Source organism: Sturnira hondurensis, unplaced genomic scaffold (assembly GCF_014824575.4).
Source record: "Sturnira hondurensis isolate 20B ecotype Veracruz unplaced genomic scaffold, ASM1482457v3 Scaffold0002840, whole genome shotgun sequence".
Classification (NCBI taxonomy): Eukaryota; Metazoa; Chordata; class Mammalia; order Chiroptera; family Phyllostomidae; genus Sturnira; species Sturnira hondurensis.
Genome location: NW_028075471.1, coordinates 29,962,142 through 30,031,012, shown reverse-complemented (window position 1 = coordinate 30,031,012; position 68,871 = coordinate 29,962,142). Strand labels below are relative to the sequence as shown.

The window sequence follows — 68,871 nt, the reverse complement described above, 5'->3', positions numbered from 1 at the left end:
CTGGGGTCAGAGCAAAGGCCCCCATTTTTCCAAGTGGACATGCTTAAGTTGCACCAACACACACTCACACACACGCGTGGGAGCACACACACACATGTGAGCATGGGGCTGTTCTCAAGTCTGGATGCTTCCACCCAGGCCCTGGGAGCCCAGGAGGGCAGGGCGGGAGCTCCTCACCGAAGCCTCTTCCTCTCCCTGGCAGTGGGGCAGGGGCTGCCTGGGAGTAAGGAAAGGAGGGAGGGAGGCAGGAGGAAGCCATTGCTTTGTGTATTGTTTCTTGTCAGGAAGATGAAATGGCTTCTGGGAGCAAATAAACGGCCTTTTGAGACCTGTTCTCTCTCACTCAGGGGGCCTCTTTCCCGTCTCTTTACCTGCTCCCCAGCCAGCAGGGGCACCTTCGAACAGGTGTACCACACCTAGGGACACCCAGGGTGACACACTCAGAAGTGCCAGCAGACACCCAGCATGGCCATCCAGGACCACGTGCTGCATGGAGACTGCCCCCAGCCTGCAGAGCCCCTGAGACCAGGACCCTGGTGGTTGGGGTTCTCAGAGTCAGCAGGGACAAAGCGGTTTGTCTGAGTGTCCCGAGTGGGCTGAGAGTGGATCTTCTCAAATGATGGGGTGCGGGGTCTTACACATTTTCCTTAAACCAAGCTTCTTAATTATGTGATTCAAACCCTTCCCAGTTGTGAGTTTTGTCTTTTGAATGCTTTATTCCATCGGTTTCCAAGAGAGGGTTGTTAAATTCTCTCTCTGGTTGCGGCTTATCCATGTTCTTGAACTTCTGTTGATTTTTGTATCATTGATTTTTAGGTTATATTTTTTGGTGCATAAAGGTTGAGAATTTTTCTAGCTTTTAGATAGGCCCGTCTTTTACTTATTGGGTAGTAAACCTCTTGATGTCTGAGGAAAAGGAAGAGGAGATCGAGTCACCCCTGGGTATGCACGGTCACCCGCTGATACCGCAGACGCAGATGTGCGCAGACGCAGAGGGGCGCAGAGCTGTGGGTACACGTGAATGCCCATGGGGGGTGACACAGGGGCCCTCTGAGCCACCCCCTTGTGAGTGCTGAGTCTTGGAGGCAGTGTGGGGGTGGGTAGGGCAGGCCTCACTGTCTCCCATCCCCTGTTCTTCAAGAGATGATGCTCCAAACCTCAGGCAGTCCTGGCTCTGGAGGCCCCCAAGGGTGGGGCCCAGAATCCCAGGCCAAGTTGGGGGCCCGGGACTTGGAAGTAACCATGATCAGCCTGCCCATGGGAAGCACAAGAGGGTTTAAATTTTTTTTTGCCAGGAGAGGCCAGCCCTGTGCCACTCTGGGGCCAGGATGCCCTGGCAGCTGAAAGCCCTATCTTCTGCCAGCTCCCTAGTCCCGCCTGGGAACAGCCAGGTCCCTTGGCTGGGCCTGTGGGTAGCCAGAGTCTTGTCCTTGGCCCTGGGCTTTGCTCTCTTGTGCCTGAGCCTCAGTCTCTTCCTCTAGCTCCTCACAGAGCCCTTGCACCTGCTGCCCTGCAAGGACCACAGAGAAAGTGGCTGCCCTGTGGTCCCCCAGCTAGAAGGCAGATACACCCTCCCTGGGTCCGGAGAGCTTTCCTGGGTCCAGGCTGCCTCCAGAGAAAGCGGAAGTTCGAGATAATTAGCATCCTCCGCCACTCGTGTCACCACAGAGCGAGTGTCCCCTGCAAGGTCTGGGTGGGGAGACAGAAAGTGCTCCACCCAGGCTCTCGGGCCAGGTGGGTGGAGCACCCCGTAGGAGGCCAGAGGGCTGCTTCTCTACGTGACCGTCGACAGTTTAGGGGGCGAGGGAGTGGGGTGTAACAGCAGAGGCTAATTCCAGCCAGGGACCTGGGAAGGCTCCTAGGAGCTAGTGGGGTCCGAATGTGCCTGGAGGGCGGGTGTCCATGGGCTTGGTATGCGAGCATCTTTCAGCTGCTTCAGATTAAACGTGTGGGTCGTTCCATTGTTTATAATTGCAGTAGCAGAACTCATGGTTAATTTTTCTTGGCGGCCTCAGCCGGTGGGATATCAGACCTGGGCTGGGTGAAACTACCTGGAAAGGAGCAAATGTATATATTTTTTCAAAAACAAGTGATCACAACTGGGACAGGCCCTCCTATTAATTGTTTCAAGCTTAATGGATTCTAAGTCATAACATATTTTTTGAATTTTTACCTGCTCTTTCCTGGACATCAAGTTTCAACAGACCTTTTTAACTACCCCTTCCAATTCTGAATTATCATGTTTTCCCAGACGTAAGTAATGGGAGTGCATTGGCAGTCACAGGAGACGTAATCAGTAGACAGTGAAGCAGTCAGGGGAGGTTTCCTGATGGTGGTGAAAGTCATGGGCTTTGGAAGAAGAAGGTTACCAACCCATGTGGTTCTGGGTAGTCAGGAAGGAACATCCTAGAAATCTGGGGCAGATGGCCCATTCCTGTGGAACCAGAGCACTGGGCATGGCACCAGCCCCAGCCCTCTGCCCTTGCTCACTTCGCATGAGAAGTGGTGCATTTGGGGAGCAGGAGCTGGGATGCTGAGACCTGTAAGGATGGGGGGGGAGGAGATGAGCTCATCTAGGCCACACTTGTGAGACGGTTGCATGGGGTCGGGGAGCATGAGGCCAGGAGCCACTTAGAGCAATGGGTCCATTAATCAGTGTGGAAGGGCTGGTTTCAGGACCCCTGCCAGCTAGCAATTAGGCTGGCCCTGGGGAGCAGAGGAAAGGCGGGGAGGAGCCCGAGCTTCCCAAGTGCTCAGACACGGAGGCTGGGGCAGGTGTGAGTGTGATGGGCATCAGTACAAGCAGCTGGCTGGCCTCACCAGCCCTGTATCCACGGAGCCTGGTTCAGCACCCGGCACCCAGCAGGCCTCGCCCATACCTCCACTCCTCTGCGCAGCAGGGTACCCCTCCGCCTGTCCCCCAATCCTGAGGGTAAGAGGAAAAAGGACCAGAACAAAGCTACAGCTTTTCTGATCCCTCCTGTCCCTGCACCACTTTCCAAATGCCCAGAGACAGCCTGTTGCCTTTGATCTGTTTTATACTGGAAGAAACTGAGGAGCAGAGAAGGCAAGGCTATGGTCATTGTGCCAGCGAGTCAGAGAGTCGGGATCTGAGCACCTTAGGGGGTGGGGAGAAAGTGGGCATTGCCCAGAGGGCTGGCTGAGCTGAGGATGCAGGCGTCTGAGTCACCTTCCCTGTGACCCAGGGCTGCAGACAAAGGCGGGAAGAGAATTGTTCGCGTAAGCCTCCGTCGGCATGGGGCTGAGAAAACTTCTGGGGTGGTGGAGGAGTGCCCCCCACCTAGGGTTTTGCAAAGTGCCCAACTGCCTTGGAGACACCCTCTTACCCTGAGGATGAGACTTCAAGTTTCCACCTATTTGGACACACCTGCCTGGGAGCAGGCAGCAGAAAAGGGGCCCCTCCCAGGCCTCCCTGCGAGTGGGCCTGTGCTGGCGTGGCCACCTCCTCTGTGTGGGCTCCCCTGGCCCCGGAGACCCCCCACGTGGGGTGGAGCAGGGGCTTGCTGGGAGGGGTCTCCCTGGCGCAGCTGCCGGGGGAGGGCCCTGGTGACTTCACAGCAGCTCCCATCCCCTTCCTTTTCCATGAGTCATGTTACTAAAAGTGGCCCAGGAGCAAGTGACGGCCAGACAGTGGTGGTGGGGCCCATGTGGCCAGAGGGAGAGGGCTGGGCCAGGAGGGGAGGGAGGGCAGAGACAGGGAGGGCCCTGGCCCAGAAGATGTGGGAGAGACACTGGACCAGGGGAGAGGCAGGCAGAGGTGGGGAAGGGGACCCCGGGTGGGGCAGCAAGCAGACAGGCAGGGGGCAGGGAGGGACAGAGGGAGCTAGGCCAGTGGACTGAGGAGGACCCTCCCCAGCTTTGGAGTTTTAGATGCAGCCAGGGATGGGGTAGAATGTTCTAGACTTAGGGGATAGAAAGCAGTCTCCAGCCAGGCCGTCCCACCCATTTGCTTCTCCTCTCCCGTGACTGTCCCTGAGTGTCCCTGCCCATCTCCTCCCATGCCTAGGCCTTGCCCCTCATCTCTGGCCTTGGTCCCCACTGGCCCTGGACTGGATGTAGCTGACACAGACACCCCCCGACCTCAACCCTGCCCCAGGCTTCTCCGGCCGCTGGGCAAAGCATCCAAGGTCTGGGCTGGTGCCAGGGGCTCAGCTGGTGCTGCCTCAACAGGTGTGACAGGGAACAAGTCCTGATGTCCACTCCTGGCTGTCCCTCCAGGCCCAGCCAGGGGCTGGTGCAATGGGCTCTGAGGGCACTGAGGGTCTGTCCCTTGGTGCCGGGGGCCCTGACCCAGTGCCTACCTGCCCTGCTCACCTAGCCCTGCTGTCCCTGTCCCTTGCAGCTGGCCCCTGGTGTGAACTCAGGCCAGGGCCTGGGCATCGAGATCTTCGCCACCCTGCAGCTGGTGCTGTGCGTGTTGGCCACCACTGACCGGAGGCGTCGTGACCTTGGGGGCTCGGCGCCCCTTGCCATAGGCCTCTCTGTGGCCCTGGGACACCTGCTGGCGGTGAGTGCAGGGCCTTCCCGAGTGGGGGCAATGAAGAGGGTGGGGCCAGGCAGTGGCTTCAGGGTGCCTTGTTGTGGGCAGTGGAAGGGTCCCCCAACTGGGCTCATTCCATGGGGGACAATGAGCTCTTTGGGCCAGGGGCTGTGAGGGCGGGGGAGGGGGGGGTCAGGTCCTGCCCACAACAGGGAAGCACAGTGACCTTCTGGCCATCTTTCTGGGTCCATGTGCTCCTCTCTTCTTGGTTCTGATCGCCATCTCGCTGTCTACTCTGTGTCTCACTCTCTCTTCCTCTCCCTCCATCTCTGCTCCTCTGTCTTCCTGGTGCCCCCACTCGCAGATTGACTACACTGGCTGCAGTATTAACCCTGCGCGGTCCTTCGGCTCTGCAGTGATCAGTCACAACTTCACCGACCACTGGGTAAGGACTGACGGGCTGCCTGTGGCTGTGGAGGTGGGCAGGAGGCTGTGGTGCCTGTGGAAGGCTGACCCCACTCTATGAATCTCCTCCTGTCCCAGAAGCTCTGGGAGGCAGCCAGGGCTGAGGGACGCAGGACAGTGAGCCTGGTGAGGAAGGGGCTGGAGGAGCCTGGCTGGGACCAGCATGGGCTGGGCACCCCCCTCCCAGCTCAGACCCACCCCAAGTCACCCAGCGGCTCGGTGGAGAGTGAGGCCTGAATCTGGGCTCCACTGCTTTCCAGCTGAGCTGGTCCATGGGCAGTCTGCAGGCCCTTTTCGTGCCTGTGTCCTGAGCGAAGGGGTTGGGACATGTGGCACCTACCTGCCCTCCAGGCTGCTGTGGGGACACATGGCCTCACTGCCTGTAAGCCGAGTGTAGCATAGAGGGACCACTCCATAGATTTAGCTGTTCTCACTTCTGGTGTTTGTTCCAGGCCAGCCTTTCACCAAACTAGACCCTCTGTGGCCTTCCAAGGCTAGGGTAGGGCAGGGGCCCCCTCAAGAAGGGGCAGGTCTGACCTCACCCAGCATGCTGAGCTGGGCCACACAGAGGGAAGGAGCTGCCCACTACCAGAGTCTTGGCTTGGGCCAGGTTGGGGGCGCCTGGGGTGCAGCTCTGCTTGTCTCTGCCCCAGACACTGGTGGGAGAGAACCCATTCAGTAGGGTGCTGGGGCAGGGACTTGGGGAGAGCCTCCCAGGAGAGGGGACTTACGGTGGAGCCTTGAAGGCTGGGCCAGACGCGCTCTGAGCATGCCTGCTCTGTTCCCAGGTTTTCTGGGTGGGGCCGTTCATCGGGGCCGCCCTGGCTGTGCTCATCTACGACTTCATCCTGGCCCCTCGCAGCAGCGACCTCATGGACCGCATGAAGGTGTGCACCAGCGGCCACGTGGAGGAGTATGACCTGGATGGCGACGACATCAACTCCAGGGTGGAGATGAAGCCCAAATAAAGGGGGCCAGACCCGGGCATCCCTGTGGGGGACAGGGGCAGGGGCGGGTGGAGGGAGGGGAGGGGTGAAATCTGTATTGTAGGCACTCTGACAAGCTGACCACTGTCACTTCGAGAAGGTGCGGAGGACGCCTGTGGCCAAGCCTGATTTGGGGCTGTTGCTATCACTTTCTTTCTCTTTCTCTGTTTCCTGGCCTCGGGGCTTCCTGGAGACCAAGACTTACCACTCACCCACTCCCTTGAAGTCACAGAGGAGGTGAAAGAGAGGGACCCACTCTGCCAAGTTGTCCCCTCAGAGAGTGACAGGAGGTGTGCCAGAAAGTCCCCCTCCTCCCAAAGCAGAGCATCAACTCACCTGCCGCAGGTGCCTGGGGCTCCACTGTCAGTGTTTTGTGCCTTCGGGCGTGGCCCTTTCTTGTAACGTGCACTTTGCCCCCTAGGGTGCTTTGAGGGAAAGAGACCCCCGGAGGGGCTGGGTTAGGAGCAAGTGATGATGAGCTTTATCTGTACAGCTTGGCTTGCTTCCAGGGCCCTCCTTCAGCTGGGCTGCAGAACCTTGGGATGGTCCCTATCTTGGGGCCTCAGTGACCTGTCTGTGAAGTGGCAGGGACAAGGAGAGCTCTCAGTGGGCCTGAGGTCCCTCTCTAGGATTCTGCAAGTGTGGACACCCCGTGGGTTCTGGGAGATGGAGTCTGGACCAGCGCTGTGTCCTCCACTAGTGCTGCGTTCTTCCTCCAAGTGCACAGTCGTAGATGTGCGTCTAGTGAGTGTGTGTACACACACATGAGTGTTTCAAAGCAGCAAGCGACAGACAGTCTGGCCATTGGAAGCTCCCTCCGCAGGGGCCTCTCCAGACAGGGCCTGCTGCGGCCGAGCAAAGGGCTATTCAGAGGTCAGAGGAGGAACATTCATGTTTCCGCACTGAGTTTCAGTTGGCCCTTCCCACCTATCCCTGCACCATCCAGACTGTTATTCGGTTTTCCACTTCCTCCCGCCAGAGTAGACACAGGTCCCTGTCACATGGGTGTGTTATTAAGGGATAGTTTGTGACCCGAGACCCGAAGTCTGGGGACAGTTGACCATGAGGCAGCTCAGCCCACAGAGGCCAATGCCATTGCTGGATCCTCGGGCGGGGGGAAGGGGGGGTCCCAAGTCTCTGGCTGACTCTGAGCAGGGAGGAGGGTCAGATGCCCCACTTACTGCTGAGGTCCTGGCTGGAGGCGCTGAGGTCCTGGCTGGAGGCGCTGAGGTCCTGGCTGGAGGCGCTGAGGGCAATGGGGTGAACTGTACAGATCATGTGACCCAGGCCACTGACTTCTGTCCTCACTCCCTTGGAGGGAGAATCGGCCTTGACCTGGTAAAGGGGCTGTGGCTGCAGCCCAAGTACAGCTCGGAGCACAGAGTCTGTCTCAGGGGCAGCTGTCTGTACAGTCCATTCAATTCCACTAGGGCCAGAGCGGGTCCCCCCACATGCCCGCAGCCACGGTGGTGGTAGAAACAGAGACACAACACCTAGCTATCCAGAAGCAGGAAGCCCTTGACAGTCACCGACCCATCATGCCGTGTGCACACTCTCCCTGCTTCTCAAGCAGGGACTTCCAGTCCACTTAACAGATGAAGAAACTGAGGCCCAAGGTCCCACAGCTAGATCGCGATTTGGCCAGGCCTGGCAGCCAAGGCATGTCTCTGGCTACTACCTGGACCTCAAGAGTGACCCCTCTCATCCCCAGCTTCTCGGTTTCTGCCTGGAGCCTGGCCAGGGCCCTGGAGGGCAGAGGGTCATGCTGGAGGGGGAGGGGCAGACCCGCACTCCCTGCCCGGTCATTGCTGTGTGCACCAGGACCCTGCTTCTGTCTGCGCTTCATATACGTCTCTTTGGAATTGGGAGTTTCATTCTATGTTAAGAAAATAAAGGAAAATGGCTTCTAAGGTCATCCAGGCTTCCTGTAGTTTTCTTTCATCACCGCATTTCTACTAAGAACCTCTGGTCCGGGAGGGCATCAGGGCCCTCTCCTCAGGACACAGTCTGAGGGGAGCCACTGCCTGCCTCCTGCCCCAGGATGCCTGGTCTCCGGGGACAAACACAGCCCCAGCCCAGCACTCCGTCGGAGGGACACAGGGCCCAGCCTCTCACAGGGCTCCTTTGTGATCGCAGCATGTGAAGGGATGGGGACTGCAGGATTGCAGTGTGACAGGCCTGTAAGCCCTCAGCCCTCCTCTCGGTGGGACCCAGGGAGCCCCAGGGATGGCCAGGCGTCCCTCCTTCTGGTCCTTAACCCTGTCCTGGGGCCCCAGGCTCAGTCCCATGGGGGAGGCAGACCCACCGCAGAGCCGAGCGAGGGCAGACCCACCTGGCGCAGAGGATGCTGAGCTGGCTGGCAGGGGACGACCAGCGGAAGTCAAGAGAGGAAGTGCACCCTGAGCTCTGGGGGCTCACCTGCCTGGCCAGTCAGTGAGAACGTGCATTTCCCCGGGGGGTTCTGTGGCTTCCATCAGGAAAGAGAGGTAGAGTGAGCTGGCCTCTGCCTAGATGGTGATGGGGAGCCAGGAAGGGACCCCTCTGTCTACTCCTGCCTTTACAGCCTGTCCCTGTGTGGCCCCAAGCCCAGTGCAGGATGAAACAGACCCTGTCCTCACCCCCACCCCACGCCTTTGGAACTGACACAGTCCTCCCCACTCGTGGCTCCCCTCCACACTTTGTGGGGGGGCGTGGTAGGTATGCAGGTCCTCTGAGAATGTCCCAGGTCTCAGAGCAATGTATAGGGCAAGCTGACACTTGGACCCAGAACCCTGATGCCGCCCGCTCGCCCCCGCCATGCATACACTCTAGGGGCTAGTTTCTCCAAGCAGGGACAACTGTACTAGGAGCAATGCACGCTCCATAATAGGGGCAGGCCCCTTCCCAGGGGCAGGCTTGCACTTCCCAGGCAGCCTGGAGTCCAGGAGGCTCTGAGAACCATTACCCTTTTGGAGATCACCCTAGGCCACACAGGCTGGCATCACCATAGATAAGGACTGAGCAGGAATGGGGTGTCTGGGAAGGTCCTCACGCCCCAGCAATCCTCCTAAGAAGCACATGTCTTCTGGTAGAGGGTGTGGCTGATGGTGACATAGGGTCGCTGTGCCGGACCAGGAGCTAGGCTGCCCCAGTGAAGGCTGAGTCAGCGCTTGGCAGCAGGATTTCTTTCTGCAGTGTGCGCTGGGCCCTGGGAGTGGCACCTGGGCTGTCTCAGCCACTCAAACTGTCTGTGCATATCCCAGGTGGAGGACAGGCTAGTGTGCATGGGGTGTGAGCATCCGGCGGTGAGAACAGGGTGTTGGCTAGCCTGTGGCCCCCTGGGCCCGATGGTGGGGTGTGCTGAGGCCTCCTTGCACAGCCCTGCTTTGCTTTTCTTATCATGTCCCATCCTCCTGGGCATGCAGCCCTCTCAGACCCTTCCTCAGGCCCAGACCCCCTCTCCTCTCCCCCAGCTCTTCCTGGACCACCCCTGGCCATTCTGGGGCAGAATCTTTCTGAGTGTTCAATGATAACTTCTAGAATCCTATCAAGAGATAGGGTCTGAGAAGGAGAATGGGGAGCTGGTATTTTGTGAGAATGTACTACTTGTGAGGCTTTTCCCTCTGACTTCACACATGGTCTAATCTTCACGGCATCCTTGGGAGATGAAGAGAGATACCTCCATGTGCAGAGGATGCTGAGGCCCAGAAAACGAAACGGTTTGTCCGAGGCACCACAGCAGGTGCGCAGCAGAACTGGGGTTTGAACTGGCTCTGCCTGGCTTCAAAGATGGGCCTCTTTCCTCTCTTTGGCTGGCCAGTTTGTCATGACCTCCACTAAGTTCAGCTCTAGGCCAGCCAGCTGGGCAACCAGGCTTCCTCAGTCTTCGAGGTGTTAAGAGGGAGGAGGAAGGGCAGGAGGAAGGGAAGGAGGGGGCTCTGGCACCAGGCAAAGGCTCGGCGCATCCCGAGGCCAGTGGGACAGAGTGTCTCCTTGAGACACACTGGCGCCACGTGGCCCCAGGCTGCTCCTCTGGCATCGGCACCACCACAGTCTCCCCAGGGCCCTCTCAGCCTAATTGGTCCTCTATCTGGAAGGAAAACACCTGCTAAACCTGCTCACACAGTGGATGTCCTCTCCCTTCAGAGAACTGGAGAAGGAGAAGGGCAATGCTGCACACTGAGGAATAATAATGCACTAGGAAGCTGCCTCAGATACCATTCAGGCCATGAGCAAAAGCTCTGGGGCTAGCCTGTCCCCAACTCCCTGTCACCTTCCAGCCTATGGGTTCAGTGCTTGAGGTACCCCCGTCTCTCAAGGGTCATCCCTGACTCTGCTCTGCTCTTGTTCTGTGTGGCCCTGAACAGAGGAAAGGTTTAGGGGGAATAACTGGGACTGGCGTGGGACTTCTGGAGCAACCAGAGCCCTTGCCAAGTTTGTTCATCCAACTTTAATGGAGAGAGTAAATTTCCTGGAAGATTCCATGACTCAACCTTTAACTTCCAGCTGCTGAGCATTCAGGTGACCACACACGTGAGGTACTTGGTGGCGGGCACCCATTGCCCTATCCGCTGGGTCTCTGCCAAGACCAGACAATAGGCTCCTGCCCCCCGGACTCCCCTGTGGTCCTGGGATGTGCACTCGGAGGTGACTCAGCTGGCCTGGATGGCCGTGCCCTCTGCCCTTGGCCCAGCAGGAAGCAGGATGTCATTCAGCAGTTACGCGGTCCTAGAATACTCGTCTCTCCATTAAACCCACAAGAGCAAAGAGTTGCCCTTGCACAGTTGCCCCACCATTCTGAGGCCTCCCAGGAACGCTGGTCGAAGGCTGCATGATTTCCAAAGCCCTTTAGAGGAAATGTCAGCCAGAGCCCTCCATCAATGTTCAGACCAACCTCAAGTTGCTTCTTAGTTGCACACATACATGACCTCAAGCATTGGGTCACTCAGCCATGGGTTTCTGAGCCCCCAGAAATCCGGGGCCAGTCAGCTGGTCAGGCAGAGGCGCCATGCAGCCTCCGCAGGGCCGTGACTCCGGTCCTGATCCCAGCACCTTTATTCTCTCAAAAGCTCAGGTAGCTTCAAAGAGGCACTAATTGCAAGTGTATGGATGGCTCACAGCAGCCACTTGCCCCTTGGCCCCAAAGACTACAGTGCCTTTGGGGAGACCAGTAGATGCAGGGAGGGCTCCCTTCCCTTTGGGGTTCCTGGGCTGGCCCTCAGTATCCTGGGAACCAAAGCCGGGAGCTGGTTTGGAAAAGAACACGAGGGCCCAGTGCCAGGGGCCCCCGCCCTCGGCGCGGCCCGGCCACGTGCTGGCCCGTTAGGGTTTTTCCATCCCTCCTGTGGGTCACACCTTCACCGGTAAAGAGCCTCTCAAGGAGGGGATAGTGATTAATGTTTCATGGAGGAGCTGCTGGGCATGATGCCTTGTTTTCTTTAGGATTAGAAGACAATGACGGCGATGAGTGGAATTCGCGGGAGCTCAGGGCCAATCTAGGGGCCGAGGGCCCACAGGTAGTGATGTTTACTGTCCTTAGTGCTGGAAAGGGGGCAATTCTGGAGGCAGGTGAGGCCTTGGCTTGCAAACCCACCATCCCCAGACCTCCCCAAGGCTCCCACCAATGCCTTGGGCCCAGAGTGCGGAGGCCACCGGTGAAGGGTCCCCAGAAATGTCAGTGAGCTTGTTCTGCTTGGTTGACTCTACCTCATTCCAATAAAACCACATTCTATGCATATAGGGCTTTGCTTATTTTTCTGTGCTTTCCAGGGTGTCGATGGGGAACGAGGCGAGGCACAACTGACCTTCAGCCATTTGGGTCTGTACGGCTTCTTGGGTCCTGAAATGTGAAAATGCTTCTAACTGGCCCGGGCTCTGCAAGGGTCCCTCTCCCCGTGTCTGCCCTCCAGGGTTACCCTGGCCCCCATCTAGTCTCTGGTCACTTCTGTGCCTCTCCACAGCCCAGTACTTGTGGGGTCAATGCTGTCATCAGCAGGGGGCCACCAGGACCCTGACCAGCACCATTCTTGTGGGGCAGTTCTGGTGTATTGATGCCCCAACACATGTGGCTGTTACATGTTTTGTGTCACCTCTGGGTGGGACCCAAAGCATTCAATTCGTATGGGTGTGCGCGCGCGCGTGTGTGTGTGTTGGGGGAGAACTCAGTCCTGTCCTACTCTTAGCGTCACCCTCCGATCTGTCCTAGGAACCTTTCCAGTGGTTGTCATCTGTGGGAGAGCCACTCACAGTTTGTATAAAGACACAGACCCAGGGCTCCGCCAGGTCCCGCCGCCCAGCCCATGGCCTGTCCCTGCCACACTGACCAAGGCTAAAGACGTGTCCCCTGCCCACAGTTGTGTTGTTACTGACAGACGTTGCCACTGGGTGCTGTGCTGGGTTGACGGGAAGCCAGCCCACCCCCGTGTAAGAGAGCGGCAGCTTGAGAAGACTGGTGGACTTATGTTTATGGAGGGGAGCCTGGCAGGTATGTTTTTACAAACTACTAAGTGAGCAAATAGATCTATAATCTGGAGGGAGAAGAATGGGGGAGAGGGAGAGACTGAGTCTCAGTAAGTTCAACCAGTGTGTCCAACCCACAGAAAGCAAACCCAAAGAGTCAATAAAGCCGAGAAAGTGCCCGGGTGGAAGCCTTCTGTTCAAGCGGCCTTGAACGTGTGTATGTGGCCAGCATATCCCTGGCTCCTCCTTGAACACGGGCTTTACCTTTTTTGTAAACTTAGCTTATATTTTTTCATAATGCAACTTAGATGTAAATAACATATGTCTTTAAGGAACTCAACAAAAAAAAACCCTAGACAAAATAAACCTATAAAACCTATAAAATTAATTTTGATCACCTGAGTGTAACGTTGACCCCTGTGGGAGGTGCCCATGTCACGTGGGGGGTCAGTACATTTTGAATGTCACTTGGGTGGGTGTGTGGGGGTGGGAGTGGGGTGGCAGGAGGGGGCTGTCAGCCCACGGAGCAGGAATCAGTGACGTCCAAGTTGGCCGTGGAGCCTACGGCAGGGTCTTCCGCATCGGCACCAGTCGACAGCACAACCCAGTGGCAGCTTCTAGGTTAAGAGTTCGAACTCCAAGGAAACGTCCTTACAGCGAGCTCGGGTTTTTGAACAACATGGGCATTTTGTGACCCACAGAGTGGGCGGGCCACTGCCGAGCTCCAGGCAGTTGGTACCGATTGGAGAAAGGAAGCTCCTAGGGGGCCTCGCGGGGGGCCTGGCTCACTTCCCCCTTGCCAGACAGGTCTCCTTGCTGGAGAGATTACACTTCTTGTTTTTTGGTTTTGGCCTTTTTTTTCTTAATTCAATGAGAATTTTTTTTCAATGAGAAGTGCCTAATAAATCAAACATTTGATAAGAATGCTGGCAACCTCTATTTCCACGTCTCATGCCTCCCCAGCTAACATTCCTGACGGAGTTAGGCCCTGGGAGGTGAGTGTGTCTTTAAGAAGCTGGTTTTGTGTCTCTAGCAAGTCGGCAGCTGAAGCTGGCTTTGCAGGTGGCCCCTCCTGGAGCTGCAGGGCACAGGGCCTTTAATTTCAACAGACTACCTGGCACATGCCCACCGCCCAGCCTGCACCTACACCTCTCAGGTTAGGATTTGTGACCTCCAGGCCTAGCATCCTCTGCTTCCACCAGCGAAGACACGGACACGCAGAAGTTCCCAGTTGTCTGGACACACCTGCACCTTTTTCTCTGTTGCCTCTCTTTACCCCTGCTCCCCTTCTCTTTGCTTCTCCACATACTTGGAGAGGTGTGTCTGCTCCACGCCCAGGATTCCTGGGCCCTAAGGCGAGAGCCACTCTGTTAAACTGCCGGGAAGTTCCAGGAGTCGCCAATGCACCTGGATTGTGACCCATGAGCCAGTGGTTCCCTCCATCCGAGAGGAACTCCAAGAATTTCCATGGCTGGTAGTGACTTCCTGGGCTGGAAGGAGCTGAGGCATCTGCCTGCAGGAATGTGGGACCCAGAGATACCAAGGCCAGGAATGCCTTCACGGGGCCCACACCTTCAGTTCCAGAAAATTCTGAGCACTCCCAGCTCCCTGCCATTCCCCTCCTTCTGCCTAAGAAGAAGGCCGCCCCCAGGTCGAGTTTCTGGAGTGAAAATCCTAGAGTTAGATTGGAAATGGAGCTTAACAGCCTGGCTTTTCACCAACAGGTGCCATTCATGTGCCCGGCCAAGGCCTTAGTGATGGGCTTGGGTGCGTCACCTGGGCTTAGGTGTGTCGCCTGCCCCCTGTGAGCCTCACAGGGTAATAGCCCCAGCTCCCGGAGCTGTTGTGACTGACTTTCACAGGTGATGAGGCAAGTTGGACAAACTCGCTGCCCTCTGAGAGACCGACCATAGTAGACTGAAAAAAGACTCACTTATCCAAGCTGGGGTTCACCAGACTTGTTTGTCCCCTGAGCTCTCTTTTGAGAGTGACTCATAGGGCTGTCTCGAGGACCGGTTTTCTGCAGAGCACACCCTGGAAGTCTTGGCCTGGACACCGTCTCTGAGGGCCCCTCAGCCTTCAGGCTCCCACTTTAGAGCCCCAGCTGGCTTGGTTTATTGAAACCTCTCCTGAGGGCAGGTGAGAGGGAAGAGGGCCAGCGAGGAGTTCTGAGTTGGAGTGGGCACACTGGGGGGGCAGAGGAAGGGAGGCCGGTGGAGTGCGTATGCACGGAGGCCGGCGGTGGGGGAGGATGAAGAGGGAGAGAAAGAGCTGTTTTGAAGAGAAACCGAGAGGTTACGATGGTTGAGAGGTACACAAAAACAGAGAGGGAGAAGAAGAGAGGACTGGCGTGGGAGTGGCCTGTGCCCGGTCTGGGTGATGGGTAGGGAGGACTTTTACCCTCACAGTGACTTCACTGATTAATCCCCGTCCTGCTCTGTCCTGTCCCCCCAGGGAGCTTGTCCCAGAGCCAGCCGCAGGTGCCTGGTACGTCCAGAGAAGGCCTCTGGGAACGGAGGTGCGTGAATCATTGACTGGCCTTCAGTTGCGCAGAAAGCAGCTGGGGCTGGTGTCCCTGCCAAGCTCCTGGAGGTGTGGGCAAAGGTGGCGCGGGCTGGGGGTGCCAAGCCGAGCCAGGTCCCCATCTGGGGTATCCAGAAACAGGGCCACCCAAAGAGAGGCAGGACAGGCTCGGGGTGGCAGGGCTCTCTTGACACCAGGGCTGGGAGAAGTGGGATGAATGAGCACTGGGCTGGGAGTTCTGGGCCCGTCTCTGCCACCGAACTGCTGTGGCCCCTTGAATGAGTCCTTTTTCTCTCTGTGCCTCGATTTCCCCACCCATACAATGGGGATGGAGTCTACCCCAAGCCCTTTCAAAACCTCACGACTGGAAGCCCCTCCCCATGGGCTGACCTTGGGGGTCTTCCCACTCACTCCCCAATCTTCTCTCTGCAGATCTGCCCTGCTGCCCCCGGGCTCTGCACCTGCTCGGCTGTGCTGAGGGGACACACAGAGGAGTGGAGGCCTTGGGCCGGTCCTGGGAGCGCCAGGATGCCCGCCTGGGAAGAGCCGGCCGGGCTGGGGTCAGGTGGGTCCTGTTCTGGCTGAGTGGGGGTAATCACTGCCCCTGCTGCCCGTCCTCACTGCCCCTCCTGTGCCTTGGCTGTGTCAGGGGGCCCAGCGGCCCCTGCTCACAGCGCTGGGAGCAAGGCCTGGAGTGGGTCCTCGCTCTCTCTCATTGAGGCTGGGCCCTGGGAGCTGACATTCCCACCTCCCTGCCCCCTCCCCCTCAGCCCACTGGCCTGAGGGAGGAAGAGGCCAGGGACAGCACTCACAGGCCTGGCCCCATTCCACAGACCCTAGGGCGCATCCGGTGGGGACGCCATCTGGAAGCCTCAGCCCCACTTTTGGGGGATGCCAGAGAGGCCCCTTCCCAGGACTTAGCACTGCCTGGCAAACTCATGCCAAAACCATACCCTCCTCCTGCTGGCTATTCATCCCTGTGGGCCCTGAAAGGTAGGTTCTGGGGCTTACTGGATTCAGGAGGGACTGGGAAGTGGGCAGGTGGGGCTTCTTAGCAGTCCAGGCTGAGTAGAAGATACCTGTCGCTTGGGTGTCCTGGGACAGTGACGGGGACCACAGGTGCGGAGATGCTAGGAAGCCAGGGGAGGGCCAGGGCGGGGGTGCGGGGAAGTTGGTCAAAGCCCTTGTGCCTACAACCCTCCCAGTATCGAGCTAGGAGACTGAGGCCGGAGAGAGGAGACCTGCCCTGAGCCTCCTGGGGTCTTAGTGTCCGAGTTTCCCCTGCCAGCCAACAGGAGCCTGCTCTGGTCCTCATCTCTGGGTGCCTTTCACTGGGGCCATGTCTTGTCTTGGCCTCTCCTTGCACCTGTGGGGTAGCCCTGACCCAACCCTGCAAAGGCCTTTATGGGCCCCAGACCTGCCCTGGGCGCAGGGAGTACCCAGGGCACACGGGCCAGGCTCCCTGTTCTGACCACGGCCCCCTTGGCCACCTGCCCTGTACCTCGGGGTCACAGGGGGAGAGAAACACTCGCTGAATGAAAGAGAAGAGAGAAAAGGGGTGTCCATCGGACCCAGGTCTTATAGGATGACCCCGAAGGGTGGCCCAGGTGCTGTTTCCCCAGATACTACCTGGAAGGAACCTGGGGCAGGCAGAGAAGTGGGGTCACTGGCCGAAGAGCCTGCTGGGGAGGAGGCCAGCCTGGGGTGCTCTGAGCAGACTCCTCAGGCTTGGGCCTCGCAGGCTAGGGCAGGAACCCGGAGTGGTCAGGGAAGGGACGGTTTGCCCTTTGCCCGGGTGCACCGTGCGGGAGCTCCACACGCACTGCTTCATGTGGTCCTCCTACACCAGTGAGAGTTAGGGGTTCCCTCCTTCATCCACCCAGGAAGTATCTATGCAGCCCCTACTGTGTGTCAAGCACCATTCTGGGCACGGGGGCCCAAACAAAATAGACTTACATTTTATAGATGAAGCTACTATGAATACGAGAGGTTAGCAACCAGTGCAAAGTGACAGGGCTCCAACCAGCAGCCCAGGAGTCCACGCCTCGGTCTGGCCTGCGGCCCTCCCACCTCTCCGCACAGCGCGGGTCGGGGGACGGCAGGGCGGTGAACCAGGGAGAAGGCCCAGCTGCCTGGTGTGTGAGTGAGGGCAAGTCGTTTCCCTTCTCTGGGCTCTGAACGTCCTCGGTCGGCTCTGAGGGCCCTGGCCGAGCACTCTGATGTTCCTGCGGGGACCACCACAGCAATTTAATGTGTAAAGGGGGGCCGCTAATGGGTCTGTGAGCCTGGCCTGGGCACTGGGCCCTGTCGCATCCGCGGGGGGCCCCCGAAGCTTCCTTAGCAAGGGAGGGGCACTGCAGAGCACCCCTGAACTCCACTTGCCCTGAGCCCCTCCTCATTTTCCAGGACCTGAGTTATCAGGGGAAACAGCTGAAGCTTTGGACAAACAGTGGGGCAGGCAGGGACACGGGGACAGATGGTTTATAAATAAGGGGGCTGGGAGGGGCGGGGCTGGTAGGCCAGGGAGGGTGAGCTGCAGCCAGAGGCCAGGAGAGGGCCCTGGGGGGACATCCAGCCCCTCCTTATACTCACCTCCCCTTCCTGCCGGGACTGGCCCCTGAGATCAGGGCTGAGGGCTGGCACCCACGCACCCAGCCCCAGGCTCAGCGGTCCTCCCAGCGGGGAACAAGGGTGCTTCCCTTGTGAGTCTCCTAAGCTCTGCTGGCTGCCTTGACGGCACCAGGCATCCAGGGTGCCCACAGAGGCACACTGTCTTCAGTGGAGTGCCCAGAGGAGAGATGGGTGAGCAGTTGTGTAGGTAGATGGGAGGGGCAGAAAGGAGGGGACAGAGGAGGGGACACGGGGGTGGGGGGGGACACTTTTATCTGAGGGAAAGGAGCAAGTGTGACACACCTGTACCTTGCCTGGAACAAGGCAACAGCTTCCTTCCTGCCTTCCCCAGTACACTTCAAGTTCTCTGTCACATCAAAACAATAACACACTTGTACAGTAATACATGTCACTTGTAGAGTGGCTTAGACCCTGGGCTCTGACATCAGGCGGCTCGAGTGAGAATCCAGGCTCTCCTACTAGCTGTGGGCTCTCCCACGAGCCGCTGGTGCCTCAGTCTCCTCATCTGTGAAGTGGGACCACCTTATAGAGCCATTGCGAAGCTTAAATGAGCTCATGATGTAACGTGCTTATTAAAGGGCCTGACACAGAGTAAGCTCTGTATTGGTATTAATTATTAGAGAAGTAAGTGATGATGTTGAATAATGTAATAAATACCCATGGGCCCGTTCCTCATCCCCAGAACTACAGTCTTTCCAGCAATGTGTGTTGAGCTGTGTGCATATCCTCTGCTCCCCAAAGAGATGGGGAGCCCTTAGGGACACCCACTATCCTGAATTTTGTGTCTGTCATTCCTTGGCTAAAACAGTATTTTTTATCATGCTTGTATATATACCACCTTTGAGCTTGATAAAAATGGTGGCCCACTGCAGATGGTTTTCCGAGGTATTCCTTCCCTCTTGCAGATGTTCCTGAGATTTGTCCAAGTGAATCTTGCCTGTGGTAGGAGGTCATTAACTGTGGGGGACTCCTTTCCCCTCCCGACCTGGGGGCACACTGCAGCCCAGGAATGCTTCCGCTGGAGAGCACAGACCCCTCCCACCACCCGCCTCAGCTGCTGGGCAGCTGAGGGTCCGGTGCTGCTCAGACTGGCCCCTCAGTCCCCAGCCCGGGTCTGTCCCCACCGGACTGGGGGCCACTTTTCATGGGTGCACCCTTCTTCTGTTGCTTTGGGAGGAGAGGCTGGCCAGGCAGCCCCCTAGCTTTGCTCCTGACTGGCTGTGTGACTCTGAGTAGGTCTCCTGCCCTCTGTGGGCCTTAGTTTCCCTACCGGGTAGGAAAGTGGGCCAAATGGCTGATCCTGACTCAGTAACCAAGTCCTTCCTTGGCCTGTAGGGGTGCATGGCCTCATCTGGGGCGTCTGGGGAGGGGTGCAAAGTCTGGGGAGGGGTGCAGGTGGCACCGTGTGTGGGGTGGAGCCCTGTTCTCTTTCTCCATGGGGCGCGGCGGGCATCTGTGCCCCCATGCTCTCTGCTCCCAGAACCTTGAGTTTGTGTGTTAACCTCTTCCAGGCCCAATAAGCCACTGAAATTTAGAGTCAGAACCTTCCGGTGAATCAGAGCATGGGACTTGGGCCACAGAGAACCTCGGGGCCAAGAGCCAGGAGACGACCCCACAGGGGGAACAATTTCCCGAGCAAACTTGGGCACCTCGGTTTCTTCTGCAAAATAAGGACAATTGTCCCTGCTGGGCATGGGCCAGAGACAGCTGGGTCTGTGCCCCTCACAGGGAGGCCCTCTCATGGGGCCCGGAAAGAAATCTGGCTCTGGGAGAGGGAGGGCAAAGTCTATGTAAGTTGAAAGTTCCTGAGAGATGAGTTATCTGTGCTCAAATCCCAGCACCTTCTTCGGTTGGAAGAAAACAAAGTATCACATTGTTCTCACGTTGCCTGGCAGAGGGCCAGCGCCCCACCCCCCAACCCTGCCAGTCCACACCTCATCCTGCCCCGCCCCACCATGCCTCCCAAATTAGCAGGTGCTCCTCTGGGGACCATAAACTCCGTTCAGCAGAAAACTCACTGTGTCACTGTGAGATAGACTGGAGGCCTTACGGCAGAACCTGCTTTGCCACCCAGAGGCCAAGGAGTCAAAGTGTCACTAACGGTCCCTCAAGGACCCTTGGCCCTGGTTTTCTTCCTGATCTGGACCCTGGTGGGAGACTGCCTGACCCGGCCCCAAAGTTAGCCCTGACCTGTCCCCTAGTCTGAGCTTCAACCCTGGTTCACCAAAGACCCCAAATAGATGGCAGGCTGGACTCCAACCCTGACCTCGGACCGTGACCCCATGCAAAGCTGGCTCAGAGGGCCCCTGAGAGAGTGGCTGATGGCAACAGACAGCTGGTGCCTCTGCAGAGCCCCAGGGGTATGCGGTGCCTTCTCAGAGGGCTGAGGACAGGGGGCGTGGGGGGCTTCTGTCTGTAGGGATTTATTCTGAGGTACCAGGGCCCCTGATCCTGTGCTAGAGGAAAAGGGCAGAGTCCCGGAGCAGGGCATGGGACTAAAACTCAGCCAGGGTAGGGGTCACTCTGGCCTTGTTTTGAGTACCTTCTGCCCTCAGCTAAGCCCAGAAAGGGACACTGAGCCAAGTATCCAGACATTGCTGCTCCCTCAGGCCAGTCACCAGCTACAAGAAAGACCCCAGCCCCAGCAGCTGGCAAGCGGGGACCCACCCTGAGACAGTGCCTGCTGCCCTACCAGCCACCATCAGGAGGGGCTGCGTTTGCTCAGCGTGACCACTAGGGGGCGCCAGGCATAGGGCGGACGGAGAAGCCTCTGTGGTTCTGGCCTGGGGTGCAGTGCCGTGGGCCCCTCTCTGAGAAGAACGTGTCCGTCCCTGCCCTCAAGGAGCCCACCTGCGTGTGGGACAGACAGACTCGACCCTGATGCAGGGAAAAACGGAACACAAGCGATTGCGATCTTTTAAAATTTTGTATCGTACTACAGTTTTTCCCCCGCCCTGAAAATTAGTTTCTTGAAAGTAGCGTATAGTTGGGTCTTCATTTTTCTTTCGGTCTAACAGTTTCCTTAATTGGGGCAATGAGTCCATTTACATTTAATTTTTAAATTAATATTGCTGGGTTTACTTCTATAGTTTTGCTCTTTTCCCTTGATTTGTCCCATCTGTTCTTTGTTGCAACTTTATTCTTTTTCTTTTCCTTCTTCTTCTTTTTCTTTCTTTTTTTTTTCTGATTAGCCAGTTTTTGTGTGATTTATTTTATCTCCAGTTTTTGGCTAGTTAACCATATCTCTTTGTTTTATTTTTTGATGTGGGAGATTAAAGATTTCCAATATCTATCTTTAACTTACTGCAGCCTGCTTTCAGACTCCATGACGCTGTTTCCTGTAGAACACGAACTTTACAACCATCTACTTCCAATTCCCTCCTCTAGTCCTTTTTGCTATTACTTCACACTTTTGACTTCTTACATATGCCATAAACCCCATACTGTGTTAATTCTAGTCTTGCTTTCATTAAGCAAAACTATATTCCCCTTAAAAACGGTGGTAAAATATACATAACATAAAAATGACCGTTGAAAGCATTTCAAGTGTTCAAGTCAGGGACATCGAAGACATTCACAGTGTTGGTCAGCCATCATCACTATCTGCTGTATTTCCAGAACTTTTCATCTTCCAGACGGGAGCTCCCTACCCACACGCCCACCCCCCGTTGCTCCAGACCTTGGTAACCATTATTCTGCTTCCTGTGTCTTTGACTTTGGTTACTCTAAGTACCTCATGTAAGTGGAATCATGCCACCTCTGTCTTTCTGTGTCTAGTTTCTCTTTCTTAGCATAGTGTGTTTGAGGTCCATCCATGCTGTAGCACATGTCACGACTTGATTCCTTTTTATGGCCAAGTAATATTCCATTCTATGTAGAGACCACACTTTGTTTGTCCACTCCTCTGCTGATGGCCGCTTGGCTGCTTTCCAGCATTTGACTGCCGTGAAAAATATTACCATATGCATTTTTGTGGGGCGAATATTGTTGGAGTTCCTGCTTTCGGGTTTTTTGTTTTTTTTTGTATGCACACCCAGGGGTGAAATCGCTGAGTCAGGTGGCAGGTCTATGGCGAACCTTTTACTACATGGCCAAACTGTCTCCCAAAGCAACCGCACCATTTTATATTCCTATGAGCTTGTGTGTCGATTCCAATTTCTCCACATCCTCACCCACACTCCTCATTTTCAGCTCAAAAAAACGACAGATATCCTGGTGGGTTTGCAATTATATCTTATAGAGGTTTCGATTGGTATTTCTCAAATGACTAATGTGCTGAACTTTCTTCATGTGTACATCATTTGGGGACTACGTCTGTTTAAATCCTTGGCCCATTTTTTATTTGGGTGGTTGTTTTTTGTTGTTCAGTTTTTAAGAGTTCTTTATATATTCTGGATACTAATGCATTATCAGATATATGACTTGCAAATATTTTTCTTATTCCACAGGTTGTCTTTTCATGCTCTTGTTAGTGTCCTTTGCTGCACTCAAGTTTTTAATTTTAATGACATCAAATTTGTCTCCTTTTCTTCATTTCCTGTGTTTTTGGTGCCATAGTAAGGAAACTATCGTGAAATCCAAGGTCATGAGGATTTTCCCTTGTGTTTTCCACTAAGAATTTTACATGTAGCTGTTGAGTTTAGGTCTTTATTCATTTTGAGTTAATTTTTGTACATAGGGTAAAGTAAGGAAGGATCCAACTTCACTGGTTCACATGGAGACCCAGTTTTTCCAGCACTATTTGTCGAAAAGACTGTCCTTCCCCACTGAGTGGTGCTGGTTGCCTCATCAGAGAATCCACTGACCATCTACATCAGGGTTTATTTTTACATTCTCTACTCTATTCCACTGGCTTATTTATCTCTCTGCCAGTACCAACCACACTGCTTCGGTTACAGTAGCTTTGAAGTAAGTTTTGGAATCAGGAAGCATGAGGCTTCTAACTTTGTTTCTTTTTTCTTTTTTCAAAATTGTTTTGACTTTTCAGGGTCCCTTGAAATTCTGTGTGAATGTTCGTATGGATTTTTCTACTTCTGAAAAGAAAAAGGTTATTCGGATTTTTGTAAGGATTGCTTTGAGTCTGGATGTCAGTTTGGGAAGTATCACCGTCTTACAATATTGTCTTCCAATTCCTGAACACAAAATATCTTCCCTTTCTTCAGATCTTTTTTTAAAAATTTAGATCTTTAATTTACTTCAGAAATGTTTTACAGTTTATTATGTGAAAGACTGCCACCTGCTTGGTTAAACTCCCCCCAAAGTGTCTTATTCTTTTTGGTGCTTTTGTAAATGGGATGGTTTTCTTAATTTCCTTTTCAGATTGTAGTTGTGCGTGGATAGGAAAACACCTGATGTTTGCATGTCGAGTTTGTATCTGGCAGCTGGGCTGAATTTGGCCATTAACCCTAATGGCTGAGTGTGTGTGTGTGTGTACTCGTTAGGGTTTTTTGCATGTAAGATCATGTTATCTGCAAATGGAGATACACACACATACACCCACCCCCGCCCCCAATCATTTGGGTGCCTTTTATTTCTTTTTCTTGCCTAGACCTTCTGGGCGAGACCTTCTGGCCAGACCTTCCAGTACTGTGCTCAATGGCAGTGGAGAAACCAGACGTCCTTGTTGGTTCCTCAAATGTTAGGGAAGAAGCTTTCCGGCTTTTCATCGCCGAGTGTGCTGCTCACCGGGGTTTCCATGCACGGCCCACATCACTTGAGGGAAGCTCTCTCTGTCCTTAGTGCCCTGAGTGTTTTCATCTGGAAAGGGTGTGAGAGGTCATCAGAGGCTTCTTCTGCATCAGTGGAGATGGTCACATGTGCTTTTTTTCTTCGCCCATTAAAACCCAATATTTCGTCTATTTTGTTTGGATTTCTTTCTTGTTTGTAATGCGGGAGGAGGGCAAATCCATCCCTGTTATTCTTTCTTGGCCGGAGGCAGAAGTTCCTCAAACACATTATTGTGAACGCTCTCCGTGCCGATCTGAACAGATTTAACTTATCTTTTGGGTGCCCTAAGCATCTCAGTGCATGGATACGTCATGTTTGATTGAGCTATTCTGTTGCTGTTTTCTGGGGTTGACTGCGTATTCTAAACAACACCGCCCTCTGGGGCAAATATGCAGAAAACGAACTTCCGGTGTGCAGGGTATGTTCATTTATCGATCCAATTGATCATATCGAATTGCTTTCCAAAGTGCGTGTATAACGTTCACCCCCATCTGGATAGAATGAAAGTGCCGGTTCCCCACATTAGTTCCCTAACTTCGTCGTGTCCCACGATGGCAGCTTAGGCCACGTGACAGGTGGGAGGGGCGGTCACCATTATTTTAATTCTCTGTTTTGTGGAGTGTTAGTAATGTCGAGCGTCTCTTTCTGTTTATTTGTCCTGTGAGTTACTGATTTTTGAGCTGTCTGTTCGTAGCCTTTGCTCACGTTTCTATTGAGTTATTTTCTTCTTTAGTATTGATTTGTAGGTATTTTAAAATATTATTTTATATTATCTCTTTATTCATTATTTTGGATCACAGATATTCTTTCAGTCTGTAGCTCGCTTGTAGTTTTACTTATTTGTCTTTTCTTGAACATACATTTTTTTTAAAAAAGTTGATGTGGTCAAATGTATTAAGCTTGTATTTATAGTTTTAATTTTTTATTTAGAAAGTATCCTTTCTTCTAAGGAGAAATTTCCATCATTGGAAGACATCTGATTTTGTTGTTTTATAGTTGGGGTTTTGAAACTTTTAGAATTTATACTTGGTAAATGTGAGCTAGAGATCTAATCTTATTTTTTCCGTACAAAGACTCGACGGTTCCAACCGTATTTGCTGAGAGTTCATCCTTGTTCTGTGCCGGCATCAATGAACGCCTACACTGAGCTGGGCTATGTGTGAGGCCCTTTACTATACACGTTTTCTTTGACTTATTATCCCATCCCTCCTGCAAAGCAAGGGGTCGTCCCCATTTCTCAGGTGGGAAACTGAGTCTCAGAAAGGTCAAATAACTTGGCCAAGGTCACGTAGTTAGCAGGTGGTGGAGGCAGAATTTGAATGCTGAGCCGGTATAGAGTCAGTGACAGGTGGCCTGTTCAGAAAGGACAGTGGGTCTGGAGGATCCTTGGGGACGGGAGTGATTAGATCAGGCCTTGTCAACCTTAATCCTGTTGGCCCTGTGAACTGGCTGATTCGTCCTATGGCCTGGGGGCCATCCTGTGCATTGCAGGATGTGTAACAGCATCCTTGGTTCCTATCCATTTCACATCAAGTAGCATTTCCCCACCCCTCCCTCCTTTTACCCTTGACCTTGACCCCTGGTTATGGTAATAAAAACTGTCCCTAGGCATTGCTATGTGTTCCCTGAGGGCATAAATAGTTCCCTATTAAGAACCACTAGTTGAGATAATAATAATTATTATTAAGTATCAATATCAATGATTAACCATCATTAATGCTAATGACACTGACACTAATTGTCAACAGTGGCTAGTGGTGATATTTGTCCTTGGGCTCTGGCCTCTTCATAGCTGAAGGACAGAAGGTTCTACCTTTTCCTCTAAGCCACATCTTCCCGGGGTTCTGCTCTCCCAGCTGCGAGTGCCCTCCCAGCCCCCCGCCCCCCGACTCCTGGAGGAGCTTGCGGGGTGCGCCCCGAACCCATGCGGAGCTCCGTGCGTGCACCAGAGTGTGTCGGGGGGACACACACGCAGATGCACGTGTGAGGGCCTGGGGAGGTGCATGTTTTCTCTTCAGTATACTCTTCTCCAACGCCTTGTTGCTGACGAAGACAGATGGGAAAATAAAACCTTGCTGATGTAAAACGACTCCTCAGCCCAGATGTGGCGGGGGCAGGGGCCTTCATCACCCGCAAGTCCTGTTAGGGGTAAACATGTCTGGTGGCGCTGGCGCCCCGCCCAGCGACCTCTGGGGACGAGAATGCGGGGACAGTCCGACTGCGGATTGTAAACATGGGCTTCCGAGTCCCAGGATGCCACACCAGGTCCAGGGTCGTTTAGAACCCTGTCTCTAGCTTGGCCAGTGGGGCTCTACCTTTTCCAGTCTAAAAGTATAAGAAAAACAGTCAGGTAACACAGGTTAAAAAGAATTCGAGGGGCTGTGCAAGCCCTCTCATGTCTGCCACTGAGAACCATCGTCCAGCCCCACTCAGTGTGGGATCTCTGTGACCACCTTGCAAGCCGTCCCCCACCCCTCCCTCCGCCCTGAAGTCCAGAGTCTTTATGTGTGCCAGCTTCCCCTCGCCATCCAGGCTGGCATTCTGGCCAGGGGAAGGAACGAGGTCCTGATGATGGGCCACCTGGCCAGCCCAGGCAGGTGCTTCTCAATCACCTTTCTTTTCCTAAACTCGTTCTCCTCTCCAGCCCCCCTAACACCCTCCCCCGCACCCCCACATCATCCCCACAGCCCTGAGCCCACCCTCCAGCCCTGGAATGAGGCTGGAACCACCAACCACACTGGCAGCTCGTCTCTGAGGGCAACCCATGTGTCTGGCTTCTTCTCTGACCCTCCTTCACTGGTAGGGGGACGGTTTGGGGAACAGGAGAAAGGCTCTTTCCAAAATGGGCCAGCAGAATGGTAAGAATGTGGACCTACTAGGGCAAGAAGTGTCCTGGGGCTATCACCGTTCTGGGCCCTTGCTATCAGGACAGGTACACAAGTTGACATACAGAGTGGAGGGGAGTGGAAAGGCTCAGCCCCTCCCAGCCGGGGACACGGAGTCCCGAGCCAGGGCACAGCTGGGCATGGTGTCCTGAAATCCTGGTGAATATTCAGCTGGTCTGTCCCCTTTGTTGGCTTCTGCCTATGCAATCAGCCCCCAGGGAAGGGGAGGGAAGAGGGCCAGGACTCCGCCAGGCTGACTGCAGGACCGCAGAGTCCTGCCATGGACCGCAGCGTGTGGGGTGCCTTTGTCCTCTGCTTGCTGAGCCCATTACCAGTGGTGAGTCGCCAGTTTGGACCCTCCTGCCTGCAGCTACAGCTCCAAGTCTGGGAGCCACAGGGCCGGGGTGGGGTTCAGCTGGAGCCCAGTGGGGTCCCCACTGCCCATCCTCCGTGTTGGAGTCTCTCAGCATGAAGCAGGTGGCACCAGGGCTTGGAGAACTTCTGTGACCCATGGCTCCCCCTTTCCCTTCCCTTCTTTCCCCTCCTCTCCCTTCCCCTCCCTTCCCTTCCCTTCCCATCCCCTTCCCTCCCTTTCCCAGAAAAAGCATCCAAGTGGCTTGGCCCCTGCCGTTAACCCCTTCCTGCAGGTGTTGGGCCATGTGCACCAGGAGTGTGATCTCATCAGCCAGCTGAGAGAGGACGAGAGGGCATGTCTGCAAGCAGCAGAGGGGATGAATGCCACCCTGGGTACGAAGCTTAGGAGACAGGAGATGGCTTCTTGGACTCCTTTATCTCCTCCAGCGTCCCCTCTCAGGATGTTGGACAGAGCTGTCCCCAGGGCTGAACCCATGCTGCTCCGCCCATCTGTCTAGGCTGCCCCTCGACCTGGGATGGGCTGCTGTGCTGGCCGGTGGCAGGCCCTGGCGAGTGGGTGACTCTCCCCTGCCCGGATTTCTTCTCTCACTTCAGCACAGAGCCAGGTGAGTATCCTGCTGGGCCGGGAGCGGGTGGGGGGGAGCGGGAGGGGAAGTGTTCTCACCTGGTGGTGCCGGAATATGGCGGAGACATCCCTGGTGTGAGGGCAGGCAGACTGGATTTGAACGACTTCCTCTCTTTCGGTGTGACCTTGGGCAAGTCAGTTCACCTCCCTGACCCTTAGCTTCCCGACCTGTGACCTTACAGGGGGTGAGGTTTAGTGAGCAGGGAATGGAAATAACCTTCCCCAGATGTTGCTGGAGGGTTGGCTGTGCAGTGCAGTGTCTGATGCATGATGCCGCCAGCTGCCTAGTGGGGGTGGTGGGGAGGGCCCCCCACCCTGCTCTGCCTCCCCTCCCTGGCCTGAGTGTCAGGGGCGGACAGCTCCTCCAGGAGCACGGACAGCCTCCTTTCTCCTCCTGGCCTTCAGGGCCTTGGGGGCCCAACTCACCACTCTGCCGCTTGGTGGGGGATGACCCTCTCAGGTTAATGGAGGGCCCCAGAGTGTGTCCCATGCAGGGCCTGGAACCCTGGCCTCTAGTGAGAAGGCTCCCCTCCCTCTGCCAGCTAGAGGGGCTGTCTGTGCAACCTGTCAGGGTCGCTTCATGGCCATGGCTCCCCAGCCCCTCCCAGGGACAGGGGAGGTGTCCTTGTGACCAGATCTCTGCTTCTCCACCTCTGTTGGCCTCCTAGGGGCAGTGAAGCGGGATTGCACCACCACGGGCTGGTCTGAGCCCTTCCCTCCATACCCTGTGGCCTGCCCTGTGCCCCTGGAGCTGCTGACGGAAGAGGTACGAGGCTACGTGCAGGAAGGCTCCCCGTGGGTGTTGGGGCGGGGGGCACAGCTAGTCTGCCTATGTGTAGGGGCTGCCATTTCCATTACAGCCTGCAGGTTGGAGTGTCCATTAGAGCAGATGTCCAGAAGGTGGCAGTGTCTGGAAGTGGAGGGCCTTGTGCGAGGAGGCCACCATCTCTTTGGCATGTCGTCTCTGCGCCCGGGTGTCCAGGGCAGGGGGTTTGGGCAGTTCTGGGGACACGAAGTCTCCTCCTGGTCCTGGGCAGGCTCCTTCCCTGGCTGGTCCTCAGCCCGTGGAGCAGTGTGCTTGGCTATGGGGTGGGCAAGCGAGGAAACTCCACCCACAGGTGGTCGCAGGGACCCTGCCTAGAACTGGCACACCCACCTCCGACTCGAGCAAGGCTTTTTGAGGTGCTTCTAGGCGAATAACCTCCCATCTGTTTGCTCCGCCCCCTGCGAGGCCAAGCCTGAGTCTGACCACTTCTCAGGTGAAGTCAGAGGCAGAGAGGGGCGGCAATTGCCAGCCTCCCTAAAGGAAGCAGGCCCTTGCTCCCTGCCTCAGCTTGCTCCCCTGTCTCTGTCCTGGGGTCCAGGCTGGTGGGCTTTGACTGATCCACACACTTGGTCAGAGAATGAGCTTTTCCGGATGGTTGTAGCTGGCTGTCTCCTTTGTTTGGGGACATTGTGTTTCCAAGTCAACAAGCAAGCTGGATGTCAATAAACAAGCCTGGCTTCCTCCTGGGCTTCTGTCATTCCCCAGGGATGTGGGGTTCCTGCCGCTGCCTCTCCCAGCCCCAGAGCCCCAGTGGGAGTGAGGCGTCCCTGCCACCACCTCCTCTGTCACCGGCAGAAGGTCAGGCAGAGGGCAGGCTAAACACAAGTCCTTCAGTTCATAGAGGGAGCTTGCCGGGGTCCCCATGGACACCCCCGGCTCCCAATGGGGAGTTTGGGGTAGAACTGAGAGCTGCACCTGCTCGATGGTCAAGCCCCCCGATCCCCAGAGGCATGGTTTCTCAGACTGTCCCCATCTCCACACTCCCCAGATATTTTACTTCTCCACGATGAAGGTCATCTACAGCCTGGGACATGGCATCTCTAGTGTGGCCCTCATGGTGGCCATCGCCATCCTGGTCACTCTCAGGTTTGCTGTCCATGTCGCCTGCCCGGGAGCCCTTGCTCTCTCCCCACTGTGCACAGCACCCAGCCCGATCCCTCACCCGGGGATGCTAGAGGTCCCCAGGCCCCAGGTCTGAGCTGTCCCTTGCTTTTCCCTGCGGGCAGACCCCTCCCGGGACTCACTCCCACCTCCACACCTTTGCTCATGCGCAGCTTGGAATGCCGGCCTCCTTTCTCCTCTGTGTATTCAAAGCCACCCAGATTCAAAGCCCAACCTGCTACCCTCTTCTCAGAACCCCCTTTGCCTCCTCCCACGATGTCCCCCGGTCCTCATCCCTCCTCACCCCCGCAGGAGGCTCCACTGCCCCCGGAACTACATCCACATCCAGCTGTTTACCACCTTCATCCTCAAGGCGGGAGCTGTGTTCATGAGGGATGCCTCCCTCCTCCACGGCGAGAACGTGGACCACTGCAGCTTCTCCACTGTAACAGCCATGGTTGGGGGGCACTGGGATGTGTGTGTGGGGGGGCAACAGGAGGCTGGATCATATACCTAAATGTGCCCGCTGGAGCCTGCCCAGCCCTGTTAGTTAACCTGGGCTCCAGCATCACCAGTTCCAGGACAGGAAGTTGCCCCCTACCTTCCTGCCCCTCTCCAAGGTCAGGCCCTGAAGCCTCAAACTGTTTGCTGGTCCCTGGTGCCAATCAGGTCGTTCCTGGGTTAAACTTTGCGCTCCTTACTGGCACTGCCCCCACCCCATGTTCCACCCTAGACCATAGTCAGTCCTAGGGGATGAAAGGCATCCTGTAAGGTCAAGGGAGGGCCATGGGAAGGGAGCCAAGTGCTGGGAGGGAATAAGGGAGGGCTTCAGGGAAGAGGCAGCTTGGGAGCTGGGTGGGCAGCCGTGATGGGGAACGGGAGGGAGGACTGTGAAATGGAGGGACCGGGGTGAACGGACTCACAAGCAGAGAACCTGGGGCGTGTGCAAGGGAGACAGAAGTCATTGTGGGGGAGGGGAGAAGGGAGAAGGCAAGGAGACGGAAAGTGAAAGAAGCCAGCGGAGCACGGAGGCCCTGCACTCAGAAGTCGCTCTAAAATGGTGCTGCAGGAGATGAGCAAACAAGCAAACCAACCAATGACCTGAATTAATTAATTAATAAAGAAAAACAAGAAGAAGGTCTATCGAGCACTTAGGTGCCAGGTACTATGCTAACCGCCTTGCATATACGACGTCATCACCTTTTCTTTCCTACATATGTTTCCATCTCAGTCCCGTTTGTAGATGAGGGACACGTGGCAATGTCACGCAGCTGCTTAGTGGTGGGACCGGGACCCAGCCTGGGCCGTCGTCTGAGCCCAGAGATGGGGCTCCTCACCCCTGACAGATCAGTGAATGAAGTGGCTGCATGTGCGAATGTTTGCTGGCCAGAGCCAAGCGTGCATACCTGCCGCTCCCTCCCCCAGCTCTAGGGACTGGTGTGAGCTCAGGAAGCGTGGGGTGAGGGGAGATCAGGAAGCGTGGGGTGAGGGTGGAAAGCGTAGCAACCGTACAGAGAGCGTCCACTTGGTCCTCATGGCAAGGACATGACTGGGTGCAGAAAGTTTTCCTCTTACAGACGAGAAGCTCAGGCGTGGGGTTGGGGCGGGGTGGGGGGGGTGGCTCAGCTAACAGACGGTCGGTTTGAACCCAGGCCGTCGATCCCACACCTGGGCTCTGCACCACCGCATCACATTACTGCAGCCAAGGTGGACGGGGCCCTGGGGGAGGAGGCGAGACTCCGGTGGGCTCCAGTGGGTGTCCCAACTCTGAAGCAGCCAGTCCCCGGCCTGCAGGTTCTGTGCAAGGTCTCCGTGGCCACCTTGCATTTTGCTACCATGACCAACTTCAGCTGGCTGTCGGCAGAAGCTGTATACCTGACCTGCCTCTTGGCCTCCACGTCGCCCAGCACCAGGATAGGTTTCTGGCGGCTGGTTCTTGCTGGCTGGGGTGAGTCCTGAGGGCAGGACTGGGCATGTCCCAGGAGGCCCCCTCTGCTCAGTGAGGGGAACGGTCTTCAGTGGCCCTACAGCGAGGGCTGGAGAAGGGGCCTGTGGGCTGTCACCCGGTCCTGCCTGCACTGTGCACTGTGTGGTGGGCAGGGGTGGTGGGAGGTGGGGGCAGGTCTCCGAGCCAAAGATGTAGACCCCTCCCGTGTATCTCCTCTGTGCCCCACAGGGCTCCCCCTGCTCTTCACTGGCTCGTGGGTGGGTTGCAAGTTGGCCTTCGAGGATGTCGAGTGAGTCTGGGTGACCCCCTTGTCACTCTGGTCCTGAGGCCCCGGGTCGGAGCATGGGCACACAGTCAGGCGGTGTGGTCCTCGTCCACGCTGGGTGAAGAGGAGGAGCCTGGGGCCTGCCTTCAGGAGCTCCCAGGCTTGGGAAGGGGATGGTAGATGGGGCGGCAGTCTGTGGCTAGCACACCAGAGCCTGGGTGGGAAGGGCCCTTGGATTCTTAGGACTTCAGGGCTCAGGGAGAGGCAGGGCGGGGGGTTGGGGTTGGGGGAGGGGATGGGGGGCATGGGTGTAAGTGCGGGATTCCTGGAACCCAGCAAGAAGGCAGCAAATAGGTTGATTTTTCAGAAGTTTATCCATCTAGGTGGAGAGAAAGGGTGAGCCCAGAATGGATTGGACACCCTTCTAAAAGAGACCCAACTCTCTGAGAGACAAGATAGGCTGCCTAGGAGGTGGGGGAGGCTGGGAGGCTCTGGTGCCAGGGACAGGAGCCAGGATGCCTGTAGGCATATAGCAGGGAAGAGGGAGGTATGCAGAGTTACTATGGAAAGTGGCCCCGGCCTCAGCCCTGGCCTTTCCTCTCCCCAGGTGCTGGGACCTGGACAACAGCTCCCCCTACTGGTGGATCATCAAAGGGCCCATCGTCCTCTCCGTTGGGGTCAGCCCTTGGGGCCAGTGTCCTCTGCTTTATTCAGCCAATCCCCCTGGGTCCACCAAGGGGCTGTGCATAGTGGGAAACGCGACTCCAGGCTGTGAGGCCCTCTCTGGACCTCAGTCCCGCTGGTAAAACCATGGTCTTGATCGGCGCTCAGGCCCCTTCTAGCTGAGTCTGGACTGACCTGGTCCCAGCTCGGTGACTGCTGCAGCGAGAGGCTGGGCAGGCAAGCAAGGGGTGGGGTGGTGCCGCTGCCACAGAAGCCCACTGCCTGCTCCCGCCAGGACGCAGGGTGGTCGGGAGTGGTTTGCATGGCCTTGGTGAATGTGCCCATGTCCCCAGTTTAGCAATCGTGCCAAGTGAAGGCCACCTGCTCTGTGCCAGAGAAGCCCTTGGGAGGTGCTGAACTTGGGCAAGGCCTTGCCTCCCACACTTGATGCCAGGACGGAAGGCAGAGGGGGGCCCTGAGCCCCTGCCCTCTGAAGTCAGCACATGGGACCCCCAGTCTCCAGCCTACAAGTTCTAGAGCAATGGCCTGTGCATCCATCCACTGCACAGCCCTGTGTCTAAAGGATTTGGGGTTTCTAGTCCCAAAGAGGCCCCACGTCAGGCCTCCAGGGCCATCCCCTGATATCTTGCCTTTCCCCTTCCTGCACCTCCACTGCCAGGTGAACTTTGGGCTTTTCCTCAACATTATTCGCATCCTGCTGAGGAAACTGGAGCCAGCTCAGGGCAGCCTCCACACCCAGTCTCAGTACTGGTAATGTGCACACGCATTTGGGGGAATTCTGGGACATAACCGGGAGGAGTCAGTGTGGTTCTGTCTATTCACACTCGGGCCTTCCCGATCCTGCCCAAGCTCCTCCCCAGGTTCCCAGAGACAGAATAGCTCTGGTCCCTGCCTCCCAGGAGATCATAGGATGGGGAAAATGGAGGCTGCAAACACCCAGGTGCCAGGCCAAATAGGGTGACGAGTGCTGGGGTCCATTTCTGCAAGAGCCTGCAGAGGAGGTCCTTTCTAGATGGGAGGGGGTATGGTCAGGGAAGACTTACTGGAGGAAGACTCTGAACTAGACCTTGAGTCATTGATAGACTTTGACTGGAATAAACTGAGACAGGAGCATTTGGCATAGAGAAGAGCAGGATCCAGGGCCCCAGAGTAAGGGAGCCCAGGGTGCATGTGGGGAGGACAGAGGTCCCCGGGGTAAAGAGTTGATTAGCAGAGCTGGTGGGAAGTGAGAGTGGGCGGGGGCAGGAGGGAGTTTGAAGCTCCTCCTCTCCCACAGGCGTCTCTCCAAGTCGACGCTCTTCCTCATCCCGCTGTTTGGAGTTCACTACATCGTCTTCAACTTCCTGCCTGACAGTGCTGGCCTGGGTGTCCGCCTCCCCCTGGAGCTGGGCCTGGGCTCCTTTCAGGTGAGGACCCCCACAGGCACTGCTGCCCTCTGAGGCCTGGGGCAGGAGGAAGGGGCTACTGCCCACAGGCTTGATTGACTTCATGTCAGGTCAATCAACCAGCTGCTAGGCTGGTTATTCTTCCTTCTAGCTGTTCATCTATTTATTCAACTATTTGTTCATTTTCCACCCATCCATCTCCATCCTCATTCAGCTCCCCTGTACCTATCTACTCACCCCCCATCTACCTTTCTGTGCACCTACCCCTCCCTCCATGCGTCCATCCACCTTTCTATGCACCTACCCCTCCATCCATCCAATCTGTTCAGCATTTACTCAGCACCCGTCACATGCCAGGCTCTGCGCAGTACTGAGGGATGTACAGATAAAGAAAACTGGAGAAATAGGGCTAACAGCACAGACTTGGCCGGCTTGCTATGACAGTTACATGAGATAATGGCCTGGCACATAGTAAGTGACGAGTCTACCATCCCTTTTGCTCGAAGACCTGGCTCAGGCCACAGCCCAGAGGGTGGGTGGGGGAAAGGTAGTAGAAAGACCACAAATACCTTGAGAGCAGGCCATGGTACCCTGATGGGGCTCTTTCTCTTTGGCTTCACAGGGCTTCATTGTTGCTGTCCTGTGCTGCTTCCTCAACCAAGAGGTACGTGGCTTTCCAGGCCATCCTTGCCCACTGAGCTGAGCTTCCCACCAGTCCCAAGGCCCCCTGCCTCCTGCGCAGACCCTGTAAACCCCAGCTCAGGCCAAACCTCAACTCCTGCGATCCTCCATAGGAATCTGTCCTGAGCTTCTGGATCAAGCTGCACCTGAATGCCTTCTGTAACATCTTTTACCCATCCTTCCTCTGGGCTGGGCCAAGATTATTCTCCATTCAGCAAGGGGGTGGAGGAGGCCTTTGAATATCAGAATGTGGATCCAGGGGTGGGCTCTGTGTTCCTAAAACTGAGCAAAAGGGAGTGTGGGAGCAGGAATAAGCCAGCTCCAGGAGTGAGCAAGTGAGAGAGAGAGAGAGAGAGAGAGAGAGAGAGAGAGAGAGAGAGAATCTGGAAGAAAGAGACGCACCAAAAGAACAGCCCAAGCAGAGAACATAAACAGAATAGATGGACTAGATGGTGTTGATGTCCTCGTAGAAACATGGGGAGCTTGCATGCAGAGAGGAGCTAATTCAAGCATCCCAACCAGAAGACATCTGTCGTTTTTCCCTTAGGACAGACTTGCTTTGTGGGGAGAGGTAGATTCAACTCAGTGCCCCAGACAGCCAGGCCCTGGGCTAGGGGAGCAAACAGAGCCATGGGCTCCCTCTAGTGGCCACAAGATTGCTGTGGGCCCTGTGTTCTGGGGGAGACCTGGGTGTTGGTGCCTGTCTCCCTGCTGTGGGGCGCTGCTCTCCCCTCCCCTGCAGCCTCTGTGTCCGACTGGCTCCCTCTCCTCTGACTCTCTCTGCTCCCACCGCAGACTTTGGACTGCAGTGTCTGAGTGCAGTGGCTGCTGGGCCCTGGGGGTGCAGGGGAGGCCCTGGTGGCTTGAAGAACAGCCCTGGCTGAGGCAGATGGGGTCCAGGAAAGGGGGTCCCACCTCCTTGTAAAGGACTCTGTACTTGGAAGCAGTGTTAGGGACCAGAGAGTTGTAACATACTTCTGATATGTAACGAAGAGCTTAGGACCTGTGAATAGTTCTTTCTGTTGTCAGACAGGTCGCCTCCATGTTGAACAGAAGTCTGTGTCCCTTTTGTCTTTCACCGCAGCCTGAGTTCAGCTGCCAGGCGGCTTGCAGCCTCTCGCCCCCTCTGCCCCCACAGCCCCTTGGAGAGGTGGAGACACAGACGTTTCCCCTGCACCTCCCAGGCTACTCTTCTTTCCTTTTCTCTCCATCTCCTCATCCCCAAGTCCCCAGACAGAGCATGAAGCCCTCCCTCCCTTCAGGTCCTGCCTGCTGGACAGGTTCCCCAGGGGCCACAGGTCAGCGCAGTGGGCAGCAGCCAGCCTGAATGCCGGAGCAGGGCAGTCTAAGCCATTCGGGAGGGCAGAGTAGTTATCTGGCCAGAACTTCCAGAAACACCCATGACTGTCCTTATCTGGGTCCAGACACAGATGGTGCTCAAGGAGACAGGAAAGAGCTAAATGGCAGCCAGAAACCTGCAGAGGAAGGAGGAAGTCGCATAGGTCGGGGTGGGGCTTGGCAGTGACTGGTCATGGCCTCTCCTGCCCCAGCAGCCCCATCCTGGTTTCTCCCTCATGGCCTCTCCCGGCACTCTCGGTTCCCCTGGTGTCGAGTAAAGAAGAGGCGACAGGGCTGTCCTGATGTCCTCCCCTTGTCCCTACAGGTGAGGACAGAGATCTCACGGAGATGGCATGGCCATAACTCTGAGCTTCTGCCAGCCCGGAGGACCCACGCCAGGTGGACAATGCCTTTCCGCTCAGGGACTAAGGTGCCGACGACGTCTGTGTGCTAGGCTGGCCACCTCATGCACCTGGAGTCCACACCTGACCTCGGGCAGCTACAGTGGGCCCGCCACATTCCAGAGGAGAGTGACCAACATGCCCTGAGAGCCCTCAGTCCACCCCCACCCAAGCTACTGCCCAGCCCTGGGCAGCATGGCCCTCTCTCCTGGTACCTCCAGGCCCTCTGGTACCTGATTCTTTTCTCTGGGACCCTGTGTGTCTAGTTCTGTCCCCCTGGTTCCTCTGTCTCCGTTCTTCTCGTGTGTCCTGGGAGGAGCCAATAAACCTGTAGTGGATAGATGGCCGTGTGCGTGAGTACCCGTGCCGCCCAGGGAGGGCTCCATGGCCTGCGACTGGATCTCTGGCTCGTGGGGTGTATTGGTCCTCAGTTCCTGAGACGTCGCCATCATGCGTCTGTGCAAGGGTCTCCTTGTATAATTGACCTCTAAAACGGACTCTCTTGTTTCCACTTCCACTCCAGTCTCCTCCCCCCACAGGCACGCATTCCAATGGGAACGTGCGTGTTTCTGTGTGTTCTTGTGAACTGTGGAGTGTTCTGCGTGTCTGTCCTTTTCACTGATGCTCATGCTGCCAGTTCTGTGCCCTTCCCCTCCGCACTAGATCTTAAGAGATCCCCCCGGGGTGCCGGGTGCTCACCTGGTCCCTTACTTTGACAGCTGTAGAGCCACATGGTGTCATTGCCTGTGTGACCTGCCCTGTCTCCCCCTCCCTCTAGGGGAAGCCTTCCATGCCAGTCCCCTCGTGGACCTGTGAGTAGGAGTGCCTGGTCACCAGTTATGGCTTTTCTTAATGTGACAGTGGTGACAGATTGCGTGGCAGAATGGCTGCAAAGTCTACACTCCCGCCGGCAGTCCCGCCAACACTCGGCTTCCCCAGCTTTTCAGTGTTTGCCAGTCGGATGGGTGCAAGTGACTCCTCCGTTGTTGGCATTTGCATTTCTCTGATGACTAGCGAGTGAGCATCGCTCCTTGTGCCTGTTAGCCCTTTGGGTTTGTTCTGGAAATGGCTTGGGTTTCTTTGCATGTTTTTCTCCAGGATGGGGGTTTCTGCATCCTAGGTCTTTCTGTCATGTCCTGTCCGTAATGTGCCTTCTTGTGCCCCCCGGCCTGGCGGGGCCCCTGATGTAACACAGCGTCACAGTCCATCCCCCTCCTAACCTTGTTCCTTGCCCAGAAGGAGGACGTCAAGACTGGGCACTGTCCTCGGGGACGTGTTTGTTGATGGATGTGGGTGGAGGGAGATTTTAGGACAGAGGACAAGCAGAAAAGGGACGCTGCAGGTCGGAACGAAATCTTTCCCTTTCTTGGGCCCCCAAAGCAGATCTGTCCTGCAGACCCAGCCCCATTCGCTGGCCTCCAGGAAGCCTGCCCCTCTGCCCTTCCTCCTCTGATGAACACACCCTCCTCCCTTTCGGTCACGTGAAAACGAGAGTCACTACGTTGGCTCTGCTGCCCAGCTGCCCAGCACCTCCCTGGTCCCACAAATGTCCAGACGCAAACCCTATCGTGCATTCCTGCCTTTGGTCACATCATGACGCTAATTCATACTCATCGCAGGGCATTTGGGAGACAGAGAAACGGTCTAGAAAACAAAAATAAAAATCAGAAGCAACCTCATTCCCCAAAGATAATCACCATGGATATTTTTGTATCGTTTCTGAAATTTTTTTCTCTACATTTTGGAGACATCTTGAGATCATATTATATTTTATAAATTTGTAGTTTGCTTCTTATGCTTAAAAATAGAAAATGGCCAGAGAGCCCATGAAAAGCTGCTTACTATCATGAGTCATTAGGAAAATGCAAGTCAAAATGACATGGGTGACAAAAGTCACACCCACTGGGGTGGCTAAAGTGAAAATATAGACAAAAACAAGTGTGGACAAGGATATGAAGAAATTGGCACTTTCACACATTGCTAGCGGGCATGTCAAATGGTGCAGTTGCCTTGGAAAAACATCTGGTAGTTCCGCAAGCAGTCCGACGCTGAGTTACCATAGGACCCAACAAATCCACTCCTCGGTATGTAGGCAAGAGAGTTGGAAATGTGTGTGTACAAACACTGGGCACGAGTATTCAGAGCAGCATTATTCATAATCGCTGACGTCCATCAATCGGTGAATGGATAAACAAAATGAGATAGAGCCATACACTAGAACAGTATTCTCCAATAAAAAAGAATGAAATACTGATACATGATCTGCCGCAGACGAACCCTGAAAGCATTGTGCTAAGTGAGAGAAGTTAGTCACAAAGGCCACATATCATGTGATTCCCTTTGTGTGAAATGCCCAGAACAGGCAAATCCATAGAGATAGACAGTAGGTAGAAGTTTCCAGGGCCTGGGGGAGGAGAAAATGGGACCGACTGCTGATGGAGACGGGGTTTCTTTTGTGGGGGGTGAAGCGCTCTGAAATTGAATCGCATGATGGCCGCACACTTGCGAATGCACTAAAACCCACCGAATCGCCTGCCTTCACGGGGAGACCTGCGGCGTGTGAATTGCACTTCAGCGACTTCACTGTCACGGAGAGTAAACAACCGGCGGGTGCAGAGCACTTGCAGACCTCGTGCTCCACCGCACGGTTTGGGAGAACACTCTTTACTCAGACAGTAATCCGTCAACAAATCTGTCGGTGGTGGTTGTTCCCAAGTTTTAAATAAATAGTCGGGATAAACTTTCTCACATATAATTCTTCATGTACGTTTCAAAAAGATAAAGACGTCAGAATAAACTCTCGGCCTAGAAATTCTGAGCCATTGGTGTGCATATAATAAGTCTTTTAATTCCTGCTGGTGAATTCCTGTTGGGCAGTTAGTGGTGAGGGTCAGCAGTCAGCAGGGGTTCGTGTCAGTGAGTAGTTAGGGTTAGGGTTAGCAGTGAGTTCATGGTGGTGGCAGCAGTGGAAGTTCCCTATGCGACTTGTCTGTCTCTTCCCTGGTGGCATCATCTATGGCTGGGAGCTGGCTTCTTTCTCCCTTCCGACTCATCTGGAGCCTCACGTTCCTGCATTTTCTGGTCTCTTCCACTGCGGGAATCCCAGGACTGAGGTTACAGGGAGGGTCCCTGGGGTGACCCCTGGCTGGCAAACCCCACCCTCCTCAGGTATCAGCATCACCATCTGTAGCAGCAAGGAGTCAGTCGATGGGTGACTTCAGAGACCTGTAGCAGGGACATGGGTTTGCAGGCCATGGGGAGTTGAGATGAGCAGTACTCAATTTAGCCACCAGGTGGCAGAGTAACTGCAGCCAAGGACCCTGGCAGGGTTAGTAGTGCTCCCTGCATGAGGCCGGGACACTAGAGACTGAGGCAGGCAGGGCTCCCAGTGCGGGGCCTGGGTAAACAGTGGGCCAGGACAGGGGGGCAGGAAGTTCCTGGAAGAGGAGAGAAATTGGACACCCAGACCCCAGTCTTGGGGAGGAAGAGACTGATAAGAGGGGTGAGAGCTGAAGACACAGGAGACCTGGGGCCCATTGGAGTCTCTGGGCAGGGTTCAGAGAAGAAGCAGGCCCCCCAACCCCCCACACCACTGAACTCAGCCCCTGGTTTTTATGGGGAAAGCAGGATATCCCATCACCCACTGCAGCATCTCCCTACCAGCCTCACTCAGGTCCTGAAAGGAATTCTCTAAAGGGAAAGAAGAGAATTCCCTCCTGTTGTGGCCAGCCTGTGCTCCTGGACTGTGTGGGGAGGAGGAGGCAAGACTGAAAGTGAGGGGCCCGTTTCCTATCCCTGGAGAGCCCCGAGAAATGTTGGGGAGATCCCCAGGGATGGCTGCAATCTGGATGTGAATAGAACAGGTGTGTGGGGCTCAGACTGTCTGGGTAGTGGAAGCTCAGAGGACGGGGTGTGGGTGAGGCCATGAGCAGTCAGGGAAGGCTTTTTGGAGGAGGGGATGCAGGCTGGTTATGTAGACCCTAGAACCTCACCAGGCCAAGCATCACCACCTGCTGGGCAGGAAGAGAAAATATGGCTGACCTCGGCGTGAGGAGCAAGGCTTTTAGGAAGGGTCTGGCAGGACAGGATGGTGGGCCTAATGCCCAGGCACTGCTCTGCCCAAGGATGTCTGTGGGCATTCGTGTGAGGGCTCTGGACCCTGCTGGGCCACACGTTCTTTCACTTGGTAAGTGTTTGCTAAGTACGTGCTGGAGCCTGGAAGCACAGCTGCCAACCACTCCCGAAGGTTCCTCCTCAGAGGCTTAGGGTGTGGGAGAGAGCAGCTGGAGGAAGTCAGCGCCGGGTGGAACTGAGGTTCCGGCAAGCATGGCGGTGAAAGAGTTTGGCTTTCCCGGGCCCCCATCCGGTGTGTCTGGTGTTCCGTCCTCACTGTCCCGGTGTGAACAGCTGTGCGTCTGCAACCCAAGCAGAAGATTGGGAAATTTGTCATAGCAGTTTCCTGGCATGGGGTGGGCGCTCCTCCTGGCTGTGCTCCTGGGGACAGGTGAGCTCTCTGAGGTCCTTGAGTGCATTGTGTTCTTGCTGAACCCCAGCAAGAGGGGTTCAGTGGTCAGTCCCCCAGGGGCCTGACTTGTCTGTGGGTGAGGTGGTGGTGGGGGGTCTTCACAAGGATGAAGAGGGTGGGAAATGGTCGAGGGACCACTAGGAACTGCCCGGCTTCAGAGGTGGGGCCAGGCTCTGGAAACCAGCAAGAGGCGGCCGCCGCAGATATTTGGGCCTTTTTTTTTTTTTTTGACAGTCTGTTGTGAGTCTCTTTGTGCAAGCATTTCTCTCCTGCCGCCCTCTCTGCTCTGAGTCTCTCCCTGTTGTCTCTCTCAGTCCTTGTTACTCTGTTTCTGTCTTTGTTTTTGTCTCCGTCTCTTTCTTCCTCCTCAGGAGGCCCGAGCTTCCAGCTGTGAGAAGTGACAGAGGAGCCCATCGGGCAGCTGGCCTGTGTCTGTGATGCTGGACATCTGGTTCCTGGGGCCGGCGGGAGGTGGCTGGAGCTCCTCGCGGGTGTGCAGATGGCTAGCTCTCCATCTGTCACAAGTTTCCTCTCGGTCCCTCTGCCCATCCCCCACAGCCACGGCTCTTTCTCTTTTCTCCCCATCTTTCCCCCAGGCCCATGGGACCATGCTAACCCAAACATGCCTTCCAGAAGCAGGGTATTGTGTGTGTGGGTGGGTGATGGTGGGAGTCCTGGATGGCAGGTGGGATGACATAACCCCAGTTACAGACAGACCCTCCCTGCAGGCGTCCTCAGGAGCAGGGCAGGTGGGTGGGCAGAAGGGGTGGGATTGATGGGCAGGCCGTTCCCCAGCTTTGAGGTGTTGCATAAGCATCCTCAGCCCTGCACGCATCCCCATGGTTACCGATGGGAAAGGCTGGCTGTGGTGGCATCACCATGGCACTGGCATGGCCCGCAGCTCAGCCAGGCATGGTGCTGGCACAGAGCAGATCTGGGCTCCCACTGGACAGCTCTCTGCCAGGCAGTGTCCCTCCCAGGTACCCATCGGCCTTCGGAATCAGGTGAGGGACAAGTGGCCCTGGGGTCAGCCTCTGGGACAGGCAGAAGGGCCCCTTCAACCCCTCAGCCCAACAGCCCTGGAAACAAACTTGCCTCCCACACCAGCTGACTCAGCACAGGCAGACCTGAAGCTCAGTCCTGGCCTTGACCCCAGGCCAAGCTCAAGGCCCACCCACAGCCCCAGTCCTTCCTGAAGCCCAAGCCTCAGTCTGAACTTGGGCCCAACTGGAGCCCTAACCAACCAAGCACAGCCTCAGCCCTCAACTTGGGTCCTGTAGGAACCTTGACTTTGCCCCTGGCCCTCGCCTTAGTCTTCTGATCTCTTGTATACCCCCTGACCAGGGCCGGACCCAGGGGATCTCACAGAGTGGAAGGGAAAATCCGGAGACCTAAGCCCTGCTTTTGGGGTGAGTAGTGTGCTGAGCACTGAGAACAGTGGCGTGGGACTTGGGCCAGTGGGGCTGTGGGGGGGGGGGCGTCCACTGTGGGGTAGAGAGTCAGAGAAGTGCAGAGACGGGGGTGTTGGGCCTAATACTCCAGGAGGAGGAGGATTCGAAGAAAGGACAGATCTGGGCAGAAGAGCAGCTGACAGGGCATGTGACCTGTTGGACTGTGTCAGGTCTTTCCAGAAGAGACTTTGTGCACACAGAGGCTTCTCGGGGGTTAGCTCTGGTCGTGAGAGTGCAGGAAGCGGCCTGGAGGACTGGGCCGGGGCAGGGTAGCAGCGCCCAGGGAAGTCCCCTGGGAGGGAGGCTTGCTGAGGCCCTGACCACGGCCTGGGTGGGGAGATCTTCACTCGGGGAGGCAGGAGCCCCCCATGCATGTGCCCCACCCGAGCCCAGGCTCCTGGTCCTGCTGTCTCCTCGGCAGCTCTGTGGGGGTGTCTGGGCCTCTCTCACTGGTGCTCTCACCGGGCATTTCTCCTGCCAGACCCTGGTTCTGTGAACTCCCATCTGCCCGGCACTTCCTGCCTGCTCCCAGGAGTGATTCCTGAATCTCCACCTGGAGGTTCCGCGCCTCAGAACCGCTGCCTCTGTGACAGCCGAAGGGCTCCGGTGACGCCCCTCCTGTGCTCCCGTTGGCCCTTCTGAGGCGTGGCCCACACGACAAGGATCCAGCCAATCCTTCCTGGTACTTCCCACTTCCACCGTAACTCAGAGGAAGAACAGAGGGTTCCTTCCCAGAGCTGGCAGGGCCCGGTGTGGCCCAGACCAGACCAGCCGGCCCCCAGCCTCACCTTCTTCCACCCTCCCCACCCTGCACTGTGCTCTACCCTCTGCATGGTTCCCAGGCACCCCTGCCTCCTGCCCCCCCGACCCCGCCAGGCTGTGTGCTCACTTCAGCACAACTGCCACTCGGAACACCCTCTCCCAGTGCTTCCCATGACTGCTGTCCTACAGCCATGCCCTAGTCAACAGCAGTCAATCACCGTGGTTGTGTTCTATAAAGTCCCCGTGGATGCTGAGTTAGCACATACAGAACCATAGGTCCTGGGAGAAATGCAGCCTGGGGTTCCTGAAAGCCTGTGGTCACAACGTTCTTCTGGGTCTTTCTGCATATAGACACCTGATTCAGTATCCAGATGCTCGTTGATGTTCAGTGGTGTTACATCTGGAGAGACCCCTCATATGATGACGATACCATTATGTCAAAAATGCATTTAACACGCCTAACCTGCTGAACAAGACAGCCTGGCCTAACCTGCCTTGGACACGCTCAGAACCCTTCCCTGACCCCACCTGAAACTCAAAGTGACAGGACCTTGAGTTTCACCTCGAGCGGCCTCGCCTTCCTCCTCTTCTCACCACAAGCAGGAGACACAGATGGGCGTTTAATAGACGCGATGAGATGTGAAGACACAAACCTCAACATCCCAAAATGCTGAGAACACAGCACCCGGCGAGTGCCAATGGCTGAGCCACGTGATGGTGGGTTTTGGCTCCTGGCCTTTGCCCAGGAGATGTGTCATACTGCATACCTCTAGCCCAGGAAAGATCAAAAGGCACAATTCAAAATCGGAAGTACCTTTCTGCTGCTGAGTGCATTTTGCTTTCACACCATCGGCAAGTAGAGCCGTCGTGAGTCGAGCCCTCGTGAGTCAGGGCCATCAGTAATCACTGACTCACTGACGGCGAACTCAGGGCCGACAGCTCTTTGCGACTGGATGAGGCTGATCCAGCACGCGAGTTTTCTCCGAAAGGCACATCACAGCCTTCTTGTGCTTAGACACCACACAGTGTACCAGCACTACACTCAGGGGTCCTTTGAATCAGGAACATCACCACCAAAAAGCCCTCAAATGAGAAAAGCCTGGTGCTACACAGGCCATGAAAAGCGCTCTAGTTTACAGCGAGGGAGCTGGGACAGGGTGGGAGGAAGAGTGCCACCCTGTGCCACCTCAGCAGGGAGTGTGGGTGCCGGGTGCTCGGGTTTTGCACGTGTCTGAGAGTGATTGACAGCACCGTGAATGCTGACTTGGGGGCACTAATGAGTGTTAGCTGGAAGGCAGTTCCCAGGTGTGAAATCTGCAAATGAGGAAGACCAACTGCACAGTGTATATGTTCATGTTTATTGTCAGGTTTCTCTTTGTCTTATCCCCAGCTGACCCCAAGGTCAAGGTCAGGATTCACAGATGTGTCATGAATAGTTGTCCATTGGCCAACCCGCCTCACATCCACACACTCATACACCCACCCCCACCCCACGCACACATACTCACATCTACACACCCACACATTCACACACACACACAGAGCCCTCAGGAGGTCTCGAAGCAGAAAAGATGGGCCATGGTTTTTCCTAGCCCTCCTGCCTTGGGGAGGCAGGGGACGGGAAGAAGTTTCTGCAAGGAGGGTGTTGGTAAGGTCCTGGTCCCAAAGCCTTCCCTATCCCTGTCCTCTCCTGGGTCAGACCTGTCACCCGTCTCGGAAAGGTCCTGTGTGCAGGCGTGCTGTGTAAGCTCCCTCCTGCAGGATTTGGGGTGTGTGCGGCCAGGCTGTGGTTCCCTGGGTCCTGGTCTTGGGAGACGGCAAGTGTGTGGGCACGTGTGCAGGCGTCACGTGTGCATGCATGGGCTCCATCCCTGCCCTGCCGTGGCCTGAGGGCTTCCTAGCAGCCGTGGAGCTCGCCGCACTGACAGGGCCCGTAATCACGGGAAATTACCCAGCGCAGAACCGAAATTAAGGCTGCTGCTGCCGCCACAGACCTGTGACAGAGCCGAGCGAGTGCGAGGACAGCCTCGGGAGGGAGCTGTGCTGACAGGGGGTGCTCCCAGGGAGGACAGGGGTGGGCACGGGGCGGAGAGACCACAGGGAGACAGGGACAGCCTCTTGCGTTTGTCGCGAGCCTAGGAAGTGCCAAGCACTGTGCCGGTTCATTTCCCGCGTCCCTGTGTGGAGCATCCCTGCACGGTGGGGGCCTGACCATAAGGTCAGGCAGCGCGTGTCCGGTCGTGAGGCATGTAACTAGCAGAGCTGGGTTTGGACGCAGGGCTGTTTGACTCTGGGGTCAAACTGTGGGGCAAGGAAGTCCTTCTGTGGAGGGCAGCCATGGGGACACTTGTCCATGCAGCCTGGGGTGGAGGCTCTCTGGGACCGATCTGGCCCTCCAGCAGTCTCTAGGAGAACCAGGCTCACCGGTGGGGGTGCTGTGGAGAGAGGCAGCTCAGTCCCAGTGGCCCACATGGCCTATGCTGGCATACACCCAGGGGGGCCTCCAACCACCAAGCACCTCCGTTTGAGCAATGAAAGCAGTAGCAGTGCTGGGGGCTGTTCGAGGTCCCCCGCCCCGAGAACCCTTGGAGGAGTTTCCCATCATCCCATTTTACAGACAAGAAAACTGAGGCACGGGGAGGTTATGAGGTTTGCCAAGGGCCGTAGAGCCAGGGGTCACAGAGGCAGGATTTGGACCCGGCGTGCTGGCAGCAAGAGCTCTGTGCTGACGATCACGCTAGTGCCTGTCTTTGGTCCCGCGTCCCTGGGGCCTTCCCAGGTCAGAAACACGCTGCAGGCCATCTGGCGAGTGGCCACCTCGTCTCTTCCCCCTAAATACACCGCCGCCCTTCCCGAGTCCCCTGAGGGTGCCTCTGCTCCGCAACAGGTCCTCCCTCCTGAGAGGGTCGGGAGCGGCTGCTCACGAGCGTGTGCCCCCTGGGTCTTCCCTCCACGTCTGAGGACAGTCACGGGTTGTCACACTCCCCACCAGCCTGAGCCAGGCAGACCGCAAGCCTGATGGAGTTCCAGGCCCAGGGCTGCTGCTTCGCATGAGCTCGTTGATCTTTTTAATGTTTGGGTTGCGACCAGCATTTAATAATTTTAATGAAGTGGAAGAGAATAGGAAGCAGAGCGCACTGCAGCCAGTGAGGGCAAGGGCGGTCTCATGAAACTTTAATTTCCACTTTATGTATCTGCGCAGGTTGGTGCTGCGTCATCACAAAAAGTGTATTTCTCACCTCGGGGGAAGCCAAAACCAAAGTTTGGGAAACAGTCCTGTGGCGGCTGTCTGGCTTCGGGTGTCCTATTTAGGTTCTCACATCAGCCCAGCCAGCCCAGCACCTCCAGTTAGGCTGAGCCCAGAAGCCCCCATTGTCCCCCTGCCGCTGAGCCAAGCCCAGTCTGGGGTAGGGGCATGCAGAGAGAGAAGTGACCTTACTGACTGAGCGAAGATAAAGGGACCCCTGTGTCATGGGTGCTCACCACCTGCCAGGCTCTGTGCCAGGCACTTGACTTGCATCTTTTCAGCGGCGTGTTCTGTCCATTCCACAGATGAGGAAACTGAGGCTCAGGCAGCTCACACACATCAGAACTGGGTTCGAGTCTGAGTTTGGGTGGCAGGCTGGATGGTTCTGGTTTCAGGGAGGCAGTGACCAGGATGCACTCTGGCCCACCCACCCCACCTCTGTGGCACCTTTTTTCCCTTCCTGGACCCCAAGGTGGGGGCTCCTGACAAGTTCCTCTGAAGGACCCTCCATTGTGGGTCTATTTGGAAGCAGCTTCAGTAACCCCAGAGCAGGCTGACTGAGGAGGCTTTCTGGGAGCACGGGGCAGGGCCAGGGGAGGGCAGGCTGCGTGCATCTGGGGTGTGTGTGTGTGTGTGTGTGTATGTGCGCGCGCGCGCTTGCGCCAGGAGGGAGCAAAGCCTGGACTGGACTCCAGTTGAGTCTATTGAGCAACCCTTGGGCCCCAACACACCACTGTCCCAGCCTTGGCTTCACTCCCCACCCTTCCCTTCTCACGCAATCCTCAGCTGGCGGTTAGACACAGGGGCAGGCTCCACACCCCTGGTGCTGTGGAAAGGGCTGCACGCTTACAGGGAGCTGCTAGAGTCCAGCAAGGCTGCCTGCGACCTGGGGCTCTGCTCCCTCTGTCCTGGTCCGCGCTCCAGCCCAGGGCATGGCCCAGCCCTTCCCTTCTGGAGGCAGGGGCCCAGAGTGATACTGAGTGTGCAGGTAGTAGAACCCGGGTTCACGCCAGGGCTGGATTCAGAGGAGAATATGGTGGCTGTTCCCTCCCACTCCCGCTCTCCAAAATACTGCAATTCAAAATAAACCCTATTATTTGCCAAACTTTCTGGTAGCTCCCCATTTTCCTCAAAGCAACTGCTGCAGGCCTTGCAGTGGCCCACGCGGGGCTGCACAGGCCTGCCTGTTTTGGCCTCTGCACTCGGCTTGCTCCTCTCCTTCACTTGCTCGGCTGTAGCCATGCCCACCCCCGGGCCTTTGTGCCTGTTCCCCCTACCCGGGGCAGTCTTCCCCAGATGCCCGCATGACTCATCCCTTCACCTGAGCGAGGCCTCCGGCCCAATGGCACCCTTCAGCGATAGCCATGGCCACGTTGTAAGCCACTTTCTCACTTTATTTTCTTTTTTACATCACCTACAACTAAAATGCGTATGACTTACATATCCAGCCATTTGAATATAAGCTCCACGAGGGCAGGGAGTTGGGTTTAGATTGTTCCACGGTGCCTAACACGGAGCGGGCATTAGGAAAATGTTTGTGGAAAGAAATTGAAATAGAATCAAAGTGTGTGAAGAGATCCAGTGTTCCGATTTCTCCCACCACTTCCCTGGAGCTGCCCTACCAATGTCTTTGAAACCAAAGTCGTCTGAAGAAACCTTCCTCTGATATCCTTGCTTGGCTCCAGGCCTCTCTTGGGGTCTGCTCAGACGCAGGGCCGGCCCTGTGGGCGCCCTCCTGGGTGCCAGGCCCTGCTAATGCCCGTGGGAACCGGGGAGACAGGCCCTGCCACAGCCCGGCAAGGAGCCCGGCGGTAGCCCACTGCCCGGCAAGGAGGCTGATAAAGGGACAGACAGCAGTGACAAGAGTGTGACAAAGAAACACTGGGGACCACGGGCATGTGAAGCCAGAGAGAGTGCCCCGGACAGGGAGAAGAGGTGGCATGGGTCACATGACTCCTTACAGCCTATATCCTTGTGGTGACACCAAGCCTCTAGTCACCTTCAGAGACCAAATGAGGTGACACAGTGGAGGACGTGCAAGTACAGGCTTTATTTGTTTGCTTTCCCAAGGAGGCCGAAGGCAGGGAAGAGAGAACAAACCCATTTTACAGATGTTGCCGTGTTAGTGTTTTTCATGTGTCACTTCCTGTTCCTTTCCCAAACTGTAGTCCCACCCAGAGTGCCAGGAGCCTGGGACCCAACCACCTCACCTTGCCTCCTTCCCGCCTCTTCTCAACAGAGCTCAGGCCTGGCCCTGGTGAACCTGGGCGCTGGGACCCAGAAGGGAAGAGTGACTCACCCACAGTCACAGAGTGGGGGGAGGGGCAGGGGCCAGGCCTCCTGCCTCCTATCCCTTGTCCCCTCCACTGCCAGGCGTGTTTTGGAGGCCCCAGCTCCAGCCCCAGGCTGTCCCAAAGGAAGCACGGCCCATGACCCTGCTAAGCCTTCATCCAATCCTCCAGAGCCACTGGGACCCCCGATTGGCTCAGGGCCCCAGGGCGGGACTGGCTGGAGGCGTGGGAGTCAAGGCAAAGCCAGTTCTCACTGAGGCCTTTGCTCGCCTCCTCAGGGCTCTCTGCTACCTTGTTCCCTCCTTTCCTCCCCTGGGGTGGGGGGACCACAGCCCGTCCTCTCAGGGCAGACTCTCCCAAGGCTCAAGAACCCTGATCTTCAGGGGTAGAGGGGATGTCATGAAATTCAAGGTCCTGCATGTTCCTGCCATACCATAAAGGAGGAAACTAAGGCCCAGAGAAGGCAAGAGGCCTACCCTGGTCCCAGTGGGCCAGAGGCAGGGCCAGGTCTGGAGTCAGAATTCTTGGTCAGCGTTGAATCCGAGACTATCTGCACTTTCAGGGCCTCTGGTACGTTCCTTCTGGGTAGCACCCTGGATTCCTGGTGTCTAGGTAACCTTGAATGTCTCCAGTGACAGGGGACTGATTATCAGTCTGTGCTTTCTCTTGGTCTCCTGCCATTCCTGTGCTCTTGACCTCTGGACCCAGGCCTTAAAGTTCAAGTCCCCTTACCTTCCCAGCTGGTGCTCTTAAGGGCACTCACATGCTTCTTGTCTCTCTAGGTTCACAGCGGGAATTCTGTCCTCCTGCTACCCCTTCTCCAGTCTAAACAGCACACCAGGAGCCTGAGACCAGGTTTGGTTATCCTTGTCCTTCATTTATTCAAAAATGTTCATTGAACACATGCTCTACTATGTAGAGGGTACTTTTTCCAGGCACCAGGGGCAAGCTAGTGAAAGCAAACACAAAGATCAGGCCGAAATAAGACTTGGATATTCACTCATGTAGCCCCTCCCTCTCCATTTCAGAGCCTCATGCAGCTGTGAGACCGATAACCAGAGGGGCAGGTGATCAGGGCAGTATAGAGACAGACACACAAGGAAAGTATTCAAAACAGAAGTGCAACAGGGCACACAGAAACTTTGCAAACCGCTAGCTCCGTGATTAGCTACGGTTCCTCTGCCAGGAAATGACAAGCCTGCCCTTTGACCTTCTGCTGCGCTTGAAGGCCCAGGAGCCCTTGGGAACAGCCGGAACATCTGGTCATCTCCCGCCAAGGAAGACTGGGCCCAGGCCCACTGCGGTCAGGGGAGGGGCTGGGATGGACACTTACTCAGCAGGCCTCTTCCTGCTCCCAAACTCCCAATACCACTTCCCGAGCCAAGGCAGCCTGGTGCTGCCCCAGCCTCATCACGAGACCCTTCTCATCCTGCCTGCAGTCTTTGGCCTCTCAGAGTGGCCCCAGTCCATCCTGTTACCCACTCTGTGGGCACAGTGGGGGTGTCAGTTGTCCTGAAGGAACCCCAGGCCTAGGGGCAGGGCTGGGGTGACCACCCAGCTCACACTCTAGAGACAATGGGGGACCTGGCTGAGGGAGATTAGAGGTAGGAAGGTGAATACACCGGAGCAGGAAAAGGCCACCTGCAGGGGAGGTCAGGGCTGGGAGGAGAGACAAGATGGGGAGCAATGGAGGAGGTGGCTGGGTGATGACCACAGAGCGGCTGACTCATAGCACAGGCTGAGATGGGTCAGAACCCGCCCCCACCCTGCTACTGGGGCTGACACTTGAGGATAGGCAGGGTCATGGACCTAACTGGGCCCACCAAATTCATGTTGGAGTCTTAACCCTCCAGTGCCAGGATTTGGAGATAGGCCCCTTAAAAGGTGACGAAGGGCAAAATAAGGCCATTAGGGTGGAGCTTTAACCCAGTCTGACTGGCGTCCTTATAAAAAGGATGATTTGAGCACAGACAGGTACAGAGGGAAGACCACCTGAAGACACGGAGAGGTGGCCGCCCTCTACAAGCCAAGGAAAGAGGCCTCAGCAGAAACCACCCTGCCGACACCTCGATCTCGGATCTCCAGCCCCCAGAACTGTGAGAAAACCATGCCAGCCCTTCAAGCCGCCCGGCCTGCGATGTGTGACAGCATCCCTAGCAAGCTAGTACTGGCAGGAAGCCCTCCGTTTCCACGGAGGCCCAGTGGTCCAGATGCTCTGCCAGCAAAGGGGCGAATACACCTTTAGGGTCGCACACCGGGCTTGTTATTTCCCGTGGATTAGGGTCAAATCTGGGGCAGCTGGAGCAGTTGATATTCTTCATAGAGACCAGACAGGAAGAGTTCCCCTGGGAAGCTGTGCTTGCTTTCAGGAACGTAGGCGAAAACCAGACACAATTTGGGCCAGACGGGAAGAGCAGCCAGAAGGAGCGGCCACCGAGTTCCTCATGGACGTTTCAGGGATGGAGGTGCCTTCCCCCACCTCCGCCTGAAACCAGCAGAAAGTCTGTATAAAGGGCCCTCACACACATCTGGTGATGTCTGGGGCAGCCCCACTCACATAACTCTGGGAGGCAGTGGGCCAGGAGACTTCTTAACCTTGGGAGCAGGGTGCGTGTCCGCGGGACACTGATGGAAAGAGCTAGTGCCTTTCTATCTCACATATTAGTCATTAGCCACCAGGCTGCATGTCCTGAGCATGTCACATGTCATCTTAATCCTCATAAAACCCTATGGGGTAGGCACCACTGGCACCCCCATTTTGCATGTGAGCAAACTGAGGCACAAATTGCCTGCATGACTTGGCAAGGGCCACCCCTCTCTCTGACAAGGGGAAAGAATGGTGTGTCAGAGGCAGAAGAGACTTGGAGGAAAGGCCAGGGTGTAAGACAATGGCCACCTGGGCTCCCTTCCGTCCCCCGTCCCCAGTCTGAAGTAACTTTATGTATTTATTTGAATCCTTCAGTAAAGAGCCACCTAACTGTCCCCTGGGGCCCAGGGGTATTTAGTCTCAGGAAGATAAGCCTCACAAGGCTGTTACTGAGATAACCAAAATGGTCAGCTCAAGTAAAGAATTGTAAATGTTGGTACATGAGTATCTTAAATATTTGGGGCTAATTTTAAGGATCTGTGTGAACCACTCTTGACACAGAGCCAAGGCAGGAGTATGCTGGCTGGAAGTCCATTTTTTTTCCCATGAACTACACCCGTGACGCCCCCTCTGTGACTTCCTGTGCTGGCTTCTTTATAGAGCAGGGACAGCATACAGCCTCGCTGGGTGTCGCAGGGCTGGGTGTGCGTTGCTGGGTGTCATAGGTGTGGGTGCCAGCCCTCTGGCTCTCTTTCCAGCCTGCCTGCAGTGAGTTACAGCCCTACGACTTACCCTGGGTGACACAGTGGAAGTGGCAGTGATGGGGGCCCAGTCTGGGCAGGAGTTTAAGGAGCCAGCACAGGCTCCCCGTGTGTCCTTTCCTTTCAGCCTTGGTTTCTGGCAAAGGCCCAGATACCGGCTGCATGGTTGGTCCGATCAGCGGGGGGCTGGGAGCAGAGCCCCCACTAACCACAGCGACCATGCAGTGTGAATAAGAAAAATTCCTGCATAGGGACTTTCCTGAGGCCCATGTGTTTGTTTGCTCCTGCAGCCTGGTCTATCTCATCCTGCCCGATACACTCGTGACATAATACAAGTCCAGTTTTAGCCTTGGCTTTTCTGTGTGTTTAGCTCTATTTCTCCAGGATTCTCAGATGGTCTCGCTCAGACCTCACTTGACAAATCCTCTTGGCTATTCGCTTCTACTGTGGGACCCCCATGGGCCCCAGCCCTGGTCCACAAGGCTGCTCCTGTGATCAGCAGGTGCAATTGCAAGGGGGTGTTCACTGCGCATGCACAAGGCAGCAGTGCATGGTCATGTGCATGGTCATCTGGCTGTTTGGGAGTGTGCCAAGGGCAGGACAATGCCAGCCTCTCCTCTTATATCTTCCCCCGGTGAGAGAGACAATTTGTGATGAGCCTCGGGCACCCCTGAACCTTTTCCCTGGGTATGCTAAGAGGGCAAGGCCCCAATCACTCTTCACCTGAGCCAGCCCTCAAGGTCGCACTTGCCATGAGCTGCCTTGAGAGATGAGGTGGCGTCTGTCACCATGCAGAGAACAAACTTCCTTCTGTGCTCTGTGAAAGCGGGGACTCTCCCAAGACCAGTGTCCCTCTCCTGTAATGTGACCCACTGTGTGGCTCACCCACTGGGGGCCCCTGGCACTGCCTTTATGGGACTCAGCAGGAGAGAACTGGACTTAACCAATGTGAAGCTTCAGCTACTGCCTTTGCCCTGAGCCTATTTCCTCTGACCCAGGCAGGAGTCCCGCACCTTCAGGAGCAGGCTGACTTGTGAGCTCGCAAATAGGGTGAAGTCTCAGACCCTGCCCTGTTCTTGACACTACCAACCACAACTCGGCATGCACAGCACTGGGCACAGTGCGGGCCGACAGGCAATTCAGGTGTACTTTCCACTCTATGGTTTGGGGATAGGGACTCTCAGGACAGTCTTCCTCCATATCAAATGCTTCCTGGGTCCTCAGCTTTACCCTCTGGGTTGGGGATACCAACCTGGGACCCTCTACTTCACACTCAGGCCGTCAGATTTGCAAGTTTGAGGGAAGATGACTGGTGTTCTCTGGTAATCGTCAGCTCATTCCTGTCTTCTCTTGAGATAATGCCAGCACACTTGGACTCCTCCCAGAGAGACTCGGGGAAGAGGGAGGAAGCATTTGCTGTCAGGGAGACAGGAGGACAGCAACCAGATGAGACCCAGCTGGCTGCCGCATCTCTGGTTCTGGGCGTGCGTTTTCACCAGGCACAGCTGGACGGCCTGATGCCCGGGGCTCTGTTTGGAATGGGAGACACGGTGGCTGCCTCCAGGGAGCTGGTAGGGAGGACTTGCCCCCATTTCTGCGTTTGCATCACCAGGGAAGCCATGGTGCCTGGCAAGGGCAGAGCACACCGGAAACCAGGCGCAGGACATGCCTGTGCTGTTTCTCCCTAGGCCACTCAGGAATTTTCTTCCAAGCTATTGCCTAGCAAAGCTAGAGTGCAGTCATACAACTCACATGAATAAGGAACCTAGTGAAAAATTGGGCTGGGGCGAAGCAAGGGAGGGACAATTATTTGGCATCTGTGCTGTGCCCTCACTTGGGGACACACTTGCCCCTGCAGCCCTTCCCTGCACTTCAGGGCAGGAGGCAGGCCGAGGGAAGACCCTCTCTGTACGTTTACAGGTTGGGTGGAAGGGGACAGAAGAGGCGAGGGTGGCTGCAGCCGCTCTAGGGTGGTGGCAGGTTAGAGAGGAAGTGAATGAGGGGACACGGATGGGGTCTCATTCTCAGCAGGGGCGTGGTGGCTGACTGGAAGGGAGGACCCCTGTTTCTGCTCATCTACCACACCTGGCCCAGGGCCTTCTCTTCACAGAGGATTCTCGGGAAAGTTGCCCCTTCGAGTCTCGGGTCCTCAGGGAGAGGGGTCGGGCCAGCCTCAGGAATCCGCCTCCCCACCCCCCTCCCACAGAGGGCCTGTCGCCAGGAGAAGGATGACCCTCCCGTGTCTGAGTCCTCATTTTACTGGCAGTTCGGTGCTAATCTAATTCCTGGCTCTAACCTAATTCTCCATGGATGCTCGAGTCCTTTGCCTGCCGATATTAAAACTCTTTTCATTTAATTGTGTAGAAGATAGATCCTCCTTGGTCGTCAGGTGGTAAATATAGAAGAGCTGATGTGTAGCTCTCATTTCTTCCCTGGCAGGCCTCCTCCAGCTCTGAGTAATTGGGGACCAAGATGCTCTGGACGGGGAGGGCCAGGAAGGAAGGAATAGGGAGTTGGGGTGGGGGTGGGGTGAGGAGCGGAGCAGCACCTCACCATGGTCAGGAGGTTGCATATCAAGGACAAGTGGGCCTGACTCCAGTCTGAACTCTCAATCCTTCTGCTGGTGGAGTCGCAATGACGGAATGCCTCCGGGCGTGGGGGCCAGGGTGACAGCATGCCTATTCCAGCTCTACTCTCCATGAGCTGTGTGACCTCCAACAACTCACTTGACCTCTCTGGGCATCAGTTTCCTCCTCTGTAAAGTGAAGGTAGAAAAGGTTCACGAGGAGGCTGAGAATGCAGTGAGGTCATTTGCCTAAAGCTGCAACATAACAGCTGGCGCATGGTCAGTGAAAATTACTATCGCAGGACATGTAGCCACAGTGGGTATCAAAGGTCCCCAAACCCAGTGTGGAGCAGGAGAGCATTAGCTGGTCAAGCAACAAGCAGGCATTAGGGTTACTCGCTCAGAAAGTTGAAGGGTTCTGTGTCAGGGCTGTTTGAATGGCTTTTCCAGAAAGAGAGGGCTGCATCGAGGTGGGCTTTCCCTGCGTCACAGTCTCCCAGCCCATGGCAGGGGCAGTGCAGTCACCCCGCTCCTCTGGAGGGTGTCCCCAGGAAGCAGAGGGAGCCGGTGACCTCAGGCTGCTGTTGGGTCTTCCCAGGAAAGTCTCAGAAACCAAGGCTGCCCGGGCCTGCAGTGTGCACTTGCCCGAGCAGCCTGGTGCTGCGGGAAGACCTGCTCTGCACCGAGGAGGTTTTGGAGACACAGTTACGCCCCAGCGTTGCAGGCTGGTGAGGTGTTAGGCCAAAGATGCTAGTTCCAGGGCCAGAACGAGGATGGGGAGAGTGAGGTACTCACCGGGGATGTGCAATTTAAGAGGCATCCCAAACTCAGTAATCAAGATAAAGAATACTTTAATGTAATATTTTTAAAACATTGAACTAATTAAAAATGCATGATGCATAAAACGTCACATGTTGAAGTACATACAGGCTTTGTGTCTGTCCCTGCAGGACCCCCAAGAGGGCGGGCCTCACCTGCTGTACCGAGTCTGGGCCCTGAAGCTCAGGTCCCTTCCCGAGGCAGTAGGGCCAGACTCTCTGTGAATGAATGGGTCAGACAGGGGCAGTTGGGGCGGGCTCTGCAGGCTGTACTCCTGTGCAGAGGAGGGTTGAGTTCTCCTGCTCAGAGAGAAGCACCGCATGCAGGTGTGAGGTTTGCAGAGGGGACCCGAGGGGGAGGCTGTGATGCACCAATAGATGAGGGCAGCCCTCTGCCCCTTGCCCCTGCCGAAAGCTCCTGAAAGGCTGCTTTCCACTCTCATTTCTTCCGGGCTTTCTCTGTGAGCTCTCTTTGAGAATTCCGAAGCTCCTAAAATGACTAAGTGCTACCAGACCTTATCCTGCTCAGTCATTGAGAACCCTCTGCTCCCCTGGCTCCACTCGAGACAACTGGGGACCTTCTCTCCGCTTGTCCAAATCCTGCACAGACTGGCAGTGCCCGCTCGCCTGTCTCCCTCTCCCAGGAAGCCCTCTCAGCCCCTCCAGTTCAGGACCCCCCACCCCCATTCGTTCTAAAGGCACTCATTTGAGAACCTGCTATGTGCCGGGCTGGATTACGGAGATACAAGGATTGAATGGAAACACAGTTGTGCTTGGGGAACTCAAAACAACACCAGCGTGTAGTCCAGTGTAAATTGTGCTGGAAGGTTCAGAATGAAAAGCGCCAAGTTCAGTCACATGTCTAGGCTCGAACTGCTTTCCTTCTTTTGAGTGGCTCATTTAGTATTTAGGTATGGTTTTTTAAATAGATGCATACACAGTACTTTTTGGCCTCCTGCCGTGGTAAATAAAGATGTGAACCCTCCTTCTTCCTCCTGCTTCCTTTCCTTTCATACTCCTGGTAGTGGTACCTTCCCATTTTCTGTTGAATGAAAGCTCTGCTGAGCCGTTATACATTATAACTGCATTCTTTTCTTACAAATGCTTCTTTGCTCTAGAGTTCATAAATCTTTTTTTTTTGCCTGATGTCTTGTATCCATTGTTAATTTTTTCTAAGCATTTGATGTCTCTGCCCCTTGCCTGTTGATACTAGCTTCCAATCAATCAAACACATTGGGTTTTTTTGCTTCTTAGAAAGTTTTTTTGTTCCTTTTAAAGATTTTATTTCTTTATTTTTAGAGAGAGAGGGAAGGGAAGGAGAGAAACATTAATGTGTGGTTGCCTCTCACGTGCCCCCTACGGGAGACCTGGCCCGCAACCCAGGCATGTGCCCTGACTGGGAATAGAACTCGAGACCCTTTGGTTCACAGACCCCGCTCAATCCACCCAGCTACACCAGCCAGGGCTCAGACACGTTGGTTTCTTTTTCCCTCGATTTTCTTGTTCTGGTCAGGACCCCTTGTTCTCTGGGGCTGTACCCAACTGTGTTCTCTGGGTGAGACAGGCTTTGCCTTCATGCCGAGATGGACCTTCTGTGATCAAGTCCTCGTTCCAGGATTTCTTTTCTGTCTCTTTCTGGGGCTGTTCCCCTGTTTTAGTAGCTTTAGAGAAGGCCACAGGGAGTGAAAATTCATAGAAATCTTTAACCCACCCTCATCCTTGGTGGATGGCTCCCGAGAGCGTGGATTTCCAGATTGGCAGTATTTTCCCCTGTAAAGTTTTGCCATTGTCATTAAACTTCCAGAGCCACCAGAGCACAGCGACCCTTGCCGCTCTGGCTTCTGGTCTCCAGTGGCCTGCTTCTGTCAGTTTGGACGCTCCCACGGTCTCTTCATGGCCGACCATGAACTTGTTTGCATCCGCTGTGCTGGGCGCTGAGTGAGACTTGGCATTTTGGAAATCCGTGCCCTTCAATGCTGGTCAGTTTTTATGGGTAGTTTCTTTGATAATGTTTCTTCTCCATTTCCTCTGTCCCCACACTCTCGAATTTTCTTCAACCAGATGTTGGACTTCCTAAAACAGAGCTCTGATTTTTTTGTTGTAATATTTTCCTCCAGGTTCTTCTCTTTTTTCAATTTTTTCTTTTTCTGATATTCTTTACATTTCATCTTGTACCCTTTTATTGACTTTTGAATTTATTACTTTTTATTTTAATTTCTCAGAGCTCATTTTTGTTCTCAGTTCCTTTTTCAAAACTTCTTAGTATCAGGATGTGCTTTCTTTCTCATGAAAAATGTTATCATTAGTGTTCCCACCTAGCTTTTCTTCTATTCCCTGCCTTGTCTCTATTTCTTTATATATATATTCTTCCATTTGGACTTTGTGTTTCCTTTGTTTGGACTTTGGTCTTTAATGTTGGAGGCGGTCAGATGGCAAACCTCTTTTCTTGCTGGGGGCAGGGGGTGGGCACCCAAACAGACTGTGCCTATCTTCCCTCATGGGTCTGTTCAGGTCTCTGAGAGGAACCCAACATCCCGAGTGAGGCTGGGGCATTCACCCTCTGGGATTCAGGAGGAGAGGAGGGACCCACCTGAGAGAGGTTTCAGAAGTAGAAACACAGGCCTTGTTTTTTCCCCGAACTTATTTTTTGTTTGTTGGTTGCCTCCTTAGCTTCTGGGTACCTACCTTTAGCTCTTTCTAAACTCTTCAACAAACCATACAACAGCTCTCAGTTCTGTCCACCTCCTCAGGTAACCTATAAATCCACTTATTTTTCTTTATTGGAGCCACGCCCCTGAGAGCCTCCTGCTCCCGCCTGGAGGGGCTGCTCTCCGTCCGCCTCTCTTCCTCAGCCTTCCTTCCAGAAATGTCCTTCTCATCTTCCCTGCAAGAGAGAGCCGCTCCCTGGGAAGCCTTTGGCTTCAAGCCTGTCACTCACATATACTTGTGCCTCAGTGTGAGTGTGATTCCGACTTCTTCCTGAGTTGGCTTTGATGATGGCAGTTGGGGATGAAGGAGACAGAGCCGGGAATCCAGGGCATCAGAGAGGAAAATGCCTTTGTCTGAGATCACACAACGTGGACCAGGCAGAGACAGGGAGCCTGGGCTCCTTCTGCACCTACATCCCGGGGCCCCTCACGGCCCCTTCTGTTCTCTGCCCACTGTCCCAGAGTGGAGGCTGACCACATGGGTGCCGTGGAGACACTGCCAGGACAGATGTGAGCTGCGGGGAGGCACATGGAAAAGGAAGGCAAATAAAATGCCCCTGCAGCCCTTATCCCACTCTGCTGCCCCTGGTGGGCCGCCCATCCTCCAGTTCCCAGTTCCTCACTTCTTTCTGGGACTGTGGAAGGAGGGTAGGGCATTGGACCCCATGCCCTCCATGGCCCCCGTTCCTTCCAGCTGAGGATGGAGATTTTGTTGTCATTTCCTTGGTGTTTTTTGGCACAGAGGGTGAGCTCTGGTTGCCATGGCAACTCCAGCAGAGGGAAGGAGGGGAGGGCCTGGGAGGGTGAATTTGTTCCTCTGTCAGCTGGCTCTCCAAGTGGGGACCTGCAGAGCTCGGAGACTGAGGGTTGAGCGAAAAACCCTGGTCCAGGAAGGCCCTGTGCATCCCTACATCTTTCTGTACGGCCTGGCTCCAAGCTGGCCTCTGCACCATGCAAGTCTTGTTCCTTCTGGGGAGTATGGGACTCCCCCACGATGACCTGAGGTTCTGGGTGTGATTGGAGAAGGAAGGACGGAGAGCCCTCACAGAGAAATATGCAGGGGCTAGGACGTGTGCTGACCCCTTCCTCATGCTGGGGGAGCAGCCAGGGAGTGGGACAGGGGCAGGGAGTCCCCTGGGGAAGCCTGAGAACACAGACTCAGTTGCTCTGAACCTTGGATCAGGAAGTCAAACAAGAGTGCAGGACCAGGTATGTGGTGGTTAAGCATCTCTCCAAGGAAATCATCTCCCTTTGCTAGTTTTTCCTTAAAACATATATCCCTCCAGTTCAGTTTTCCACTTTTGACAGTGACATAGTGACAAAGAAAAAAATTTTTTCACTTAAACAACAGCGTGCATCCCGTGGTATGTGGCAGCTGCCACTAGGAATGTGGGGGTGGCAATAGGGAATGGTGGAGACTGCAGCCAAAGGGGGTGACAGGCACTCCAACCCATTTCAGTTGACTGTTGTCACGTGGATATACTGGCTCAATTGCTCAGGAGAAACCAGAAGTCCAGATTGTGCACAATTTCCTGGACTTCACCCTTTTCCTCACCCTCGCCCATCACATGACCCATCTAGACCCAGGGCCTTTGAAGGACCACAGATGAGGCAACCTCTGCTGTCAGTGTGAGTATGGAGACCTGCTTGACCAAAGGTCCTGAGTGGCTTATTGTCAGGGCTGCGCTGGAGTGCCCCAGGTCTATAAACAGGAAGGCCACGAGGGAGTGTGAGTGTCATTGTCAGGAGCACGGGAGCACGGGGACCCCCTTGCTCCTTCAGGCCAGCTGGGGCTGAGAGAGTCTGGGGCCGGAAGCACCGCAGCTCCCATTGGCTGGGACCGGCACCAGGCTCGGTGATTTATGGGTGTCTGTCGAACAGCAGGCCCCTGTTTTGTGGAAAACACAGTCTTGTTCCCACAGCCCACAGCTCTTTTAAAAACTCCTTTAAACATGTGTTACTGGGGAGAACTTCTCCTGCTTTATTAGTTGAGAACTCGGGCAGGCCTCATGTCTTTTCCACTCCCTCTAAGACCACAGAGAAGACATTAATTAAAACTTTGAAATCGATTTCACAGCACTTCTCCCCCTTGCCTAGCTAGGTCAGGGGGGCAGTGGGAAGCGGGACGTGGCTGGCTCCTTTGTTCTCTCCTGGTGTTGCTCGCTTCCTTCGGCAGCCCTCCTGCCTGTCCTGTCTCCAGTTTCTGCCCCTTCCTGGGTGTGGGAGGGGGGTGGAGGGGGATGGGAGAGCTGGCGAGGGGAGGAAAGGTCTCCCCGGAGCTGGTGCCATCAGTAGCTGGCTTTGTACACTCTGAGCCTGGTGGGTGGGTAAGGCCAGCTCTTGTGTGGGTGTCTCTGTTCTGGTGGTCTGGGGAAGGAGCTGGCACCCATCACAGGTAGCAATGTCCCCCAACTCAGGTCCCTCACCCAACCACAGGGGTCTCAGATCGACTAGACCATCCCAAGGAGCTTGATTTGTGCCAGATGCCTTTTGCCTGCACCACTCTCCTGCTGTGTGACCTTGTTAAAGACCTTGGGTAACTGCTCTTGGCCCTAATTGTCCTCAGCTGTACAATAAACAGGCTGTCTTCCTGCTGGCTCGGAGCAGGTAGGCCCTCAGAGGGGCGGGCTGCTGGGGTGAGCAGGGAGCAGCTTACCCCTCCACCGCTCTCATCTGGTCCCTGTCTGGGAGGGCAGCTGCTTTGGGGAGGGGAAGGGGGGCAGGTAGACCACAGAGACCTGGAAGAGAAAGCCAGAGGCAGGTCAGGTAGGTGTAGAAGGGGGAGAAAGGCAGTGGTGGTGGCCTGAGGGAAAGAAGGAGAGGCAGAGAGAGGGAGGCTAAAAGCAGGGACAGAGGAGCTGGAGGGGTGTCCTCTGCCCCCCATTACCCCTTAGCCTGAGGAAGAAGAATTTAACTGTTTATGTACCTCCTTCAGGCTGCCCGCTGCGGCCCACCTGCTCAGAAAGTGGGTGGAGACTACCTCCAAGGGTTCCTTCACCTGTGCGTACCCCTGGGGCTCTGACCCGACGCCGGGCACATGCTGACCAGAGCCACACAGGCTGCCCAGCTCAGTTCTTAGTCAGGGGGGCCTGGCAAGGGATAGTGGGGTGCGTGGTCTGCATGAGGGATCAGATTGCTTGGGTTCACATCCCTGCCGGCTGCTCACAAAGTGATTCCGTAGGCCTGTCGCTTAGCCCCTGTGCCTCCGTTTGCCCGGCTGTAAGCTGGGGTCAATAACAGACCCATTTCACAGTGGTGGTAGGAGGTTTGAATGAGACAGTCCAAGCAGGTGCAAGTTTGGGAGATAATGAGGTTTCCACAGACACGTGCTGCTGTTACTTGAGGCTCTTCGAAGGGATGTGGGGACAGTAGGTGAACGTTCAACTCCTGCACACCTGAGTATGTGCGCACTGAGAGGGGAGCATGAGCCTGGCTCCGACAGCAGTGAAGGAGGCGACAGAATCCTGCTGGTCGTGGACAGAGTAGCAGCTGTCTCCCATTACCGGCTCCTCCCTGGCTTCAAAAGAGATTTCTAACCTTCAGAATGTATGTCATCCTTACCCAAAATACGTTTATTGATTTTAGAGAGAGAGGATGGGGGAGGGGGGAGAGATTGAAAGAAACCTTGATCAGTTGCCTTCCTATGTGCCCTAACCAGGGACTGAACCTGCCCTAACCAGGTGCCCTGACCAGGGATCAACCCCTCAACCTCCAACCAACCGAGCCACCCGGCCAGGGCTGGGGACAATGTTAACACCTGTTGTAGAGATGAGCAGGTCATGGGAGCAAGGGTGGTTTGTCGAGGGAGGGTCACACCCGGCAGGGGAAGCTGGGACTCCCTTGGTTTAGGCTCTAGGTAGGGGGTTGGGAGTCAAGGCGTGTGAACAGGAAACGGAAGTGTTCCCGCTTAGTTCCCATCCCGCAATCCTCATTATTTTTCCCACATTCTATTCCTCGCTGATTCTGAACAGCAGAAACCAGAGCTTAATGCCATAATTACCTGTCTATTTGAGGAGAAAATTAGACGAAAATGGCCCAGAGCTTTCAGCCTGCCATTTGGGAGATTGGAGGCCAGCAGTGGGTAGGAAGGAAGAGAGACGCTTCTTCACAGGAGGGTGTTCGAGCTGCTAGAGCCTCAGGAAGCAGCAGTCCCAGGCCCTGGTCAAAGCTCGGGGCAGGGGGTCAATGCCAGGGGTAAATTCCTAGACCCAGGCCTCCCCCTTGCAAAATGCAGGCTCCTATATCCCCCTCCCAAAGAAGACATGGTGCAGAACCCACCCAGAACCACTGGGGCCCCAACAGTGTTCTTGAGAAAAATGTAAGTTGTTCAGGCAGGGTAAGGGTAGGGGGCATGAGTGGTCCCTCCAGATATGGAAGGGCCCTGCTCTGTACCCCCTCCCCTACTTCCAATGCATCCTGGTCTTCCATGCTTGGTCTATGGCAAAGACGGGGGTAGGAGACCCCCCGGGGAGCCTCTGGCTGGTGGAGAGCAGCCTGCTCTGCAGGTGGACCAGAGAGGAGCCCAGGCTGAGGTCATAGTCAGGCTGGAGGACAGGGCTCAGCTGCCAGGGCCAGGAGAGCTCAGAAAAGGGAGGGGCTGGCCAGCTGGGGAGGCTCCTGGCCAAGGCAGACAGAGCTGGTCCTTGAGGGCCCGGCACAGGGCTGCGGCGGAAGAGCCTCAGGTGGTGGTGTTGTCTCGTTGCAGTGGAGGCAGAGCTAGAAATGAACCAAACCGAGACAGGAGGGGAGGCTGGAGTGGAAAGAGAAAATGTGGACCTGGGGCTGATATTGGAGAGGAGAGCATCAAACAGGATGCGTGGGCACCAGAGCCAGGGAGGACTTCAGAACGAGGGGACAGCTTGATCAGATTCACAGGTGGCAAAACTCACTCTGCCTCTGGCTAGAGAGTTTCTGAGTGAGCTCAGAGGCCTGGTGACCTGGTGAGAGGATTTGCAGCTGGTAAAAGGCAATGGTTCCCCAGCTTGGGTACTTCCTGTGGTGGAAAGGAGGACTCGGTGCCTGCTACCGTAGAGGAGGGCCGGGCTGGGCAGGTCAGACCTGGGTGGGGCAATCGGTGCAGAGGAGGCTGTTCCTAGGTTCCAGGTTTGAGCTGTTGCGGGTAGGGGGCGGGGGTGCCCTAACACAGCGATGGGCTTCCTTGTGGGTGACTGCCAACTCCCTGCGGGGCATCTGTGCGGAGGGGTCAGGAGACAGTTGAACAAACCGGGATTCAGGCCCACTGACCAATAGGCAGTGGGTGGAGAATGGCCCTTAGTTGGGTGGGTGTGTGTGTGGGAAGGCAGGAGTGGTCGAGCCCATGGGGACATCTGTCCCCTCCCACTGGGATTGTGCTATGACCCCAGTCTAAGAGCTGCCGAAGAGTTTCTGCGAAGAGTGACAGGGGGTCAGGGCCACCATCATTTAAGGGGAGGCGACAACCAGGGTTATAGAAGCTGAGGACGTGCCCATAGGTGCCCAGGGTTGCAGATGGGAGATACAGTGGGGCCTGAGGCTGGCAGAAGTTGGGGGCCTTGGGGTCCCAGCCCAGGGGGAGCTGGGGACAAGCCTAGATCCCAGAACCGAGTCCGGCCTGCTGTTGCCAGCACCTGTTGAGCCTGCTGGGGTCTGTAGCTGTCCTGGAAGTAATGTTGGGGTGCATTACTCAGCCCCCCAAAGCACAGGGAGCCGCTCTATCTGTGCTTCTGGGATGGAGATGCTGACTACCCAGCACCTCGTTCCTCTCCCAGCCCAGCTGCCCTTTCGGCCCTCCTGCCCCCTTCCTTTCTCCTTCCTGCCTTCAGACCCCAAGGACCAGACCACCACGGGCCTGAGCGTGGCATTGGCTCCTGGACCCCACTCCCAGGGCCCAGGACTCTCCCTTTGCAGGGACATGAGTGCCACAGACTAGACCTGAATTTTAGGCTGCAGTTCAGATTTCTTGTTGCATAGATAAATGATGGATGGCCTTGTGGGCTAGACTTTTGGGGGAGGCTCAGGCTGAGACTAGACTTTGAGGTGACAAGGTACACCAGCAAGTTTGTCACAGGGACACTGACTGGGAGAGGGGATGGCTCCGTGCCATGCACCGTGCCAGAGGGATCGAAGATCAGGGCCCCGCAGAGGAAGGCAGCAGCTCCTGGGTCTCGGGGAGCTGAGAGTACGCAGGGGGCACCTGGCCCTCGGGCAGCGCTGACTCATCCCCGGAGCCACGGTGGCTAGAACATCCAGTCCCCGGGGCGAACAAGAGCTTATCCGGGCCATCCTCCTGCCTGCTGTGTCTGATGTGACATCCCCAAGGAGGCAGTGTCCTCTGCACTGGCACTGGCCTGCAGCCGGGTGGCCCTGTGTAGCTGAGCTGAGTAGTGAGTGCAGCCCCTAAAATCCATAGCCCCCTGTCTGGTGCTCAAGTCCCAGCCGGTCTTAGAGGCACAGGGTGAGGCCCTGCCTAGGGACGAAAGGGACCCTAGCTCCTGTTTCCACAATCCCTGCCAGGGGCCAGCCCCCGAATTGTGTTTCCCTCGCTGAGGGGCACTGCCATCTCAACCCGGGGCTCACACGTCCTTCTGGGAACGTGGAGCCATGCCCAGAACAGAGGCTTGGTCGGGGTCGGGGGCCTGCAGCCTGCGGAGGGGGAGCCGGCTCTAAACTTGTGAGGTGTAGTTTTTCAAACATTTCTTAGCAGAACCTCAATGACTAAGATGAATGAAAGTGGCCAGTCACTCTGCTTGCAGAGGGGATGGTGGGCTGGGCCCACCCATTGATCCCTGTCCTCTGTGCCCACCCACAGCCCCCCACTGCAGTGTCCTTGACTAACCTCCAGGAGTCTCCCAGTTAGAAAAGCCACAGATCGGCTCCAATCTCTGTAAAAAGCTCCACCGACCTGTTTCACAGATAAGCATGCCAAGACTGAAGAGGAAGGAGCGACATCCAAGAGGTCGTTTGTGGCAAAGCCAGGGACACGAACCCAGGTCCCTGCCTCCCAGGCTAGGGCCTCACAGCTGCCCTGGAGAACTGCATCTTCCTGACTGCAGCTCCATTTGAAAGAATTAATTGAACAGTCCTAATCATGTGCCTTGATATCCTAAGCCCCCTTACATCTGCTTGAAAGTGGGCAGAGTAAACATAAATGCATGTGGAAAATCATTGTGCTCCCTCCAGTTCTGGTCCTGGCTCCCCTGGGGGTGGGTGGAGAATAAAATATGGTGAATCTGGTCCCTGGCCCCGATGAACTCACAGTCGGGGTGAGGAGTCCAGGAAAAACGGTGGCCCACCCCTGGGAGCTGAAGGCAGGCAGGGTGGGAGAACAGGTGCCCTGCACTGTGCCACACGGTGGCAGGTGGGATAAATGTCCCCAGGGCATCCCCCCCTGGCTGTAGTTTCTGTTCCTGACCCAAAATTCTATTAATAATATGGACTCTACCACTTACTAGCTGTGCCTTAGTTAGGTTAAGTTTGATAACCTCTCCGTGCCTTAGTTTCCTCCTCTGCAGTGTGGACGTTATAGAAGCACAAATCTCAAAGAGTTGTGTGTGAAATTGATCATGCATCGATGCTTGTGAAACACTGAGCAGTGCACCTGGCGTATGGCACATGCCCCTTTACGATGAGCCGATGGTGAGGGCCGTGTGGCAGCCCACTCAGGTGAGCATCTGTCTGGGAGGAGAAGCCATGGGGCAAGCTCCCCCAGCAGCCAGGCTTCTTCTTGCCTGAGGCTTGGCCGACCGAACCCTGGTCTAATGGAGAAGAAAGAACCCTGGCGCAGGAAGCAAGAGGCTTGGAATTCAGATCCTTGCTCTGCCACTGAGGACTTGTATCTTCTCTGAGCCTCAGTTTTTGCATCTGTAAAGTGGGGGCATGATGCCAAACACCAGAGCGCTGTGAGTGTTAGGTCAGATCCGTGTGTATGTGCTGTCACTCTACCCGGCCTACTGGAGAAAGCATTCAGAGAAGGTCGGTGCCCCTCCCAGTGAGGCAGGGCCAGAGGGCTCTGAGTTCCATAATCAGACAAGGACCCTCCTGAGGGTTTGGGGAGAAGAAGTGAGTGGCGGCAGTAGCAGCTAACGCAGGCGGAAGCAGGTAGAGAAGTAAGGCTGGGACAGAGCGGACTTTCATTGTCATTCGCTCAGCACCTTTTCCCAGACACGAACAGTGTCTGGTGCCTGGACTGGGTCCTGGGCAGACAGACGTGGTGACATATTTCTGCACACAGGGGCTCCCAGGCTGGGGAGAGCAGGTGACGATGTCCTGCTAAATGCACACTGTGCCAGGGGGAGGCACCAAGGCTGGCGGGGGGGCTAGGCAATGTCGGGGTTTGCTTTGGCTTGGCTGGGTTGGAAGGAGAGCTACCACCCAAGACAGGCACGCCAGGGGGTTGAAGGGCACCCCAGGTGGAGGGAACAAGTGCAAGTGCAGTGGCCAGAAGTCATGAGAGAGCCCAGCAGACCAAGGGAAGTTCTAAGTTGTGAATTTTTCTTTCCAAACTGAGGCAGACTTGATCCCTTGCCTTGGTCACCAGGTTCAGCCGGACCAGGACTCTTCCTGGAGGAGCCAGCAGGTCTTTTAGGCCACACCCACTTCCAAAATTCCTGCAGAGCCACAGACAGCATAACTAACAGTGCACTTTGGAAATGCAGACCAAAGCTCCAGGGCTGCCTAGAAGAATATTGACTGAGACCTGGTCCAGGGCCTGGGAGGGTTTGGGGAAGCCTGTGGTGAGCTTGGAGAGGACCAGCCAAAGCCCAGGCCCAGAAGGCTTCTCGAAGGAGGAGGCGATGTTGGTGGAGGTCTGCCCCTGCGCCCACCACCATTCCCAGCCTGCTCCACCCCCCACCCCCCGACCTGTGTTAGCAAGAGCCAGGCTAAGAAAGCCATGGACACTATTCACTTCCTACCACAGATTAGGGCTGGGAATTTTCCTCACATCGCTTCTCACTAAGAAGACAGGCACGCTGCTGACATGTTTTCTTTTCCCCAGATGAGGATAATGAGCCTGTTTGGGAGTTGGGCTGACAGCGCAGGCGGCAGGCGGGGGTGGGGACGGGAGGCCCCGGGGCTGCAGGCAGCTCCGAAGAGCAGACACTGCCTGGGTGACAACCACAACCTCTAGCAGTGGGGATTTCCGTTCGCCACATGGAGGAGAAGGCTGTGGGGCAATTTTGCTCAGTTACGTGAACCAGAGAGCCAGCCTGACTGTCTTCCCATTTAACCCCTGCCTGTGTGTCAGGGCTGGAAAGTGGCCAGCCATCCCCTGCCCCATCCAGATCAGAACCTGCAGCCACTCTGGGTATCTCCAGACCTCTCACGGGAGGGGCCTGCCCGCTCTCCATCCCTGTCCAGGGCTTCCCCACCCCTTGCTGATAGCCCCACCCCCACAATCCTGAAAGGCTCAGCCCCAGGCTGGGGGTGCACTCTCCATGGACACATGAACTGGGAGGTGTGGAGGGGAAGCACCCACCAGCCCTGGGGTCCCTGTGGGCAGGTCACAGGGGGGCCCCTCTCCTACTGGAGGGTCAGCACCCAGGGCCTTGTGTTGCTCAGAATTTCTAAGCACTTGGTTGGAAAGGCTTGTGTATTACTCATATCAGGGCTGAGGCATGTTTATTTTAGAATCACCTGCAGCAAAATACCCATATTCACCTTGAGGATAAACCCTCCACCTGGCCCTGTACTTTGGGTCTCTGGAGGTCTCAGGGGGGCCCCACCCCTGCTTCCATTTCTCCACCTAGAGCTGAGAGTTCCCCTCAGACCCTGAGGCCACACATCCATCCCTACTGCTCCAGAGACTGAGGATTAGTGTGCACCTTTAACAGGGACTGAGGGCCTCCCAGAGGGGCAGCATGGGGGCCTGGCCTCAGATGCCAACACGCCCCCTGGCTGTGTGCTTCTGGGTTTAAGCTCTAGGAGGTGGGCAGAGCCGAGGGCTGGGAGGCAGGGCCCCAACCCTGTCCTCCATCCCAGCCACTGGCCCTCACTGGCAGTGAGTGGGCCCCTCCACCCCTCTGTGCCTCAGTCTTTCTGTCTGTCTCATGGGTGTGTGGGAGACCCCAGTAAAGTACACAGACGCTGTAGCTGCCCAGAGAGACCGCCAGCTGTCTGTCCTTGGGCAGCCCTGCGGCCATGTGAAGCCGATTTTTTTGCCCTGTTGTCTCCCAGGCAACGCAGAACGGCCTGCCAAGCTCACGGCCGGGCCCTGGCTCCGAACACATCTTTAGTGCCACGCAGAGATGGCTGATGGCAGGAGCCAGGGTGAGGCCCAGCCTCCCCAGCTGTCGCAGGGAGCTGTCAAAGAAAGCCCGAGTGGGCTGGGAGGGGCAGGCTGGGGCCAGGGGGCCTGGGAAAGTCGCTCAGAGTCCCTGGCTGCCCACCCCCCCACCTCATCCCCCTAACCCTGCCTTCTCAGCGACCCGTTCTTTCCAGAACACTTCAGTGGGAAACTCAGAGCTCTGGGCCTCAGTCTCCCCACGTGTTGAAGGGGTGGGGGCTGATCTCTAGGCCTGAAATGGCCCGAGACAAGGGCCAGGAGGTCAGAGGCCTGCATGCGGGGTGGTACCCGCACCATCTTCAGAAAGCAGCCCCCACTGCCCCAACAGGACATGGGAGGGTGCCTGGCTCAAGGACATTTATTAGACAGGGTCTCCAGAACCATTTGCCCCAAGATCCAGAGACCACCCTACGCTCCTCGTCCCATTCCCCTGGTGAGGGTCCTTTTCCCGGTTGGCTTTTCTGGNCCCCTGGCTGTGTGCTTCTGGGTTTAAGCTCTAGGAGGTGGGCAGAGCCGAGGGCTGGGAGGCAGGGCCCCAAACCTGTCCTCCATCCCAGCCACTGGCCCTCACTGGCAGTGAGTGGGCTCTTCCACCCCTCTGTGCCTCAGTTTTTCTGTCTGTCTCATGGGTGTGTGGGAGACCCCAGTAAAGTACACAGAGGCTGTAGCTGCCCAGAGAGACCGCCAGCTGTCTGTCCCTGGGCAGCCCTGCGGCCATGTGAAACCGATTTTTTTGCCCTGTTGTCTCCCAGGCAACGCAGAACGGCCTGCCAAGCTCACGGCAGGGCCCTGGCTCCGAACACATCTTTAGTGCCACGCAGAGATGGCTGATGGCAGGAGCCAGGGTGAGGCCCATCCTCCCCAGCTGTCGCAGGGAGCTGTCAAACAAAGCCCGAGTGGGCTGGGAGGGGCAGGCTGGGGCCAGGGGGCCTGGGAAAGTCGCTCAGAGTCCCTGGCTGCCCCCCCTACCTCATCCCCCTAACCCTGCCTTCTCAGCGACCCGTTCTTTCCAGAACACTTCAGTGGGAAACTCAGAGCTCTGGGCCTCAGTCTCCCCACGTGTTGAAGGGGTGGGGGCTGATCTCTAGGCCTGAAATGGCCCGAGACAA

At 55.9% G+C, this 68,871-nt stretch overlaps 2 protein-coding genes across 3 annotated transcripts in view; both read left to right on the top strand.

Annotated features, from left to right (window-relative positions):
* AQP1 (aquaporin 1 (Colton blood group)) overlaps nt 1–7,867 on the top strand; it is a 12,834-nt gene extending 4,967 nt beyond the window's left edge. Inside the window, exons 2-6 of one of the 2 annotated variants that reach the window (XM_037041200.1) lie at nt 4,364–4,528; nt 4,866–4,946; nt 5,755–7,140; nt 7,183–7,316; nt 7,347–7,867. In XM_037041200.1, the coding sequence (XP_036897095.1) occupies nt 4,364–4,528; nt 4,866–4,946; nt 5,755–5,934 (426 nt within the window). In that variant the 3' untranslated portion in view covers nt 5,935–7,140; nt 7,183–7,316; nt 7,347–7,867. Of the gene's footprint in view, nt 1–4,363; nt 4,529–4,865; nt 4,947–5,754; nt 7,141–7,182 lie in introns of both variants that reach the window. The other variant, XM_037041199.1, reaches the window with a different exon arrangement.
* Nucleotides 7,868–26,436: 18,569 nt separating this feature from the next.
* Nucleotides 26,437–35,838, top strand: GHRHR (growth hormone releasing hormone receptor). Its single transcript, XM_037041313.1, has 13 exons — nt 26,437–26,493; nt 26,804–26,903; nt 27,029–27,136; nt 27,825–27,922; nt 28,971–29,068; nt 29,396–29,528; nt 30,878–31,031; nt 31,260–31,320; nt 31,904–31,973; nt 32,639–32,730; nt 33,257–33,386; nt 33,988–34,029; nt 35,710–35,838. The coding sequence occupies exons 1-13, from the start codon at nt 26,437–26,439 to the stop codon at nt 35,836–35,838; spliced, it is 1,272 nt and encodes a 423-aa protein (XP_036897208.1).
* Nucleotides 35,839–68,871: the final 33,033 nt, after the last annotated feature.

Excerpts from the sequence above, each read along its gene's own strand:
- GHRHR (XM_037041313.1), top strand. The coding sequence starts at position 26,437 with ATGGACCGCAGCGTGTGGGGTGCCTTTGTCCTCTGCTTGCTGAGCCCA. Across the intron at positions 27,137-27,824 it reads TCACTTCAGCACAGAGCCAG|GGGCAGTGAAGCGGGATTGC; the intron begins GTGAGTATCCTG and ends TTGGCCTCCTAG. Across the intron at positions 33,387-33,987 it reads TGGGCCTGGGCTCCTTTCAG|GGCTTCATTGTTGCTGTCCT; the intron begins GTGAGGACCCCC and ends TTGGCTTCACAG.